Genomic DNA, 72089 nt, shown 5'->3' with positions numbered 1-72089 from the left:
GGAAGGTTCAAGTCTCTGGTTTACATCATGATGCATCCAAGAGGATGCCTGCCTAGGCTAGATACTCCATATAGCCATTTTGCCAATTGATAACAATTATATGAGAGGCAGTGTGGCATAATCCATTCGAATTCGATACACATGTATTAAGTACTGTGCTAAATGTTGTTGTTCAGTTGTTTAGTTGCGTCCAACTCTTTGTGACCTCATGTGAGGTTTACTTAGCAAAGATATTGGAATGGGTTGCCATTTCCTTCTTTAGCTCATTTTACAGTTGTGGAAACTGAAGCAAATGGGGTAAGTGACTTGCCTAGGGTCACAAAACTAGTGGGTATCTCAGGCTGAATTTAAACTCAGGTCTTCCTAACTCCACACCCAGTGCTCGAGCCACTGAGCTGCCAAGCTGCCTCATAAATCAATGGATCAATCAACAAGCATTTATTGAGTGCTTTGTATGTTATTCAGTCATTTTCAGTCATGTATAATTCTTCGTGACCCCAATAGGGATTTTCTTGGCAGAGATAGTAGAGTGGTTTGCCATTTCCTTCTCCAACTCATTTTACAGATAAGAAAACTGAAGCAAATAGGGTTAAATGACTTTCTTCAGGTTCACACAGCTACAGTCTGAAGTCAGATTTGAATTCAGGAAGACTTATCTTCCTGACTTCAGGCCCAGCACTCTAGTCACTGTGCCACCTAGCTGATGCCAAGTGCTGGGGGTACAATTAATAAAAAGAAAGACAGACCCTGCTTTTAAGGAGCTTACAATCTAATAAGGAGAGATAACATAGAAAAGGAGGCAGGAAAGGCATAGGGGACAGATAATGGGGAACCCAACATGGGGTATCTTGTTCCATGGAGTTAAACCAGGCAGAGCAGCAGACGCAAAATGCTTTTTCAGCCCTTTGTAGAGGAAGGCATTGGGAAGAGTTTAATAGTCTATCCACCAGCCCTCCAATCAGAAGGAAGAGGAGACAGGAAGATGATGTTAATCAAGGCTTGAGTAAATAGCAATGTGATGAAATTAGAAGTAATGAGTTCATCCTGGGAAGGACATCTTCTTTGGGGTTGAAACTAGGCATAGCAAGCAGAGTTGGGTGAGTTGAAAGACCAGTTAATACCCTCTATAGGAACTTGGTATTCTGCTCTTCAATCAGAGGAAAGAAGAGGCTGAGAGAGGATAGAGGCTTGGCCTTAGAGTCAGGAACACCAACTGGCTCTGTGATCTTCAAGCCTCTTAACCTTTCAATGCTCCTAGGAAATTCTCTAAATCCATAAATGGTGTGGGAAAGATAGATGGTGCAGTGGAGAGAGCATTGGGCAAGTTATTGAGGTGCATTGGTGGCAATCATCTATAATAGTAACCAGAGAGAATTACAATGCACAAACCTCTAAGTTGGTCTAAATGGTTTATTAAGAAGTTATGTTCCTTTGTCCAGGACTGTGGAATTGGCAAAGATTCATTATTTGAGTTTGAACCTGACAAGAAAAAGCAAAGCACCTTTTTTTCAATTGTATTTTTATGTTTTTATTGATCATTTCTGTCTCTTACATCACCATAGTATCCCATGCATCCCTTCTCCTCCCCCTCTCCAAGGGCCATCCCTTATGGCAGACAGTATACTTTTAGAGATAAAAGAAAAATTCAGCACAATTGATTGATTCATTGAAAAAATCTAAAAACATGTTCAATGTGTAACACTGGTGGACTCCCACTTCTACAAAGTGGCAGTTTGGGGGTATCTTTTCACTTCTCTCCATTCGAATCCCACTTGATCTCTCTAATTTTGTTGCAATATTTTTTTATTATTTTGGTGTGTTGTTATTTCCATTTTTCATCGTGGTAGTTACCATGCATACTGTTTTCTTGGCTTCACTCCTTCACTCTGCATCAATTCATGTAAATTTTCCCATGTTTCTCTGTATTCATCACACACCTTATTTCTTAAAGTACAGTAGTATTCCATTCCATTCATTACATTAGAGAAACTTGCTCCAACAGATTCATCTGTATTTATTAGTGGTTCACGTAAACCACTAGTCAGTATGGTTTCAAAAGTTTGGATTGAACCTCTTTGGGCCTCGATTGCATTGGCCTCAGTGGCCGCCATTGCAATGAACTTCTTGCTTCCATGCTTGGCCGGGTGATTCATGACTGTCATAGCTGTGATCAGGCCCACCTGGAAGCTACCTGCCCCCGCAGATGCAAGGGTGCTTAGAACTCTTTAAAAGGTTGAGCGTTACTTTCATCCAGTCAGTAGGATGCTTTTTAATGTACAGAAAAAGAGAGTCTATGCCAAATATAAATCATTTGTAGGAATTGTGATTTCTTAGCCCTGACCAAGTTACTCTGCATCAATATTTCATCTTTACAATAGTGATGAAAATACCCATTTCTTGTCTTATAGGGCTGCAATAAATACAGATATAATGGCCTATTAGTGAGATTTTTTTATGTAGAAAGTATTATTTCAGAATAGGGAAAATTAATGACCCAATGACATAAATTATCCCATTCAACTCTATGTTACTAAACAAATCTAATAATCATCATCCTTTTCAAAAAACAACTTTATCTCTTCTTGGGTACTTAGCACCCTCTATAATAAAAAGACAGTTCTTGTTTTACAAAAATTTTCACTCACTACACAAATGCTCAAATTTTCTCTCCTTTCCTCTCCTGTCATCCCCTGCCTCGTGGCTTGGCCCTTCCTGATCTTCCACCATCACCAGATATAAATGAACCCTCCAAGTAAAAGCAGAATAAACACAAGGAGAAACCACCATCCAACATAATAGGGATCAGATTGCGGGCTTAGCCTGAGATCTTTGCTTAGCCCACTTGCTGTGTGTCTTTCTTCCATGTGTCTATCTTCCCCATGTCTGTCCTTGCTGTCATCTGTCCTTATTTCACCCGTTGCCTGTCCTCAACTATCTGTATCCCTATCGCCCTCACCTCCCCAATATATCTGCCCCATCCCCATCTCATATTTTTCATCTTGATTCTGTCCAGGCCCCTTGTGGCTGGCTCTTGATTCCTCCCATTCCTCCTCTTGATCTCACTTCCTTGTCTTTCTCCCTCTCCCCATGAATGGTGTGCCAGTCACTTCCCTTCAAGGGTGGTTGGCCCCATTCTAGCCACCCTCACTCCCCCTACCCCTACCTTTCCCCACGTCCTTGGGCAAATTCACATTACAGCAAAAATTGCTTTACATAGAGGTTTGCAGAACAATCCATTTATGAAAATCAAGAACGGTCCGTAGTTCCTTCCATTTTAGTGGCCCATGTTCTGGTCTGAAATTGATCACCTTCTAACCACCTTACCACCTCATGAGTAACAACCTGTATAAACATTTGTATTCATTATATAGTACCCATTGGAGAGGAAGCTAGTGTGTTTATCTCCACCCCATTGAAATTTAGCTAAGTATGCTTTTATTTTTCTTTTAAGTTTAAAATCTATTTTTTTTAAATATGGGAAGCTAAAATAAATCTTATACTATGTAATCTTCTGGGGATGGCCAATAAGAAAACTGCCAGGAGGGCTGGTAACTACAGACTCTGTGGTTTTTTCATTCTTCCTTTAATGGAAGTAAAAAAAAATAAGTGCAGGGTGTCTTTTGGCTATACCTTTTTGAATAGTATATCTTTCGTGCATTCTTACATATAATTGACCTCTGGTATTAGACTTTCAGTTATGACCATCAGATTAAAAGCAGTTTGAGCTTGGACATTTCTAATTTCTAACTGTATCTTCTAGATACAAACTAAAGAGCATGACATGTGAATAAAAAAATTTCAATTTTCTTAATAATTTAATCCAATAAGTATTTATTAGGCACCTTATTATGTGACTAGAAAATGAGTTGGATTGATTTCCAACAGCTTATTAGATCTCTACCCTTTCCACTAATAAAATATCCACAGAGAACATAGAAGTTATATCCTGTCCCATCTGGGGTCTACAAATTTTCCCTTTGTCCAAATCCTATCATATTCACTCATGGTGAAACTATGGTTTGTGTAGACAATATATACCAATATTTTTCAGAATTTTAGAGTTGAATGGGAAGGACCTCAAGCCATCACATCCAATGAATACCTGGATAGTAATTCTCTTTGTAATATTCTCAAAAAAGGTGTCATTAAAATTTCTCTGGAAGCTCTGTGGTGAGATGGAATCCATTATTGTTTAAAGCAGTCCATTCTTGTGTTATTCTTTGGCCAAACTTTGCCAAAGAGAGATTGTTTTTATAAATTTAAAATGGTAACTGCTTTCTGAATAGCAGGGTGAGGGGTGTAATATCAATAACAGTATTACTTAACTTTTCCTAGTAAAAGGAAGACTATACCAATTTACACAAATTTTCTTATGGCCCCTTGAGGAAATAACTTGATATATAAATATGTCTCTTCTCCAATGAAACACCTCTATCACTTAAATTGTAAGCTTTTAAAATGAAGGAACCACACCAGTTACCACACTCTTGTCTTACAACCATAATTCAGCCCAAATTTCCTTCTTCCATATGCCCTAAAGTCTTGGAGTTTCAGGGCAATCTGGACACATGAATCACACCTAAGGTATTTATTAGCTCTGACAAATAGCTGTGGAGATCAGATGCTCCCAGAACACAACCTGCTTTCAATCCCTGCCCTTATTACAGTCCATTGTATTCACTTACTTTGACTTTCTCCCTTGAGACACATGGACATCATTCTATCTTATTCCTTATTTGGGAAGTTCCATTTCCTCAGATTCTTGAAAGCCTGTCTTCATTGTCTTTTTCACTAATTTTACATAATCTTATATTAGCTACCTCAGAAATCAGATCCATGCAGGCTTTCTTTATCCTCATTTTAATATCTGTTTTTTTTTTCCATGCTTGTTTGTTTGGTCAAGTGATACATTCAGGGTCAACGTCTTTTCACAGTCTAGATTTCCTCTAGATCAAAGAGTCTTAATCTTTTTTTTTTTATCATATAGCTCTTTGTCAGTTTGGTAAAGCCTAGAGACCCCTTCTCAGAATATTTTGAACATTTTGAATAAAACATTTTGAACATTTGGAATAAAAATGAAAACATTTTCAATAAAATTATTACATAGGGTTATAAAGGAAATAAATTATGTTGAAATAAAGATGTGATATTTTCCCATCCAAGTATATGGATTCCCTAAAATCTCTCTATGGAATATTTGGGGATCCAAAGGTTGAGTATTTCCTCTAGATAGTCTCTCAGATTCCTACTAAATCTGGGAGTATGTAATTTTATGACAAGATTGGCATCAATTTGGACAGCTACTTAGAAAGCTGTTATTATAGTTCATTTGGGGGTTGAGGGTCAGATTTAAGGTAGAATTGGGAGATAAAAATGGGGGGTAGATGTGAGAATTATTGAAGAGGTAGAATTATAGCATTATAGATAATAAGATTGCAGATTTAGAGGCAAGAAAGTATCTAAGAGAACCATATAATTTTACTGAGGAAACTGAAGCCTAAAGAGGTTAATTAAGTACTTTTCCCAGGGTCTCAGAGGCAATAAATAGCAGAGCTTGGCTTCAAACCCAGATCCTTTGGCCTAAAACCTAGTGTTCTTTCTAGGGCTTGACTAATGATTGAATGAAGAGGGTGAAAGAGAAGCAAGAGTCTCCTTGTCAGGAGATTTGGCATTATAAGACTGATGTTGGTTTTCTAAAGAAAGAGGAATTATGGGAAGAGGATCAGGTTTTAGTATGAAGGTATTAAGTTTAGTTAGGGACATATTGAGTCAGGTACAGCCTTGTTCACTAGGATGGACTTAAATGCAGTTCAAAATACAAGACTGAACTCAAATGTGTTTATGTTTCTATAAATACATCTGTAGAAAAGTATTCATTACCCCCTCAAGGAAGGGGGTAAAATGCCCTTCAGTGAAACCTTATAGATCAACTGGTAACCCTCCTTGAAGTAGTGTCTAAGTCCCATTCTGCTCATTCCTGCCCCCCCGACTCCACCCCCAGACTGCTTGGGAATAGTTTTCTCCCTGCTTCTTAACTTGGAATTCTTGTACTCTTTGTGGATTGCTGGTCAATACCCATTGTTGCTTAGGCAGCACGTGTAGACTTTGGGAATACACTCTCATTATGGCTCTGCTTGAGCGGGCTTCGACTTAAGGCCAGGGATGGATTTTATCAGGCAAAGCATTTTATAAATAATGTAAAAGAAACTTGTTCTAAAAAAAGAAAACATATAAAACAATGACCTACAATACCCTATTTCAATTGCCTGTGTTTCTGTTAAACTCCATTGCTTTCTCACCTGTCATTTGTCTCAGGTTCTAGGAAATTAATTTAATCTGAGGTAAAACTTTCAGGGATGTGAGAATTGTTTACTCCTTAATCCAAACTGGTCACCTTTAGAGTTTAAGATGTCCACAGTGAAGATGACAGAGTAAAAGCACTGACTTGCTTGAGCTCTCCCCCAAACCCCTCCAAATACCTGTAAAAAATGGCTCTAAGCAAATTCTAAAGCAGTAGAACCCACAAAAAGACAGATTAAAACAAATTTCCAGCCCAAGACAACCTGGATGGTTGATTAGAAAAGTATGTCGCGCTAGGCTGAGAGAGGAGGACAGTTCAGCATAGGGGTGTAGGTAAAAACCGGGCCTCAGTGAACCTGGAGCAGGCCTCAGAGGATTGAATCACAGCAGCTGTGGTGGTTTCCAGGCTTCTCAACCCATGAACATCAAAGACAACTTGGAAGGCAGTGAGAGAGAAGTTCAGTCTCTGTCCCAGTCCTGGCACAGCCCCGGGGCGGTGCCTGCTTCCAGGGCTTCTGGCACACAGACTGAGGGGGAATCAAGTGGCTGATCAGAGGTGGATTGCAGGGATCTCTTTGCTGGTGCTTAGGCATGATTCTCTTGCTTTGACCATGCTTGGATCTGGGTCACAGTTTCTGGGTGGCAGTCCTGCAGTGAGGAGGAGTGCTGGCATGGTGGAGCTTGTAGTGGTAGTGGAAAGGGAATCCTCCTCACAGTTCCAACACAGAAAAGAATGCTTGTCATCACTTATAGACCAAAGGCCAGGCCAGGGAAGGAGTAAACATCTCGCCCTTGATCATAGCACCTTGGAAGAACTGAAAATTTACAGGTCCCTACAAGTATCTCTGAAAACAGCTGCACAAAACGCCTGAAGCTTGGGACAGTACATTCTCCACACTGGAAACAGACTCCTATCTTAACAAAGAGTTTAAAACTCAAGTAATTGGCTGGGATCATGAGCAAACCTCACAAAAAAAAGTAAGACCATAGAATCTTACTTTGGTGACAAAGATCAAAACATACAACCAGAAGAAGACAACAAAGCTTCTACATTAAAGGTCCAGAGGGCATGAATTGTAATATTCTGGAGGTCAAAGGAGATAGGATTACAACCAAGAATCACCTACCCAACAAAATTGAGCATAATTCTTCAGGGGAAAATGGATATTCAGTGAAATAGAGGACTTTCTTGCATTCTTGATGAAAAGACCAGAGCTGAATAGAAAATTTGACTTTCAAATACAAGACTCAGGAGAAACATGAAGAGGTAAACAGGAAAGAGAAATCATAAGAGACTTATTAAAGTTGAACTGTTTACATTCCTGCATGGAAAGATGATATTTGTAACTCATGAGACCTTTGTCAGTATTAGGGTAGTTAGTGGGAATAATTATAGGTATATGTGTGTGTGTGTGTGTGTGCATGTGTGTGTGTGTATAGTATGTATCTTATATGTATACATACAAATTTTGTATGCATATACAAATAGATAGACATATAGATAGATAGACAGATAGATAGATGGAGGGCACAGGGTGAGTCAAAGATGATATCTGGAGAATAAAATTAAGGGGTGAGAGAGGATTATACTGGGAGAAGGAGAAAGGGAGAGGTAGAATGGGTTAAATTGTCTCACATGAAACAGACCAGAAAAGGCTTTTATAGTGGAGGGGAAATGGGGGAAGGTAAGAGGGAATAAGTGAATTTTATTCTCATCAGATTTGGTTTCAGGATGGACTAACATACACACTCAACTGAATATGGAAATCTATCTTACCCTACAAGAAAATATGGGGGAAGGGGACAAGAGAACAGTGAAATGATAGAGGGGAGGGCAGTTTGGGGGAGGGAGTAATCAGAAGCAAACACTTTTTAAGGAGGGACAGGGTCAAAAGGGAGAATAGAATAAAGAGGGGGACAGGATAGGATTAAGGGAAATATACTTAGTTTTTCACAACATGGCTACAATGGAAGTGTTTTGCATGACTATACATGTATAACCTGTATTGAGTGGCTTGCCTTTTCAATGAGGTTGGATGGGGAGGGAGGAAGGGAGAAAATTTGGAACCCAAAGTTTTAAAAACAAATGTTAAAAAATGTTGTTTTCACATGCAACTGGGAAATAAAATATTCAGAAAATGGGGCACAGAAATCTATCCTTCCCTATAGGAAAATTGAAGGGGAAGCGGGGGAGAAAGAAGGGAGGACATATTAGGGGAATAGGTATTCAGAATACATGCCATCTTGGGATGTGGGGAAGGATGAGATGGGGAGAAAATTGGGAACTCAAAATCTTGTGGAAGTGAATGCTGAAAACTAAAAATAAATAAATTAATAAAAAAATATATCCATAGCATTGTGAAAGGCAGAAAATCACAATATGTTCCTTGGGCTTGTGTAACAATCCTTGTGATTGTCAGGAATTTTCAAGACAAAATAAAACCAAAACCATAATTTGGACATAGGGACCTGACACGTATCTCTGGCCCCCTCCTCCACCCCATTTAGTTACAGAAAAGCCAAGAGATGTTAAATGACTTGCCTAAGATCACAGACAGTAAAAATCAGTTATAGGATTTGAACTCCTATTTTTTGACCAGGAGTGTTCTTCATGATACAGAATAATGTTTTCTCCTAGAAGATGATGGTCCAAGTTCCAATTTTATTTTATGATCTTGAGCAAGTTGTTTTTCATTCCTGTGTCTTGATTTCCTTATTTGTAAAATGAGGTTAGACTGGATGACCTCTAAAGTGCCATAAATGGGAAAAAGTGCTTAATTGGTGTTAAAGGACCTGGGTTCCATTCTTAGCTATATTGTTCACTACCTGTGTGATCTTGGGTGAATAACATCACCTCTCTGGGCCTCAGTTTCCTTCTCTGTAAAATGAAAATATTGAACTGCTTGTTCATTCCATTGGACCATTGGGTTTATTTATTTGTTAATTCTATCTCTCCTGATCTATCCAGTTTTAGTATTAATTGCTTATTGTGTTCATGAACTGGTAAATATTCCTTCAGAAAATTACAGTTTTTTATTTACCATCATCCCTTTGTTTTTTAAATAAATATCTGCATATTATATTTAAAATGTTTTATTGTTGTTTTTGAATTTTTCCATTCTAAATACTGGACAAGGAATTTTCATGCTACAAATAGAGATATCAACAGGGGAACTCAACCAAGAAACTGTATTAGACAAAACTCTTCACTATCAGTCAATCAGTCAATCAACATTAGTGCTTACTATGTGTAATTCATTGTTCTAAACACTTACTATATTGTCATTGTACTAAGTTCTGGGTAGACAAAGAAAGGCAAGAAAGCACACACACAAATATTTTCTATCTTCAGGGAGCTTACAGTCTAATGGAGGAGACAATATGCAAATAACCTCTATATTCTATAAATGTGCATACATCTATATATGATAAATGGAAGGCAATCTCATTGGGAGAGAAGGAGGAAAGAGGAAAAGTTTTCTTTAATAGAGGGAATTTGAGCTGAGTCTTGAAAGAAGCCAGGGAAAATAAGAGGTGGAGGTTAGGAAGAAGAGCCTTCCAGGTATGGGGGGGGCAGCTACCTTCATTAGGAAATCATGTGTTGTATATGAGGAATAACAGCAATTAATGTAATGTAGCTGTAATACAGAGTGCATGCAAAAGGAGTAAAATATAATTGATTGGAAAATCAGGAAGTAGCCAGCTGTGAAAGGCTTTAAATGTCTACATTAAAGTCAGGAAGGTAGGAAAGAAATTTAGGAAGAGGGGAGGTCTTTGGAGGAAAGATAATGAGTTCTTTTCTGAACATGCTGAATTTTAGAAGTTTGTGAGGCATCTAATTCAAGGTGTTATAGAGGTAGTTGGTGATAGAAGATTAAAGCCCAGGAGAAATTAGAGTTGGATATAGAAATTTGATAATTATCTAAGTGGAGATGAGAATTAAGCCCATGACGGCTGAGATCACCAAGCAAGATAATATAGATAAAGAAAAAAAAGAGTTCCGAGGACAGAGTCTTGAGGGACACCCCTGGTCAATGGGTATGACCTAGATGAAGACCCAACAAAGGAAAAGAGAGATCAGACAAATTGGAAGACAACAAGGAGAGAGCAATGGCATGAATACCCAGAGAGTGGAGAGTATTCAGGAGAAGAGGATGATGTTACCAAAAGCCTCAGAGGGGTCAAGAAGTATGACTGAGAAAAGACATTAGATATGGCAATTAGGAGTTCTTTCATTTCTTTGGAAATTGTACTTTCAGTCGAATTATTGAAATCAGAAGCCTAATTGTAGAGAGTTTAGAAGTGAATTGGAGAAGAAGTAGAGGAGTATACCTGAATAGGGAAGAAGAGTTATAGGACAATAGCAGAAATGGTCTGTTGCCCATAGTATCCTAGAAAAAGTTAAAATTGTTCCAGTAATTGAGGAAAATATTAAAATAAAAATAAATTTAAAAAGACAAAAACACTTATATAGAAACTTAAGAACAACATTTTAATAGATAGAATCATAATGAATGCTCATAATATTCAAGTTAGATGGAAAGAAAAGCTTTGAAAATACCGGTGCTTAGCAGAGGAGATCAAAATCATGTCAAAACAGGATGAGATTTTCACCATTTCTGTTACATTGTCTGCCACCAGAGGTGTCTCGAGGATGCTTCAGTGAGCCTATAGAAGATAAATTTGTACCCCAATACATTTTTTAATTAAAATGAAAGTTATTCTATAATCTCTCTGCAATAGTTCATAAAACTTTAAATATAGAAAATATAATAGTAGAGTAGACTTATCCCTGGACCTTTTCTCTGTGATCCCATGGAAAAATCTGAGAATGAGACAATAGTAATAATATTAATAACCCCTCAAAATCCAACCCACAAACTCCATTGTACATGCAATCAAGGAATAGCAAGCTAGGGTAAGGCTATCCAGGGTTATGTATAGTGGGAAATTGATGTAGTTTGAAATTTTTATCTTATTAAAAAGGCCTAGAAGAAACTCTCAAACTCTCACCTTTTGAACTGTGGTAATATCACTGATTGAGTTGACATCCCAGTCTGCATGATACAACTACTCCTTATAGTTACAGAAACTGATTACATGCTATAGGTTTATAAGCTGGCCCTAGCAGAAACTATTGCAATCATCAGCTTGACAGTAAGGTTGGAAGTATTAATGTTCTTCATATTCTTGCTACCACGAAATAGCATGATAAAAAATAATGACAAATCAGAAATACCAATTCCCCACCTGCTGGTTCTATTTATACAATCAAATTACCTGGGAAATTGGTGCTATTAGTATCCCCATTTTGTATCTGAGAAAGCTGAAGTTGAGAGAAGTTAAGTGACTTGCCGAATGTCACACAGCTAATATATGTCTGAGGAAGGATTTAAATTCACATCTTTCTGATTCCAAGTCCAGCACTCTATCCATTTTTCCACCTAGTCTTCTAAAATCTGAAGAAGGAAAAGTTAAAGAACCTGACATCACAGCACATCTTAACTTAATGCAAAATCAATAAATTCTAACTAATGAAATAGTAGCACTGTCTGAAATGATTTTGAAGAGGAAATGGGAATACTTAAAATGGAACTTGAAAAAAAAATAACTTTTTTAGTTTGATGATATAAATCAAACCAGAAGTCCAATTTAAATCAAAACAGAACAATTTTCTAAAAGCTGGAAATTCTATCATGAACATTTTAGGACTTGCACACAAGAATACAGTCACTACCATGGTAATGAGCCTGGGACAAAAGATACAGCTTTTGAGGAATATTCCTGAAAACAGGTGTCAAATACCATCATGTCAGAAACAATTTAAAAAGCTATTGACAAGCTATGGGAAGGCCTTTGAAAATTACACCACTGCCTAACTTATATGTTCACTAGGAATCACTAATGCTATTATCTTCACATTTGAGTCAATGCAAAAGAAATGTGTAGAAAAATTCTAGAAAGTCTAAAAATATTAGAAAATTTAGATTCCTTTAATAAGCAATTTGGGTAGTTAGGGGGTGCAGAGGATGGAACACTGGGCTTGGAAGGAGGAAGACCCATCTTCCTGAGTTCAAATCATGCCTCAAACACTTACTAGCTGTGTGACCCTGGCAAGTCACTTAACCCTGATTGCCTCAGTTAATCATATGTCAAATTTAACTGGAGAGGCAAATGGCAAACTACTCCAGTATCTTTGCCAAGAAAACCCAAATGGGGTCACAAAGAGCTGGACACGACGAATGAAAGGACTGCACAAGCAATCAGCAATTGAAAGTGAAAGCTAGGGGAGTGGGGAGAAGGGTGATGTAAGGAATCAAAACTACACAAAGAAAAAATGAAGGATTAATAATAATTAATCAAAAACCTTGTAACTAAGCCTTGAGAAACAACAAAACAAAAGAAAAACAATGAGAAAAAAAGAACTCCTTGAAGAGGGAGAAAGTGGCCATTTTTGGCCCTCTGGATAGTTAAAAAAGTCTTATACAACAAAAAGGCAAATAAGATCAAATGAGAAATAGAATTCTTATGTGTCCTTAATTCAAATGACAAAAGGGTTATGTAAAGGAAAGTGAGTGGAAAGAGCTTCTCTATAAAACTGGAAACCAGCACAGTCAGATAAGATCCCAAATTATTTGCTCAGCCACTTCACAGTGGCATCTGAATTACTAGCAAAGTCCTTAGCTGGCTTCCTCACTGATACAACCCTGATCTTATCTTCCTTAACTGCAGGTATCACATATCTATTACCAAAAGATAAGAATAAAAGTGACTCCCTCCAAATACAAACCAATGATGAACTTGTATACTTAATACAAAACATTTACAATGTCCATCCCACACATGTCTAAAAACATTTGAAAATAATTTATTGCTTGAGGAGTAATAAGGGTGTACAATAAGGTTCATGGGGGAGAAAAGAGCAACTTAGTATTATTTAGTGAAAATTATTTTTAATCTCATGATCATTGGTCATGTCATCTAAAACTCCATAATGCTTTTTTTTTTTTAAAATCTATAAAATCCCTAGCTTAATGACAACTACTTGGACATTTTTTAAAAATTTAAAACATGCTTCCTATATGACACGTACTCTTCAAACCAGTGACACTGATCTCCTTGTTGTTCCACAATCAAGACACTCCATTTCTCAGCTCCGGGCATTTTTTCTGTCTGTCCCCCATGCCTGGAAAGCTCTCCCTCTTCATCTTCACTTACTGGCTTCCGTGGCTTCTTTTAAGTCTCAGAAAAAATGATTCTACAGGATGACTTTCCCAATCCCTCTTAATTCTACTGTCTTCCCTTTGTTAATTATACCTTATTTATTTTGTATGTAGCTTGCTTATATGTAATTATTTGCTTGTTGTCTCCCCCCACCACCCCATTAGATTGTGACAGCAATCTGTGACAGCAGGAACTCTCTTCTGCCTCTTTTTTGTATCTCTACAACCTAGCAAAGTTCCTGGCACATAGTAGGTATTTAATGTTTATTAATTGATAGATTACAGAAAGAAAATTCCAAGAATAATTGATATAAAATGTGGATTTTTCCCCAGAAACCGTTGAAACTTCTCTTGGTTTTTGATTTCCTTAAACACATTATCATGGCTCCTAAACAGAACTGAGAATGGTTTCCAATATAAAGAAAGATTCCTACCAAAAATATCTTTATAATAAGTTGATATACATGACTGACATCAATCTATATGGCTTTACTGACAAAACCCATTAAATAGCTCTTTCATCTGATGGAATCCTTTTCCCAATGAAATCAAAATGCCATTTGGATTCTACACATGTAAAAATTTTAAATAATGCCACGGAAAGATAAAAGCATCAGATTTCAAGCTTGAATCTAGACAAAAAGCAATGGCAAAGGTGATACTTATAAATAATTTATCTTTTCCAGGCAAGATTCATTGAACATAAAGATCTCCAGGAAGAAGCTATGGCTAAATAAGTTATGAGAGTTAGTGCTATCCTGAAATCAGAAGTCAATGGGAAGAATTTGTTTAAAGCAATTAACACCTACATAATACCAATCTTGGTATACATTTTCAGATTTCTAGGATGATCCATAACAAATTCACATTATATTCTAACAAAAATCCATACTATATTAATGAAAAACAGGGTGTATAAATTTAAGACAACTAAAGAAAGATGAATACTTTGTGAAAAGGAGGAAGAATATTGATAGACATTCTCAAAGCACATGGTAAAAGATTAAAAAAATCCTAAAAAATACTTTGAGAACAAGAAGACACCACTAAACATCAGTAAAATAGGACAAAAGATAGGTGGTTATTATTTGATTTCTTGAATATAATGGAAAGAAGCTTATCTCTTTATGAGGCCTATGAAATGACTAAAATCCAAGACTGGAATTAAAAAGGTCTTCAAGGATGATGTCCACATTAATTCAATCAATGTATGCTGCAAGGAAGTATATAAAAAAAGACTGAGTTAAGAGAATTTGTTAATAGAAATAGAGGAGTTTTGTTGATAATTCAGGACCACATCATAGCCACCAGGAATTACAATAAGGTTGTTTTTAAGGAACCTGGACTTATACATCAATGCAGTTCATTCAAGGAAACAGTAGAAACCATGCAACACATTTGTGTTTACTGAGCTGCACTAATTTGGCACGAGGCCCAACCTTCGGGCTAAGATAATACATCAGAAATGCTCTATTTTAAAAAAAAAAATGAGCAAATGGTGTCTCCCCATACTACAAATAAAAACCTATAAATATCCATGAAAACTTAGCAAATTGTATTGGACTAGACTAATATCATAGGCAGAAATGTCACCCCAAATACCCAGATATAACACTGATGCATAAAAATTCAACAACAATATTGTTGGTAGATTTAGCTACAGCACCAAAAACTTGTAATTCCCAAATTATGTGAAACACAAAGATTTCAAAATATAAAGCTCTAGCAGAAGCACAAAAATCATATGGGAACATGATGAGGTATAAGTCCTCATTGTCATGCCTGCTGCTAGTGTTATCCCAAAGTTTCTTTCAGTGAGATACCAGAATACAAGTTTATATCCAAATGTTTTTAAAAATTTTGAAAGCAGTTATTATATGCACATCTGCAATAATCTGAAGGCCATTAAACACAGAAGAATAATAGTTGGATCATGACTTGAACCAGGGTCATTTGTATCTGAATTCTCATTAAAAAAGTTATTTTTTTTTTGTTTGTTTTTCTTTTTAATGGGTCATGTGTGGTGGCCTGTAATCTGTTCCAGTGTTATCACTTAAGCTCAGCATTTCTGAACTGCATTAAGGCTGCTGCTGATTTGTGTCCACCCTAAGTCTGGCACCAATGTAGTGAGTCTAATGAATAGGGAGCCACAAGGCTACGTAAGGAGGGGTGAACAGGCCTGGACTGTATATAGAGCAGGTCACAGCTTCTGTGCCTCAGCAGTGAGATCAGATTTGGATGGCCTGCTGTACTTCCAGCCTGGATGTGATTGGGAAGCCCAGTCTAAAAAAAAAAAAAGGATAAGAATGAGATAGCAACAACAATGATAAAATGGCAGACATTTATACATTTTAATGTTTTCAGAGTATTTCATATACATACATTATCTGAAAGATAGCAGAGTATTTAACCTCTAAAAATTGCCTTGCATTTATTCTGTGTGTATATGTAGATACACACATATGTGTGTGTGTATGTGTGTGTAGAGACAGAGACAAACAGAGAGACAGAGAGACAGAAACAGAGACAGAAACAGAGACAAAGAGAGACAGAGAGAGAATGGAAAAGGACTATATCATTTTTGCCTTTGTATCCACAGAACTGAGCAGAGAACTTGTTACATAGTAGAGTAATAAATCCTAATTGACTTGATTAATTGATCTTGGGATAGAATAAGGAAGGTATGCTCTGGAGTAGCATAAATTAAAAAGATTCTTCCTTACTCAGTAAATAGTTTCTTGTGTTGACCTCAAGGTTAGGGGAATAGTTGATGTCAGTGAGTGAACTATCTCTTTTTCTACTTATGGTTTAGTCCCACCCATCCAAGTGAGCAATTATGGCCCAATGTTTAGATGATTTTACAGAAGGTAAATTAATATGAAGATCCAAGTAGTGAAGGAGACTGATAGATGGGACAGTTTGCTTTCGATGACTTGACTTCAGAATTTGGCATGTACAAAGTGTGCTGTTTGTCTTTATTGTTATGGACATGCTTATATCATACTGCTACTTGATCCTGACAGCCCAGTGGTTGGGAAAGGCAGAATTCAAAGTGTTGTCATGTATTTGGATCAGGTTTGTAAATCCTGTTTCCTACAAGCTTCAAGCTGAGCTCCTAACATTTTAGCATCATTTTACCCCACTCACGGTTACAATTTAAAGAGTGATTAAGTCCTAAATCTAGCAAACAAATCTTGCTAAGTGTTAGTCTGCCATTCATTACTTAATACGCAAACACTCAGTGAAATATATAAACTGATAAGTGAACAAAAGCAAATGATAAATTAAATAGTTCAATTGGGCCCAAGTCTTCATAAAAGATAATTTTATATTTTGTGATGATCAGAAGAAAGGAAACACAAGGTACAGAGGAATACACAAATCAACCCCTACCCACCATCTTCTGCCTCTAAACCCTGGGAATATTAATTAATGAATTAATTCATCCAATAAGCATGCTTTTAGTGAACATTGCATACAAGATCCTGTTAAGCTATATATAGAGATGTATAGATATAAAGATGGATAAGATTTAATTTCAGTCCTTAAGGAGCTCATAGTAACTTATTTCCATTGCCCTCCAAGTGAACCCTTAGAAGAAGTAGAGTTCATTAGTATATTCAATAGCAGTGACTGTCAAATTGTTTTCATTACAGACATTAAGGTCATTGCATATCTTATAGCCAATTTTAAAAATAACTTCAACTATTAAATATTAAGCTTTGTAAGTGCACTTAAGATACAATTAAATATTTATACATATATTCACTTGTGAGTTTATATATATATATTCATATATATATATTCATGTATAAATATATATACACTATATATACTATATAATCTATATGTTACATATGTGTGTATAACATCGAAAGAGACAGAGACAAAGAGGGAAACAGACAAACAATGTGGTGAGTGCATAGAGAACAAAGTTCAAATCCCACCATGGATACTTACTGACTGTGTGATACTGGGCAAGTCATGTAACCTCCCAGTGCTTCAGGCAACTATCTAAGAATACATATTGTTGTAGAGTTGTTGCTGATCTGTGTTCATATAGAAGATGGAGTTTTGTCATAGATGTTTCCTACAAGAATAAAATCATAGGTCTGTCTCTATACCCTCTATATACATACATACACATAAACACACACACACACACACACACATATATATATGTTTGTATGTATACATACACACTATACACATATAATGACAAGATGGGATTTTGGTGCTAATCATAGGTTAAGATTTAGGGTGGATAACAACCTGAAAGCTGAGGTTATGAAGGAACAAAAAAGTAAAGTGATATGCCCAATGACCCATAAGTATTAAGAGAACTTGCCTTTGAATCCAGGTCTTGTGATTCTAAATCCAGTGATCCTGGGCACCTCATTCCACCTCTCCAAACCTCACTTTCGTAATTTCTAAGATATGGAGTTGAACTACATGAACCTTAAGTGCCTTCTACCTCCAATATTTAATGATTCTATGTCACAAAGTAATTGCCTCTATTTTGGACCCTTGGTTTTTATTACATAGTTTTTATGGTCTTTTAAATTTTATCCTAATTAGAGACATGATAATATTTTAGTCACACATTAAAAAAAAGTCATTTTTTGCATCCTAAAATGTGAAATCTCTTGAGCCAAATAACTATACTTTGCTTTGGATAGGAAACTTGGTTGGGGAGAAGTAGGCAAAGGGTAAAGAAGTACCTCTTTTCCATTTTCATTAAAAAAATTAAATGTAACTGTGTCTATGAGGTATGTTTAATTTGGAAAAGTTCACCAGCTGATATACTATAAACAGGAAGGGGAGAACTTTGCTTCCATCTCCTTTAGGGCATATCTTTGGAATGTGTGTGTTATCAGTCTTGCCCAGTGTTCTAGCCCAACCTCTACCAAATAGCCATTGCCATTTGAACTGAATTTGACTAATAGAAAAAGATCAGATGTATTCTTTCTTTACTGTCAATTGGGAAATTTATAAAAGACAAGTTCAATAAGATTCTGTCTCATATTTCTCTAGAGCCCCCACCTAGATGCTGCCAATTCAAACAGAATCTATTCGTTCTTTTCCTATTCATGACACATTATAGATTAGAAGCAGTTATGATTTATCACTTTATAAGAGGATTAGTACTAAATAAACAGAACTATAAACAAACTTTAAAGACCAGGAAACTGCATTCCTCCCTGATAGAGAGATGTGACAGAAAGAGAGGGAATTTCATGATGTTATAAATTCTCCCAGATGAAAAAGTCCTACAAGCATCAGTGCACTCTAGAGATGTTCATGGTGGACATGGTTCTATCAGGGTATGGGAAAGTAGGAAGTAAAGGACTACAGTCCTAGTCACTATGAAAAGTATACAAACACTGGATATAAACTTATGTCCAGGAGGGAAATTTTGAAGTGCTTTTTTTTAAACCATCATACTTTAAATAGATTGTGTTTTCAAGGGACAGTATTACTTTCCCCTTACCTTGGATAAGAAACTCTTGTGAAAGACAGGATGATCAGAAAGACCACAGGATGAGCTAAGATGAGAGAGGCCAGTAAGGATAACTGAGCAAGGAGTGCATTAAAGATGAGAGACATCTAAGTTGGCTGGTGTTTTAAAAGGAAGGAAGAAAAGAAGGAAGGAAGGAAGGATGGAAGAAAGGAAGGAAGGAAGGAAGGATAGAAGGAAGGAAGGAAGGAAGGAAAAATTTATTGTGCTTAAGTGCTTATTCTATGCTAGGCGTTAGGCTGATCAGAGATACCAGGGCTCTACTGCTGACCCTTATAGCCCAAATGAACCTTCTTTGTCATGAGGAGAGTAGTATCCAGAGCAGACTACTGGTTAGAGAATTGATAAGAGAGAGTAAAGTACTCGTTTCTCTTTACCTCACCCAGCCTCTGTCCAGTTTGGCAGCTATTAAATTCAAGCTTGGATGCTGACACATACCAAATACCATATATATATATATATATATACACATGCACATTATATTCCACTTTGGAACAAAATACTTAAAATTCTATGGGGTAGAGAGAGGCATGTACCTTTCTCAGTATCCAGTGATAGACACTATGCAATTTTTCTTTTGAAGTGGACCTGTGATATCATTTGTAACAGGAACAATCTCTACCAATGCAAATGAGCAAATACTCTGCAATTTATGGTATTAAAGAGTTGCTTGGGGAACTAAAAGATTAAGGGACTATCCCAGGGTCACCCATATAGTATATCTCAGAGGTGAGTCTTGAACCTAGGGCTGACTGATTGGCACTGAGGCTAGCTCTAATATGCACTGTGCCACAAGTCTATGGTATCAGCTTGTATGATGTTATTTGTAACTCATCCCTAAAAGCATTGAAGAGAAATTAATGCTAGCTCTTTGTATTAAATCCTATTTAAAGCATTATAGAAACAGGGCTTTTGTTTTTAATCTTTGCATTTCAATTGTAAAACTATTAAAAATGGTCAAAATAATTTGTCAGTTGGTGGGATAGTAAGGTACCTTTCAACATCCTCCTCCATTCCCCTTTAATTCATGGAGAAGTATTTAGTATGAAGAAGGAGGAGATGTTAAGAAAGTGTGCAAAGAAACCTCTGGAATGTACAAATGAGACAAATATAGCATTCAAAGATACTCAATTACCTATTTTTTAAGCTTCCTCTTAAAAAGCAACTGTCACACAGTAATGGCATAAATTCTCTGCATCTGAATGAAGAAGGGGTTGCTAATGCCTCTTCTCTTCTCAACTATATTCTAGCTTCAGAAATAGATAGCATTAGGGTTAAAATCTCCTGTGGAATTGAAACTAAAGGTATGTGAATTTAACATTTATCAGCATGACAACTTGGTATGATATCTACAATTCAGTTTGAGAATGAAGCTGATACTGCTCTCAGCATGCACTAAATCATTCACTGTAGGGCAATTAAATAGAGGAAGCATGAGGGATGCCAATTTTCAAAGTTTTCATTTATTTATACCCATTATTTCAGAGTTTATCTTGGAAGATGACATTCAGATGTTGGTAGAAAATCTGGCTCAGGTAAAGCAAAAGTTTGTATAATTCTATTATGGGCCATAAAACTTTGAATTCAGCTAAGAAGGTTAATTGAAACATGAGCACCAAAGGCAAAATGATCCAGACTATCTCACTTGGACTCAAATGAGTCATATAGAGCAGTGTAGACAAATTGCAGTCATATCAGGTCAATATCAATCAGTCAACTAACATTTATTGAGCAACTACTCTGTGCATAGTATCATGCTAGATGGTATAGGAGTTTTAGAGATGACATAACTATCATATAGGAGAAGTTATTGAAAGGACATTGAAAATACAAAGTATTGTAGTAAGCATGGCCAAGAAATTGAAGTACTCAGGACTTCCTTTCTCATGACTCTTGGGGCCCAGTGAGCATCTCCCATTGTGAGAAATTCCTAGGACTTCTTTTTCCAGGAGGCTGTGTGTCTGAGTGCAGAGCAGTTGTGTGAGAAAATGAAGACACTGAATGGCATAAATCATCTGAGAGGCAATTATTTTTAAAGCAGAGTACCCTGTAGTCAGAAGTTTAGGTTATGGATCAAGACTGCTAGGCTCTCATAAGAGTTCTGTCAGAGTTTTCTCAATTCAAAATGCAGCAATGTGAATACCTGTCCCCAAAAGGCTTTAGTAGAAATCCAGCTGCTAAGAAGAGAAAATAAGGGGCAGAACCACATCTAAAGCAGATAACACTATAACCCAAACCTTTCTCTATCAGGCATATGAAACTTAGTGATTATTTTCCTCCTCCACTGGTCCAATGAAGTGGTATGTCAGATAAATGGAATATTAAATTATAACTCATAGGCATTTGTAGAGAATTTTGCCCATTCGTGTATATGTGTGTGTGTGTGTGTGTGTGTGTGTGTGTGTGTGTGTGTGTGTATGTACTAGGGGGCACTGGGTTTATTCTATTTCTTGTTTCCCATTGTTATTTCCTTCATTATTTTATCTTGACTACTTTGTATATGACTTAAGTTTCTTGCCTGATCTTTTAATTGAGTGAGTGCTAGAATGAGGGCTTGAGGTATATGCAGTTGCATAATTACTCAAATGGATCAGTGATGTCATTGCCTTGGACATTCCCTTCAAAGATCTGAATCACAACTCATCCATAGTTTTCCTATGTTACTCTTGTCAATGTTCTTTGAGAAACTCACCACAGGCGGTCCACCTAAGGTGCTGGAAGCCTTTCGTGCTTTATTCTGATACCTTGTGGATACCAGTGGTGCATTTGGACAATGCATTTGCCATATTTTATGATTATTCCAAACATATTCCATGCTGAACTCAGGTAATGAAAGGTTCCAGAGTTGAAGGAAATGCTCTATTCCATACACTAAAAGTCAAATATTAGAAAATAACAATAGAGGAAATCATAGATGATGAAGTGACAATGTTCAATGTAGACTAGAGGTGCCTGTAGTTCCAAAGGTAGATCATTGTGTGCTAAAATGGTCCAGATAGAGTTCATGGATGATGAGTGACTTGATCTGGGTCATGGATTTGGATAGCTAGAGAGGAGATAAAAGAACTTTGTATTTAGAGGACACAGTAGAAATAAACGCTCAGAGGCTGAAATGTGAAAAGTATGTTCATGAAATAGCGAGTAGACCAAAGGGCTAGAACCATTTAAAAGAACAAAGGAAAGACTAGAAAGGGAGGTTAAAACCAAATTTGGAATTCATTGAATGCCATATTGAAGGGTATAGTATTTCATTGGACAGTGTCTTTAGGGACTTAGGCTAACTCTGGTCTCTCATAGTCCAATAAAAACATACACATTCTACATCACTCTCAGAATATGCTCTATTACGCTCTAAGATAGCTCTTAGAGGAAATGCTGAGTTAAATCAAGGATGATAACTTTATGCTTGGAAAGAACTGCTAGAATCAAATCTTTTCTTTGCTATGGTAAATGGTCCAAATTTTGACAAGACTGTTAAATTTGCGTTTGGTGCCTTTACATCCCCGTTAAGTGCCCAATCACCTCATACTGTTCCCTGTCTTCTCATGACTCCTAACCACCAAACTTGGGCCTCTAGTCAGTATCCTACATGCTATACTTATCCATTCCTCTTCTCCATCTTTTTCCTTTCTCTCACATACCCCATTTTTCTACACCATGGAAAACCTTTACCACAAGCTGAATACTGCACTGAGCAAAGTCATAAAGTGTGTGTGTGTGTGTGTGTGTGCGCGCACACGTGTGCATGTGATTTTTCCCTCTAGCTACTTCAGACACCTATTGCCTTTCTTTTTAACCTTCTGGTCCTGAAAAAAAAAAAAGAGGGAGTATCTGATAACCGTATTTCATAATTTGAAAGGCACTCATATAATTGTGATATCTCTAGCCATTTTATCGTTAAGCCTTTTAACTCTTGTGTCTAATGAAAGAACATGTCCTTTTCAAGGAATTTTCTTTATCAGTAACAGAATAGGAGAGATTGATGTTTCAGACAGATTTAGTCTTTACCTTGTACTGATTTTATATCTGGCTTACCCCGAGTTTGAATTTGTTGTGATAATTAAAAATAATAGCTAGAAGTTACATAGCACCTTAAAGTTTGCAAAATGCTTGACATAAATTATCTTATTTCACCCCCAAAATAACACTATTAAATAATGCTATTAATCTTTCCATTTCCTTACTTTACAAATGAGGAAACTGAGGGTGGGAGAGTTTAACTGATATGCCCAGGATCATACAACTAGTAAGTGTCTGAGGCAGGATTCAAACTCAGGTCTTCATGACTTTCAATCCAAACACCTGTTCTATCATTCCTGTAGAACTCCTGTAGGGCAAATTCTATTTCATTTTGGTCTTTGTATCTCCAGAACTTAGAACACTGAGCATAGCAGGTGTTTAATAATTTCTCATTGATTGATTGAATACTTCAAAGATTCATCATGATTTCATCTGTTTGAGTATTGCCATAATACTAGATAATAACTCCCTCCACATTTTAGCAGAAAGGTGTTTTTGGTTTCGATTTTGGTTATTGAGGCAAATAACTTCATCATATGATATATAGTCAAAACTCTTGTTATAAATCTTTCTGAACTTGGCTAATAGACACATCCCTAGGGAAATCCTTTTCAGATATAAAATCTTATGTCTTACCAACATCTTAGCCTTTCAGATCACAAGGTACCTTCACACTTTGAAGAGGCATCAGAGCAGTAGTACCTTAGTGAAGGAAGAAAAATTGTGCTCAACGTAAATTATGCATCATTAACTTTGTTGTGAGTTTTATCTGATTATAACACTCAACTCTTTTGATGTACGCTTACTATCTGAGCATTATTCACTGAGGTCAGGTGTAGATAGGAGCAAGTTGGAATGTGTTATGGATAGGGTTCATTTGCTGTCGCAGTTTGTCTCTTGTATACTACGACTTGTGCTTGCAACTTTAAAAAAATGATGCAATATTTGTTGCAGGCGTGCCTTCTAACTTTTGGGCAATCCTCAATCCTTTGACTATGGTTTTCTGGGGTATTGCATATGAGGATATTTTACTTAATTTTTTTTATTGCTAGCTATATCTTACTGATCATGTATGAGGAGAAATGCCTTGTGGGTTTTGTAGGCTATTGGTAGGAGAAAAATGTCTCCCTCCTTTTCACCTTTCCTGTTACCCATTCTTTTTTTTTTTTTTTTTTGCTTTTTGGTGAGGCAATCGGGGTTAAGTGACTTGCCCAGGGTCACACAGCTAGTACATGTCAAGTGTCTGAGGCCGGATTTGAACTCAGGTCCTCCTGACTCCAAGGCTGGCGCTCTATCCGCTGCGCCACCTAGCTGCCCCACTGTTACCCATTCTTAATGCCCCAGTATGTTTTCTTCAGAGCAAACGGTATATAAATGAATACATCACTATCATAAAAGTACCAGAGAAATGGGGCTTGTGACATATATCCAAGAATTACATGGGGAGAAAAACAACCTAGGGGGGTAAAGTCTACTGAATCTACAACAGAAAGATACACATGATTGAGATCTAAATGTTCATCATTATCATGTTGAATCACTGACCTTCTGCTGTGTCCTATTCACACAGGGAACATGCATTCAAATTGACTAATGGCCTTTCCCTGGAAGAAGGGTTTTCAGAACAGCATGAGGGCTGCTTCAGGTAGGGAATGTTTATCCTATTACCTCATCAGCAATAGGAGAAGTATCTGCAATGGTACAATCAGATCACTTTTAACAAATCAAAAGATTATAGCCTAGGAATCTCCCTTGGAGAAAATTTCTCTCTAGTTGAAATGAACCTAAGGAGAACAGAGTTTTGCCTAAGATAATGTTGATTAGTTTTTATCTTGTTGATTGATTGAATACTTCAAAGATCAATCACGATTTCATCTTTTTGAGTACTGTTATAACATCAGATAATAATTCCCTCCACATTTAAGTAGAAAGGTATTTATTGTTGTTGTTGTTTCTATTTTGGTTAGTGTGGCAAATAAATCATTATATGATAGCCAAACTTCTTGTTATGAGATTTTCTCAACTTAGCTGATAGAAAAGCTATCACTATATCCCTAGGAGAATCATTTTCAGATGTCCCTGGAGACAGGGGTCTGGAATTTAGGTGTGGAGGCTATTGGTGACAGTAAGAAAGGTAGCTGCCTACAGAACAGGTGGTACAAGCAGGTCACACCTGTACAAGTAATTGTCCAGAGAGTAACAGCCCCCAAAGCAATGAACGAAATTGAAATCCCAAAGTGGCCTGAATCAGAAATTGGAAGAGCCATAGGACAAATGAGGGCAGAAAAAGGTTAACTCTAAAGCCCAGCTTCAATAGTCATAAGTAATGAGGAAGCAAAATGTAACTAGTACCAGAGTTGGGAGCACTATGCTAGTTCAACAAGACAAGTGCGTTGGAAATGTAATAGTGTTTGGTTTGTGGCTAGATCACGTAGGTTGGTATTGCCCACATGGAAGCTGTTAGGGGATGTGCTTCCAGAAGGCTAAAGTGTACAAGGGGACATTCTGGCTTGGCCTAGGATTTTATTGGGAACAGCTATGGGCTCTGCATCCTGAACTATCAACCTATGGGGAACTCTTTGTGTCTTTAAAAGTGCTTGATTGAACACCACGATAACTTTTTGTTACATCCACATCTGAGGGTTGAAAGAAGCCTTCACTCACACCATACTGAAAGGGATGGGAGAGATCCTGAGGTTACTTTCTTCTCCCACTCCTTTAGGCCTGGGTCTTTAGCTTTTTCATTTCTGCTTTTCTATTATTGGCACAGAGAGCATGAGTCATGGGGATCCTGGAGTCCCCGCATGCAAGCTGGTTGTTGCATCCAGCCCAATAACTATATAAGCCCAGAACTGCTGGCTTTGCACTTGAACTTGGTGGAACTAATGATATAAAGGAACTGAGTTAAACTATAAGCCTCAATCCTCTTCTATGAGTGAGGAGGGGATGCCCTCTAAAGTATTGGGTGGAAATGTTTGTATGGTTTTTTTTTTTTGTTTTATCTTTGAAAAATATATCCCTTTGTAAATGTTAATTTGATGCTAAATGATTAAATGAAGCTCAAGCATTAGTCATGGGGCCCATAAAATGGAGGAACATGATCAAGGTGGGCTTGAGCCAAAGGCAGAGAAGAGACTTCCTGACCCACTCAGAGTGTACTGAAGAATCCCGTAGGGGGAATAAAAGATAATGTTACAGAAGCATTATCTCTTGGTAGTGCAGTGGTTAGGAGGGTTCATTCATTCAACAAACATCAAGACTCTAATATCTCTATCTCTATCTCTCTCTCTCTCTCTCTCTCTCTCTCTCTATCTATCTATCTATCTCTCTGGGAATACAAAGATAAAATGAATCCCTAGTGTGGATTGGAAGCCTAAATCTTAGAGAGCTCAACTCCCGTGCAATCTTCTTCTCTGATAGGACAACCCCATCAACCCTATCTTATTCCAGATATCTTTAGAATTGAAAGGCAAGTGTATTAGGGCAGACAAGAAACCTGCCAAGGCCCTCTGGGATGGCATCAATAATAATTCAATATATACCATGTTATTTGAATCCCTAAGCCACTCCTCAAAATAGGTTAGAAAGATGTTATTTTCCTCATTTGAGAGATAAGGAAAGAGAGATCCACCAGGTGAAGTAATTTAGTCAAAGCTATCCAACTAGTAAATGGTAGAACCAAGACATTAACCCAGGTCTTCCAGTTCCAAACCTAGGACATTTTTCTCAAGCCTATATCACCTGTTGTCCCTTTTAATAAATCAGAAGATTGTAGTCCTTAGGGGAAATGGACGTGTTTGCATTTTTTCTTGGTTGAAATAGGCCTTTGGATAATATTACAGAGTTTTGGCAAAGATCCTATTGATTGCACTTCTTTCCTATTTCCCTGGGGACAGGGTTCAGAATTGAGGGAATTTCTCAGGCCTCATCAAGAAAACATATGCATTGTACAATTCAGTCCCTAGCTCTGCTGCCTCCCCATTTTGCAAAGAGACTATCTTATATCATTTGTGGATACTTATCTACAAATAAATGATCTATAGCTTGGCAATTATCTATCCTTTTCCAAAATATACTGAACATCTCAACTCTATGAATCAATGCCAAATTGTAATGTGTATGTTTTGCCACAGTTTTCTTTTGTTTTTAATTATTAATGCACATCCTAACCTATATGATCTTAGAACCCTTGGCTAAGTTCCATGAATAGTGGGTTAGATGTAGGGTACCTTTGGTACCTTTGGGGTTTGTGATTTAAACAAATGATAAAGATATGTAATGGGCAGGTACTGGTAGGAGTCTTGGCAAATCCTCCCCTTCTCCCTGACCTTTGCTCTTACCACTGTATAGAATGAGCAGGAAGCCTGAGGCCACAGGTTCAAGGGAAGTCCATAGGTTTGAGGAAGTGCACATGGACACATCAGGATAAACCCACTTAGAATGAGCTTCTGGGTTTCTGACCATAAGACACTGAGCAGAGTGGAATAACATTTGTGATCAATGTAGCAGAAAACTTGGCTGAGAAAAATACAGGAATGAGTTTAGATAGAGGTCACATCAAGAGAACTTTTGCAGATCATTAGAACAGACCTCTACTTAGACCAGATGTTTAGAACCTCCACTTGTGTGAGGTACTTGCCTTTACAAAATAAGAGTTCATAGTGTATAATGCTATGGGTTTTGTGGGGACTATAGCAGACCTCTTAGGCAGGGCAAAAAGGAGAGGCCTTCTTATTTTTTTATTTTTAAGTCTTGGACATGTGTTCTTTCTGTGTCCCTTATTATCTTAAATCAATGTGTTTTACATTCAATATCCTAATTAGGCTGAGTGATTGTAAGTGACTTTCCTTTTTACTTTCTTTCTTTCATTTTTTCTTTCTTTCTTTCTTTCTTTCTTTCTTTCTTTCTTTCTTTCTTTCCTTTCTTCCTTCAAGTCTTCTTTTTTCTATTTTTTCACACAAACTCTATTTATTTTTAGTTTTCAACATTCACAAGATTTTGAGTTCAAATTTTCTCCCCGTCTCATCCCTCCCCCACCCCAAGTGGCATGCATTCTATATACCCCTTTGCCTAATCTGCTCTCCCTTCTATCTCACCCTCCCTTCTCTTATCCCCTTCCCCCTCTATTTTCGTGTAGGGCGGGATAGATTCCTATACTCCATTTCCTGTATTTCTTATTTCCCAGTTGCATGTGAATACAATTTTTTAAAAAAAATTTTTTAACATGTGTTTTTAAAATTTTGGATTTCAAATTTTCTCCCTTCCTCCCTCCCCACCCACCCTCATTGATAAGGCAAGCAACCAAATATAGGTTATGTATGTGCAGTTATGCAAAGCACTTCCATAGTAGACATACTGTGAAAAACTAACTCTATTTCCCTTAATCCTATTCTGCCCCACCCCCCATTTATTCTATTCTTTCTTTTGACCCTGTCCCTTCTTGGTTGTAATCCTATCTCCTTTGCCCTCCAGGAATATTATATTCCAAGCCCTGTGGTCCCTTAATGTGGAAGCTGCTAAATCTTGTGTTATCCTGATTGTGTTTCCACAATACTTGAATTGTTTCTTTCTGTTTTCTTGCAATATTTTCTCCTTGACCTGGGAACTCTGGAATTTGGCTACAATATTCCCAGGAGTTTTCCTTTGGGGGTCTGTTAGGAGGTGATTTGTGGTTTCTTCAATTTCTATTTTGCTCTCTGGTTCTAAAATATCAGGGCAGTTTTTCTTGATAATTTCTTGAAAGATGATGCCTAGGCTCTTTTTTTGATCATGACTTTCAGGTAGTCCAATAATTTTTAAATTATTTCTCCTGAATCTATTTCCTGAATCTAGGTCAGTTGTTTTTCCAATGAGATATTTCACATTGTTTTCTATTTTTTCATTCTTTTGGATTTGTTTTACAGTGTGTTGATTTCTCATATAGTCACTAGCTTCCAATTGCTCCATTCTCATTTTTAAAGAAGTATTTTCTTCAGTAAGCTTTTGGGCTTCCTTTTCCATTTGGCCAATTTTGCTTTTTAGAGCATTCTTCTCCTCATTGGCTTTTTGGACCTCTTTTGCCATTTGGGTTAGGATATTTTTTAAGGTATTATTTTCTTCAGTATATTTTTGGGTCTCCTTTAGCAAGCTGTTGACTTGTTTTTCATGATTTTCTTGCATCACTCTCAGTTTTTCCTCTACTTCTCTTACTTGTTTCTCAAGGTTCTCTTCCATGGCCTGGGACCAATTCATATTTTTCTTGGAGGCTTTGGATGTAGGAGCTTTGATTTTGTTGTCTTCTTCTGGTCATATGTTTTGATCTTCTTTGTCACCAAAGTAAGATTCTATGATCTGACTCTCTTTGCACTGCTTGCTCATGATCCCAGACAATTATTTGAGTTATAAACTCTTTGTTAAGGTAGGGGTCTGCTTCCAGTGTGGAGAATGTACTGTCCCAAGCTTCGGGGATTTTGTGCAGCTGTTTTCAGAAATACTTCTAGGGCCCTGTAAATTTTCAGTTCTTCCAAGGTGCTATGATCAAGGGTGAGATATTTACTCCTTCCCTGGCCCGTGCTGTGGTCTGAGTGATCACAAGCAGTCTTTTCTGTCTTGGAACTGTAAGGAGGATTTCCTCTCCACCATCACTTCAAGTTCCACCACGCCAGTGCTCCTCCTCACCCCAAGACCGCCACCTAGAATCATGACCCAGATCCAAGCACAGGCAAAGCAAGAGAATCCTGCACCAGCAGAGAGATCCCTGCAATCCCCCTCTGATCAGCCACTTGATTCCCCTTCAGTCTGTGGGCCAGAAGCTTAGGAAGCAGCTGGGGCCACACTCAGCAACTGGGGCTGGGACCACGCTTCTCTCTCTCACAGCAGACACAGAATTTTCCCACCTACCTTCTAAGTTGTCTTTCACATTTGTGGAGAAGTCAGGAAACCACCCCAGCTGCTGTGATTCAGTCCTCTGAGGCCTGCTCCAGGTTCACTGAGGCCTGCCTTGCCTGAGTACTCACGCTGAACTGTGCTCCTCTCCCAGCTTGGCACGATATACCTTTCCAATCAACCATCCAGGCTGTCTCAGACTGTAAATTTGTTTCACTCTATCTTTTTTGTGGGTTCTGCTGCTTTAGAATTTGTTTAGAGTCACTTTTTATAGGTATTTGGGGGGGTTTGGGGGAGAGCTCAAGAAAGTCACTGCTTTTACTCTGCCATCTTGGCTCTGCCCCATAAGTGACTTTCAGGGAGCTTGAAGAGAGATGAGTCAGATTCTGAGGTGCCCTAGGGAGACCCTTGGAAGAATTCTAAGCCCAATAGTACTACGAGAGGCTCCAATGATTGCAGTGAATTGCTGTCACAGGTGCTGACACCTGGATTATAGTTATGAATCAATTGAACATATATTAAACTAATATAAATATAATTCTTAAGAGGAACAGTAAGAAGTGCATTTCACCAATAGTCTTGACTCTAGGGGGAAGGCTTTTACCTTAGGTTCCCATTCTGCTCTGGACTAAATTTAACTTCAGCTCCTCTGATCCATGGAGCAGCCATAGGATATTTGGCATTCAAACAGAGCATGTTGTTTCTGTCCATTTTACCTGAGACCTCACTTTTATAGGTAATGTATGCTGGAATTTACTGTATCTCCTTGATTAACAGGATAGTCAAATGTGCAGTCATAAACTAGACCCTGACTTTATTACAAGATCAAGGTGAAAGAAAAAAACATATCTGTGGGGAACTTCACATTCTCCAAGCCTTCATGTCCTTTCTTCTTCCCCTCCTTCTCCCCCCTAGTAAAGATGGTATAAAATATTTGATAGAGGTAGAGCCAAGATGGCAGAATAAAGGCAGGGACTCTTGAACTCTGCCCCAAACCCTTCCAAATATCTTTTAAAAATGTTTCTTAACAAGTCATAGAGCAGCAGAACCCACAAACAGACAGGGTAAAACAAATTTCTAGGCCAAGATAAGTTGGAAGGTTGGCAGGAAAGGTCTGTTGCACCAAGGTGAGAGAGGAGCACAGTCTAGCACAGGCCATGCCAGTACAAAATGGAGGGCCACTTTTGGGCCCCAGCAAACCTACAGCAGGCCTTAGGGCAATTGAATCACTGGCAGCAGTGATGCTTTCCAGAACTCTCAGCCCACAGATGCTAAAGACAATTTAGAAGGTTGGTAGGAAAGGTCTGTTGCACCTGGGTGAGAGTGGAGCACGGTCCAGTGTAGGCCACACCAGCACAGCCTCGGCCCCAGCAAACCAGGAGCAGGCCTTGGGAGTGACTGAATCAGCAGTGGCAGCAATTGCTTCAGGAGCTCTTAGCCCACAGACCAGAGGTTCCCAAAATTATTTGGTCTACTGCACCCTTTAAAAAAATATTCAGCCTCCAACCCTGCCCCAGAAAATCTACTTTCTTTAACCCTTTATTAGTTATTTTGAAATTTGTATTATTTCAAAGAAATATATTTTTAAATGGTGCATCTTAAATTTAGTAATTTATTGTAAATTTGTGTTTTTTTTCCTGCATTGAAATTTGGATAATGCAATATTACATCATGTAACCAATAGTATTGTATTGTAAACAAGTCATTGCATGAACATATTCCTGCAGATGAATGCTGGACTTCTTGACAATGCACAACATGCTCACCTGTCAACATTTGCTTATTAAGACTTGTCAGCTGACTTGACCACTGATTGGTTATAATTTGCATTTTGTGTGTTTATTTGAAAAATTATGTAATCACAATGACTTTAACTCTGTTACACAACAGATGAAACTTGTATGAATGTTTTTTTTTAAATTTTCTTCTCTCCTGTTCTTTCCTTATCCTTCCACTGTCACCTTATTTTTATTCAACATTCTGAATCACACCCAAGGCTACTACTGCGCCCCTGTATTTCCCCAGTCCCTACCAGGGGTTGCTATCACTCACTTTGGAAACATATTTCACAGATGGTAAAGGTGTTGAACAGCTAGTCAGAAGGAGATTACAGGGTCTTTTCACTAGCACTGAGGCAGGACTCTGTTGCTTTGCCCTGATCTAGGTCACAGTCCTGAGTGTTCAGCATGAGGAAGAGCACTAGCATAGCAGAGCTCGCAGCCACAGTAGAGGGGGGGACCCTCCTGACAGTTCCAGGGCAGAAAAGAGTACTTGTGGTCACTTACAGAGTACCGGCCAGGAGATGAGTAAACACCTCTCTTTAGGTCATATCACCTTGGAAGAACTGAAAACTTACAGGTTCCTAGAAGTATCTCTGAAAGGAGCTGCACAAAATCCCTAAAGCTTGGGACAAGGTGCCCTCCACTTTGGAAGCACAATACTACCTTAACAAAGAATTAAAATCAAGTAATAGGCTGGGAAAAGAGCAAATAATGGGAAAAATGTTCTAACTATAGAAAATTACTAAATATAGAAAATGGCAAGGAAGATCAAACACACTCAGAAGAAGACAAAGTCAAAGCCCCCTACATCCAAAGCCTCCAAGAAAAATGTGAATTTGTCTCAGGCCATGGAAGAGCTCAAAAAGGATTTTGAAAATCAAGTAAGAGAGGTAGAAGAAAAATTGGGAAGAGAAATGAGAGTGATACAAGGAAATCATGAAAAATGAGTCAACAGCTTGTTAAAGGAGACACAAAAAAATCCTGGAGAAAGTAACACCTGAAAAAATAGACTAGTCCAAATGGTAAAAGAGGCCCAAAAAGCCCATGAGGAAAGGTATGCATTAAAAAGCAGAATTGACCAAATGGAAAATGAGGTCCAAATGCTCACTGAAGAAAATAATTCCTTAAAAATTAGAATGGAGCAAATGGAAGCTAGTGACTTTATGAGAAATTAACACACTGTAAAAAAAAAAAACCAAAAGAATGAAAAAAAAATAGAAGATGATGTGAAATATTTCATTGGAAAAACAACTGACCCAGAAAATAGACCCAGAAGAGGTAATAAAAAAAAAATTATTAGACTACCTGAAAACCATGATAAAAAAAAAAGAACCTAGACATCATCTTTTAAGAAATTATCAAGGAAAACTGCCTTGATATTCTAGAACCAGAGGGTAAAATAGAAATGGAAAGAATCCACTGAGCACTTCCTGAAAAAGATCCCAAAGGAAAGGAATATTATAGCTAAATTTCAGAGTTCCCAAGTCAGGGAGAAAATATAGCAGCCAGAATGAAATAATTCAATTACCGTGGAGCCATAGTTAGGATAACACAAAATTTAGCAACTTCTATATTAAAGGATCACAGGGCTTGGAATATGATATCCCATAGGGCAAAGGAGCTAGGGTTACAACCAAAAATCACTTATGTAGCAAAATTGAGTATAATCCTTTAGGGGGGAAAATGGATATTCGATGAGATAGAGTACTTTCAAGCATTGATGAAAAGATCAGAGCTGAATAAAAAAATCTGACTTTCAGATATAAGACTCAAGAGAAGCATAAAAAGGTAAACAAATAAGGGATTTAGTAAGGTTAAACTATTCACATTCCTTCATGGGAAAGTGATTTTTGTAACTCAGAAGACTTTTCTAATTATTAGGGTAGTTAGAAGGAGGATACATACGGAGGGCACTGGGTGTGAGTTGAATATGAAGGGACGATATTTAAAAATAAAATTAAGGGGTGAGTGAGGAATGTACTAGGAGAAAGAAAAAGAGAGAAATAGAATGTGGTAAATTATTTCACATAAAAGAAGCAAAAAAAAGCTTTTACAGTGAAGGGGAAGATGGGGGAAGCAAGGGGAAGTGAGTGAACCCTACTCTCATCAGAATTGGCTCAAAGAGGGAGTAACATACACATGCAATAGGGTATCGAAATCTATCTCACCCTACAGGAAAGTAAGAGGAGAGGGGGATAAAAGAAGGAGGTGGTGATAGAAGGCAGGGAAGATTGGGGGAGAGGGTAGTCAGAAGCAAAACACTTTTGAGAAGAACAGGGTGAAAGGAAAGAGGGAATAACCTAAACAGGGGGAGGGGAATAGGATGGAGGGAAAAAGTTACCAGTAGTAACTGGGAAAAAAATTCTGAAGCAAGTTTCACTGGTAAAGGCTTCATTTCTCAAACACGTAGAGAACTGAGTCAAATTTATAAAAATAAGAGCTATTCCCCAATTGATAAATGATCAAAAGATATGATCAGTTTTCAGATGAAGTAGTCAAAGCTATCTATAGCCATATGAAAAAATGCTCTAACTCATTACCAATTGTAGAAATGCAGATTAAAACAATTCTGAGGTACTACCTCATACCTATTAGATTGGCTAATAGGACAGAAAAGGAAAAATGACAAATGTTGGAGGAGATATGGGGAAAATGAGAAATTAATTCATTGTTGGTAGAGTTGTGGACTGTTTCAATCATCCTGTAGAACGATTTGGAACTGCGCCCAAATGGCTATAACGCTATGCTTGCCCTTTGACCTGGCAATACTGCTACTCAATCTGTATTCCAAGAGATAAAATATAACAAAAAAAAAAGGAAAAAGACCTCTATATACAAAGAGATTTATAGCAGACCTTTTCTGAGGCCAAAGAATTAGAAATTGAGGGGATGTCCATCAATTGGGGAATGGCTGAACAAGTTGTGGTATGTGGTTATGATGGAATGCTATTCTACTATAAGAAATGATAAGCAGAATGCTCTCAGAAAAACCTGGAATGACTTTCATGGGCTGATGTAAAGTGAAATATACTGTGTACAAAGTAACAGAAATATTGTAAGATGATCAGTTGTGAATGACTTAACTATTCTCAGCAACACAATAATCCAAGGCAACTCTGAAAGAATTATGATGAAAAATGCTATCCATTCTCAGAGAAAGAATTGATGGTATCTCAATACAGATTGAAGCATACTTTTTAAACTTTCTTTATTTTTCTTGAATTTTTTTGTCTATGTTTTCTTTTACAACATGACTATTAGGGATATGTTTTGCATGACTACACATGTATAACCTGTATTTAATTGCTTGTCTTCTCAATGAGGGAGGGTGGGTAGGGAGAAAGGGAGAGAATTTGGAACTCAAAGTTTTAAAAACTATGTTAAAATTGTTTTTACATGTAACTGGGGAAAAATAAAATACTTAAAAAAGAAAGAAAAGAAAATGCTTGATAAAATGACTGGACTTACTGAGGCTGGCCAGACATTTCTTTCTATTGGATTTGCTTCAGTATAAGACCCTCATTTTCAAGGGTTTTCCTAACCACTCGCACTCCCATCAGGGCTTAACAGACCCAACATATAATAATCCGTGAGTTTTTTGCATTCCAGAAGATATTAGGGGAAAGTATCACCCTCACCAAATGAAGTTCAAGATGAATGAATGAATAAAATTACAGAGAAGACGAAATCATTTGTCTTATACCTTGTTTTTGTATGTGACTCTAGTTAGCCTCAATATTGTGCAACTTGATAATTAGCTCCTTGGAGACTTCAACCACTGTCGAGAATTAATTTGAAGCAAAGACTTTCATCCAATACTTTTAGATATAGGTGTAGAGAAATAACAGAACAATGCAATGGGAATATGGGTGTATTGAAGAACTGAATAAATAACAAATCTGTTCTGCACAGTATAAAAGAATCAAAGGAATTTGAAAATATGAAGCAGAAATAAAAAGAATAAGAGAATATGAAAAATGGGTTTCTCTGTTTCCAGTCCTTGCTCCCTCTCATCTTTCCTCCACGTAGCTGCAAATTAACATTCCTAAAGCTCAAGTTTAATCACATCGCTCTACCACAAGAGAAGTGTTGATGGCTCCTATCATCTCCAAGGTAAAATTCAGTCTTCTTGTAGGCATGGAAAATTCTTCACAATGTGATTCCAGCCCTTCTGTAGAGGCTAGTTTCACATTAGCCACCTAACATATTCTATGTTACAGCCAAACTGGCCTCTTTGCTATTACCAATTTCATCTTCTGCCTCTGGCTTTTAAGACCTCTTTTCCTCATCACTACCTCTTGAGATCTCCTGTTGCCTTCAGGAGGCTCCCACCTAATGACATTTACTACACCAAGTGTTTCATGATCCTTCCAGGTGTTTGTGTTATTTTTCCCCTACCAATACTATTTTGTATTTACTTATCAATTTTCATATTTTTTCACCCCATTAGAACATAATCTCTCTGAGGGCAAGAACACTTTTATTCTAATCTTTGTATCCCCAACATCTAGCACAGAGTCTATAATAAAATAGGTGTTTAATACTTGTTGGTTGAATCGAATGGAACTGGATTAAAAGGAAAACAGAATAATTAGAGACATAGAAAGAATACATACATATGCATGTAAAAACATCAAGAGAGATTTGGAACTTGAAAGTTTACAGAGAAATATATAAGAAAATAAGAAAATGGAAAAGATCTGTGGGAAGGAAGCTTTCATTAAATCATTTCCATCATTTTCACAAATCATCCTTTCAAAAATGTGTTTGGGGAAAATAAGGCGATTGACGTCTTTTGTTCTTAGAAAATAGGAAAAAAAATTCACTTTCTCAGACCTCAAAATAAGTAAATTAGTAGAAACTGGAATGCCATTAAAGGCTAATGTTAAGCCCTTATCTTTGTGGCATATTAAAGTCACAAACCAAATTTTTTTTTTTACCATATTAATGAGCAAATGAAAGGCAGAAGACTATTTCTGCTACTTATCATGCTGAAGGAGATCTTTAAAATATATTGGAAATGCTTAAATCAGTTCTATATTTTAAATCACGGTCAATTAGTTTTGCTTACAGAAAAATATGTTAGAGCCTTTCTGAAAGACATTGTTGATGACGCCTATCTTGCTGCCATTAAGTAAATGTTTTTTTCCTAGTAGACTAGTGAAGCAAGAGTTGTGTTCTGTTTCCTGTGACTATGTGATCTTAGGTCAACCAAAATACTTGGTCAATCCTCTTGGTTAAATTCTAGGGCACACAGTCAATTCCTATTTATCCAACAATTTAAAAATACATGTTATATGAAAGTTTTGATATAAGACACCAGGGAGTCAGTGAAGATGAATCCCAACCCTCCATTTTACCACACAGAGCATTTAATTTTATGATCAAAACATGTAACTTCAACTTTCATCAGCTTTTATACAACTCAGACCTCTCTTAAATAAAGAGACCTAGGCAAATATATGAGGAGAAAGATGTTCGAATCCATCCCTGCTACTGCCATATATACTGCAAATCCATTCTCATGTCATGCCTGTTCAAGAGACCAGGTCTGATGTGAGCCTTGGAGCCATGACTGTGGATTGCACTGAAATGAAAACATTTATGTACTGAGGCATATGCTACTTATGAACAAGCCCCTGAAGCTTAACTCCTCTGTGGGGAAGAGATGGAGTCACTGGTGAGCAGCCAGAGCCTTAGGAATAGTTTGAGGTCAGTATGACTTTTGTCAGTCACCAGGGGACAAAGCCAGGATACCAAAGTTGAGATAGCACAGAGAAACATACCAAGACATAAGTGGATTTGAGATGGAACAAGGGTTAGTTGGAATGTAAGAAGGACAATTACAGAAAAATGAGGATAAAAGTCAACAAACAGCATACCTAATATAATTAGGGAGAGCAGGAAGCTTAGGAAATTAATAAAGGAGACAAGTTGCTGCATTATATAACACATGACTTTCCTCACCTTTGTTTTTTATGTGGGCCCAGGTGTCATTTTTCCATCTCCTTTCTCCTTCATTTCCCTCCCCCTCAAAACACTTACTTCCCAAATGTTAAAGTACCTGATATATTGGTATTTGGGGACAACAAATTCCCAATGATGCAAAAGTCTCCCACTTGGTAGGAGAAATATCATAGATTTAGAGCTGGAAGAAATCTTAGAGGTCATAGAATCCATCATTTCATTTTAGAGATGATGAAGCTGAGACTGTGAGGCTGATTTGCTCAGAGCCACATAACTAGAAGAGAGGTAGAATTTGAACCCAAGCCTTCTCGATTCCCAGTCCAGTGCTTTTTCTAATAAATAACCATTTAAGGTATGTGTAGCCATCTGAAGGTTTCAATAGTTCAAGTACCTATGATTTCATCAGTGTTAGTACTTTTTCCATCAAAGCAGCTCAGAACTCCTCTACACTTTATAAGATGGTCTTCAAGAGCTAATATGGTAAATACATATATATATATATGTATATATATATATATCATGCTATACATAATCTGATAATCAGTCCACCTGACCTACTAAGCAGTTACTTTGATGAAAAGCTTCATACTCAAGGCCTTTCCAAATTGTTTTGCACTTCCTGGAGTTTGCCCTTCAATAGTAGAATCTCCACAATCCTAGAGTCATGGCCCTACCTTAGTAAGGCATCATATTAGGACTTTTGTGAAAGTTTAGATGGAATGAAAATTGGGAGACAACATCCACTATATACCCCTCTATACTTAGTTCTGTACTATGTCAGAGGTTCAAGGGAAATCCTTCTTTTTATAAACCTGATTTCTCATACTTCTCACCTCCCAGTAACAATTTCTTTTGAACTAACATATGCACGTCATTTCTTGTTTTCTGTGAAGATGTGGACAGCAGGTCTATATTTAATTATTATGCACCTCATGAACTGGCAGTTCAATATGAGGAAACCATGGCCAAGGTTTTAAATGCTCACCAGAGCAAGATGAACTAGCAGTCACCAATAAAATAGAAAAGCATTCTGTATTATTCACTGGTACAGCAGTCCCTGTAAAAGTCTTTTGGAAGCTGTACTCATTTTATTGGTCAGCTTAATACAGGGACATTTCTTCACAGTGTACTCATGGGAAAAATGGTGATAAAATGAATACTATTAACTGTTAAAAAATTCACAGTACGTTACATTCGTGTCAGGTGGAATGGTCTCTCCATTTACAAATAAAAATGGTTCTTTACACTTGCTAAAATTCTATATGTGTGCAGTTGTTTCTGTCTAGTCATTTTAAAGACTTAGATTGTCCTTGTTTGAACATCTGTCTCCTATTCCCTCCTTGGTGGATGATAAAAACAGCAACATGAAAGAAGACACTGAGAAAATCGATGGCATGGAGTACTGGCTGTTAATCCAGTTAGGGAGTGGGCCAAACCTCATTCTACTTCACTTCTGTTACACAGATGAAAAGAGATCCCTGCATGGATCTAAAAGCCCCATAATTGCTACATCTTTATCAGACAAAGAAAGAAGAGAACGGAGCTAATTATTTTTCATATTTCTTTGGAAAAAATAATCCTATCAACTAAGAAGGGTTCTGTCCAAGTGGGCATCCATATTAGGTTCATTGATAATAATAAGCTGAGGAAAGGCACTGTGTATACCTGCTTTATAGTCAAGCCCTTGAGGGGCTCAGTGTTCATTCTCTGATATTACTATACAGAATATAGAGAATGGGTTTGATCAAAGCAGATGGAAAAGAAAGTACATCATATCCTTGCATAAGGCCTTAATGTTGCTGAGGCAAGTACATATGCAGTAGATAGAGTGCTTTACTTGTATTCAGGAAGATCTGAGTTCAAATATGCTCTTACTTAATATCTGTCTAATCCTGAACAAATCACTTACTTTCTGTCTGATTCAGTTTCTTCATCCATCAAATGAGGATAATAAGAGCACTTACATCCTCCTATGGTTGCTGTGAAGAAAAAATGAGCATACATTTTAAAAATGTTTTCCAAGCCTCAAAAAAAATATACATGCTAGCTATCAATGTGATGAGATTTTTAAATTGACTTTCCCCTCAAATACTCAAAAGATGCACCTTCAGTCATTAAAATAGTAACCATGAAATAGGTCTTTACAATTAACAAGAAGTAAGAAATTAAGACAATTGCTTTAATAATTCATGTCAACCTCTTCATTTTTTTGTTGTTTTGTTTAACTTAAGGAGTCAACAGACCTATTACTCACAAAGATCCCAGGGAGAGAAGGACATGCTCTTTGTACCTGTCATTTTGAGTTCCCTAGAGTCCCATTTTAATGAAATTCATATGGTACATTGTTAGTTACCAGATAATTTGTTAAAATAACCTTATGTGCTAAGTAGTATGAACGTTAATGCCCCCATTATACAGATGAGGAAATTTAAGTGCAAAGATGGGAACTGACTTATCACAAATCATACACAGCTACTAAGTGTCAGAGCTATGGAGCTATTATTTGAATACAGGTAGATTTTTTTTTTGTTTGTTTTTATTCCAAGTTCCATGAATTACACAGGATTTATTTCTGGAAGTGGAGTCAGGGAAACCTGGGTTTGAATACCAATCCAGATATTCATTAGCTGTATAACCCACAGGGAGTCACTTAACCTTAGTTTTTCTCATCTGTAAAATAAGAATAATACTTGTAGTACTTATTTCACATAGTTTTTGTATGAGGATCAGATTAGCTTATGTTCCTTCCTGCTCTAAATCCTGCAATCCCATATTGAAAGTTGTCTGTACAAACAAGCAAGGAGAATAAAATGGAAGAACTCAAGAAGCACAGCTAACCTTTAGCACCAATTCTGAGTTGAATACAGTCATAGGTTATTTACTCTACTCACCACTACCTGAAATGTAATGCTTTGCTTTTTACTTTTCTGTTTCATACAAGCCTTAAATCATTCATTGAAACACCTGGATATGATGCCAGAACAATTAATGGGTATATTTTCCTCTTGTTTTGCACAGTCAACTCTAGTTAATGTCTATGGGCATTTCCTATGTGCACCAATGACAAACTGTCATGAAAAATCTGTATTTCGGTGGTTGGAAATGCATGCAATTCCATTACACGGAGGACAAAGCACTTGAAACATCCAACCTGCACAATTAACTGATACCAGTGACTTCAAGTTGAATAAAAACCTTTGACTCCCATACTCATATATCTTCATTTTTGGGATGTTTCTATCTATCTATGTATATATCTATCTATCTATCCTATCTCGTGCTTCAAAAAGAGCCTCAGGTATCCTAATGGATATATGTAAAACTTACCTAAGTTATTCATTATTTTTCTCCTTGGTTACTTATAAGGATTAGGAAAGTTCATGGACATTAAACATCTACATCAATGGATAATGAAAGAATTTGCAAATTATAGTTTGGCAAACTTGACTTCAATCTATAAAATACTATCATATATTCTTAAAGCCATGTTCATTGAATAATTAGAAAAGTATTAATTACAGAGACAAGATGGCTTTACTAAAAAGTATGTCATGCCAGACTAAGATTATTTCCATCCATGTTACTGTTACTAAATCAGGGCAATCCTGTTGACATAGTTTACCTAGATTTCAACAAAACATTTGAAAAAGTCATTTCCCATACTGTTCTTCTGTACAAATTATAGTGATGTGAGCTAGTACATTTAGAACAAGTTGAATGATCAGTCTCAACAGTAGTAATTGAAACCCCAATGTCAATTTGTATGTAAATCTTTATACTGGATTTCCCCTGAGCTATGGCCTAGGGCCTTTACTCTTTAAAAATTTTACCAACGATTTGAATGCTTATCAGATTTGTAGATGCCATAAATCTGGAAGAGATAGCTAAGAAGTTGAATTACAAATAGAGATCAAAAAAGATATAAAGAAGCTAGAAAATTGTCAAAATCTAATAAAAGAAATTCAATTGAGTTAATAGTAAAGTCCTACATTTATATTTTTAAAAATCAACTTTAGTAGCATAAAATTTAGTGGTATAAGGTAAGTGTTGCTAGACTATAATTTGTGAGACAAATTGTGTGTATACACATATATAAAATATGTACACAAATATGCAATTACTTTTTTGTGTGTGTTGTCATATGATGCTCATCATATCTATTTTTTCCCTATTTCATTAAAAAAAAAACTATTCAGGGCAGCTAGGTAGCACAGTGGATAGAACACTGGCCCTGGAGTCAGGAGGACCTGAGTTCAAATCTGGCCTCCGACACGTAACACTTACTAGCTGTTTGACCTTGGGCAAGTCACTTAACCCCATTGCCCAGGAGGGGAAAAAGCAAAAAAAAAAAAAAAAAAACTATTCAAGCTATACAGGAGTAATATTTCTGAGCAATTTCTAAGGCTCTCTCATTCCCTACTCTGAAATATATCTCCAATAGTTTTTTTTTTACCATCTTCATTTACTCCTTTTCAACTAAAGTTAGCAAAAATAAAAGTTTATGTTGATTTAATTTGGAGGATCTTATCAAATTCTTCATAGAATTGAATTCTTCATCATCTCTAACCAGAGTTGGTATATAAGTTGCAATTAATTGTATTGAAGTGCTTTGGCAAATACTTATGTTCACTGCAATATGTAATGACAAAATATCCCATAAAATTGGGCTTTCTTGTTGTCTTTGGATACGTGACAAAAACCAATTCTGTTTTATGCCTGTATCATTGGTCATCTTTCGTACTTGAAGAGGACCAATGACATTGTGATGTCAAGCTACGCTGTGTTGGACTGTGGCTGATCAGCTCAATACAAGTTCAGAAAGCTCTGCTACAGGTCAGACACAAATAGTCCATTTGAACACTTGGAGTGGAGAAGTCTTTAGATTTGCACATTTCACATTTCCCTTGCACTACTGCTATTCTACTTTGCTCATAGAGCCAGAGCTTTCTTTGATGCAGGAATGCCATGCTGGCGAGATTCTTGCCAGCTTCTTCCTCAATTGGCTGATCCTTCACCTGGAAGATGGTCATCTTTCCAGAGGTCAGCGTGGCTTCAGAAAGGGCCAATGAATGTTTGAAATGGTATTTGCTGGCCGACAACTCCAGGAAAAAATACTGGAGCAGAACAGAGGTCTGTACACAACATTCACTGACCTAATCAAGGCCTTTGATGCTATTAGTCATGAGCACTTTTGGAAGATCATGGCTAAAAATTTGTTGCCCAGAAAAGTTCATAAGTGTTGTATTCTATATTCATGATGGCATGCTTATGTCTCTCTTTACTTCTCAGAGAAGGACCTGTGAACTCTGCTTCCCTTTAAATGCGACTTTGTTTTATCTTCTTGTTTCATTAATAGTGACAGTGTCAAGACTGACATAGTTCATTGCTTCCAGTAGCATATCCAGTCATTTGTCCTCACCTGGGGATCTTACATTTAAAATACCAACAATTAAGCTAATGTTTATAGATGGTCTAAAATCTTGTTGCTTCTTTGAATGTGTTTCTCTCTTTTCCATTACTCTGCCAGGTCCACTGCAGAAGCAAAAGGAAGTTGAACATACTGAGCATCACTTTTTAAAAATTTTTTCTTTGTTTCACTAATTTTTCTTTGTTTCATGGCTATAGACTTCCTCACCAAAAAGCCAGCTTGTTCGTCCTGAGTCTCTATGTACTTGGACAGGTTTGTTCTCAGAAAACAAACACAATCTGTTGTAACGTCTATACTTGATGACTTTCCAGTACAGTTGAACCTGATAGAGCTTATCTTCTACCGACTCAATTTTCAAGAGCCAGAATCCTCTTCACATCACAATGAGGCATTAGCAAAGGTTATCTGTGGAGGACCAGGATTTTAGTGAACTGAAAATTCAATGATAGTCAACAATGCATGTCAGCATAAAACAAACAATAACAAAAAAGGTGGGAAAAACAAATATGAACAGTCTGCCATAAAAAGCAAAATATCCAGAAGTGAGGATGTGATAGTCCCAGTATAATATTGTCTTATCAAAACACCCCAGTAACATTGTGTTCAGTTCTAGACATGAGTTTTAAGGAAATGCATTAACAAATTGGAGAATGTCCAAAGGGAGTCCTGACACATAATAAGTTTTTAAGTAATATTTGTCACTGACTGATGAACTCAAGACCATCTCATAGGAGGATCAGTTGAAAGGATGAGGATATTTAATTTGGGAAAAAATGGAATCAGAAAAAAATGTAATAATTTTCTTCCAGTATCTGAAATGCTGTTATATGGTAGAAGGATTAGATTTGTGTTTTATTCTGCTTGGCCCCAAGAATTAGAAATAAGAGCAATAGGTAGAAGCTGTGGCATTGATGAGTTAGCCTGACTATGAGGTGTAACTTCTAGTAATAATAAGTATCCAAATTGCATTGGAGGTAGTGAATTTTTCCCAATAAAACTCTTTAAATAAAGATTTGATGTTGATGAATTAAATATTCATAGTTGTAGATAGTATCTTTAAGTACTGAACTAGTCAGATAGCCTAGTATGTCCCATTCCATTCTGGATTTCTATTAATCCGTGATATATATTTAAAGTAGTGGGGATAAAATTGAAACAAACCTGGAAAAAAGATGACAAGATCATGACATGTGAATGTAATCAAACAGTATTGCTCCTTAGGAAAAGAGGAATGTGAGAAATCCAGATAATCATGGGAAAGTGTATATTAAGTGAAGCAAAGTGAAGAAAGAATGCAAAAGGATTATATATGTATAGAAATATATATATACATATATATACATACACATATATGTAGAAAGAGAGGAGAGATAGAGAGAGAGAGAAAGAGAGAGAGAGAGAGAGAGAAAGAGAGAGAGAGAGAGAAAGCAAGCAGCTAGGTGGTGTAGTGGATAGATCACTGAGCCTGGATTCAGGAAGACTCATCTTTGTGAGTTCAAATCTGCCCTCTGATACTTACTAGCTGTGTGACCCTTGACTAATCACTAAACCCTGTTTCCTCATCTGTAAAATGATTTGGAGAAGGAAATGGCAAACCACTTCAGTATCTTTGCCAAGAAAACCCCAAAAAGGGTCACAAAGAGTTGGACATGACTGAAAAAATGACTCAACAAATATATATGTATATACATACACACACACATGCACACATAGTTGCAGTGATTCAAAAGCAATTAAATTTCAAAACCAGTCCAAATATGATCATTTTAATGAATAAATGTTATATGTGTTAGCTGAAACCACTATTTCTATTGACTTTATTTTAATATTTTCTTTGCCAAAGGAAGGAGTCAATTGCTGGGATGATATTAGGAAATGACTATGATGTAAATACAGAATATAACATTAAAATGTATTTTTAAAAAAACACTGTTCTAGATGTTTGGGGGAGGCAAAACAAAATAAATAACATGGAGTCTTTATTCTTATAAAGCTTACAATCTAACAAGGGGCCTGCAACAAAACACTACCATGATACAAATACAGTGTGATAAGTCTGTTGGAAAGGTATAAACAGATGTTATTCAGTGACTGAGAAAAGAACAATAATTTATAACTTCAGCATTATGCCATTCTAATCTTCAGGCTGTGGATTGGAAAATTGGATAATTGTCACTTTCCTCCTTTCCTAGCATGACATGTGCATCTGTCCATAGCTAGTTATGATTTGAATATGTGCAAAATCATCAATCTTTGAGAAGTATTCAGTGGATTAAAAATACATTAGTTTGACATTCCTCTGTTTTGTTTTTGTTTTTCCCCTGATGAAGGAAAAATGGTCTTGAGTGATGTCCATTACTGAATAAATGGACCGTATCAGTATAACTGTGTTCCATTGTAGAGGAAGTGGAAACTCTTTAACACATTCAGAAGTGGTTTCCATAAACATGTTATAATAAGGTTATGGTATTCATAAATGATTAGGAAATGTTTCCAAGTTCAATTTATTAATTTCTCCTCTTGATCTTAGTTTTTCTATGTGGCACAGAGGATAGAGCACTGGACCTGGAAGTAGGAAGACCTGAGTTCAAATCTGGCCTTAGACACTTACTAGCTGTTTTACCCTAGGCAAGTCACTTAATCCCTGTTTGCCTCAATTTCCTCATCTATAAAATGGTAATAATAACAGTATCTACCTTTCAGGGTTATTGTGTGGATCAAATGAGATGGTGATATATGCCAGGCACATAGTAAACTCTATATGAATGTTAGCTATCATCATTATTATGATTATTACTAAAGTATGTATCAAGGAAGCTTCAAATGTATAGGGATGCTCATTAGCTCATGCAGCTCAATCCAGCCACTTTTACAATTTGAATTGACATTTGATCTGTGATTTCATAGGCAAGGTGTGAAACCTACCTTCCCTCACTTGGATGCAACTTGTCTATGTCTTTAATAAATTCTAGAGAGTGGCTTGAAGCTTACTACAAAGTAACAGATCTCTTCTGTCATTGATGTGGACAGTTCCTCCATCAGTATAGATGGCAATCCATCCATGCTATCCTTGGTGATTCTTTCCCATGCTCTTTTATAGACCTTCTTTTATAGAGGTTAAACAACTTGTCAAGGGTCACACAGCTAGTTAATGTCAGGGCCAATATTTGAACACTGATCTTTCTGATTCCAAAAACTGAATACCACCCATTATACAATGCCTTATGTTTTAAAACTGTTTTTATCGGCCTTTAGTTAAATGTTGGATGAATCTGTGAAGATGGAAAAAATGTAATTTTTCTAAGTTCATGAGGTTCATTTTAATTACAGTGAATTTGCTCTTGAATATAATATGAAGTATAAACACATAATCATGTTTTATATCAAAAGAATCCTGATGTATATTTTACACAGGGGCCGAAATAGATTTGTGGTGTTAGTCATCTTTATTTCCTTAAAAAAAACTATTCCAATGAGGTTAAGTAAGTAGCCTGAGGTCACAGGAGTCAGAATTGAAGTAAAATTGGGAGTGAGTGTTCCCTGTTAAACCTTCATTCTTCAGACACCAAGGCTAAGCTCTTTTCTTTCTTGCAACTCTTTAATATATTGTCTCATTATGAAATTTCTTGACTATCTTATGAGTCTCATTTCCTGTCAAGAATATGTCACTTGAAATCCATGTAACCTTGTCTAACAAAGAGACTGGTGACTAATCAGAAAAACTCCTTGGGGAAAGAGTGAAGACAGCTGAAATAATAGGAACAACAAACTTTAGTTTTATGTTAAAGACTTTAAAGATAAATAAACTATGAATTCATGGTATGCCAAGGGAAAGCTGAAAAGAGGAGTACTAAGATAATTTCACCAAATACTGAGAATATCTGAGAAAACCAAGATAATAGCTTTTCTCTCTTTGTTGTGTATTTCATTGTATCTCATATAAGAAAACTAAAAAATGTGTTAATACTTTTTGATAGAACTAGAAAATATTAATACTGCCATTTTACAGAGGAAGAAACCAAGGTTTAGAGAGTTTAAATTACTTTCTCATGGTCACAGACCTAGTAAGAGCTAGACACAGAAGAAGAAAAGAAGACTCTACTTACCCTGGCCCTGGTATTTTACCTACCATATCACACAGACTCTACAAAAAGTGGACTTGGCCATTTTGTAATATACTTACAATAAATATCTATACTCAATAAGTGACATAAAGAATAGCTTGAAATAAATGAATGATTAAAAAAGAGATGACCAGTCATATGGTAAGAGCAATCATTTCCTAACTGGTCTTTCAGTCTTCAGTTTCTTCTCTCTATAATCCATCCTTTGTAGAGTTACCAAAGTTTTATTTCTAAAGCAGAGGTCTGTTTGTGTCATGCTCCTGCCCAAGAGGCACTAAAGGTTCCTGATTGCCTCTCAGGGAAGTTACAAACTCCTTTGCCTGACATTTTTAGTCCTTCACAATGGGGTTCCAACCTACCATTCCAGAAATTAGTACATATTACTTCAGTTAGTGCATACCATTTTCCAGCCAAACCAGATTATTTGTTCTTCCTCACATATGATATCTCACTTCCCACATCCATGATAATTATAAACTTCATATTGTTTGATATTATATTTATAATGATAAGAATCCAATATGGTGTCACTTGGGCAGAACAGTTTACACTTTTCTAATCTGTGTCAGGTGGATAAGGCTTGCAGCTTTTTGATTGGATGAACTTTTGACCTGCTGCAGGGACCTTGAGTCACTCTCCTTCTACTACCTTGGACAGTTAATATTAGATCATCCCCAACCCCTTGTGTGGTCCCAATAAAGAATCTTTCTATACCTGAACTTTGCTCAAACCTGATGTCTTTAGGTGACCCCAAGAACTTTTCTACCGCATCTGGATCTGATTAACAATACCTACTTCTAAATCTGGCACCAATTACCTATTCTCAGCCAAGCCCATTCTTAGGGTGTATAATTTTGTCACCTGAACCCCAACTTGGGGAGTATTTTTCTCAAACATGTTTCTTTTACCCTCAAGCTGGGGTGGGTTTCTTACATGTTTCATTGGAAATCTTTGTCTATATTGCCATGGTGTGTACCTGCTTTGTTTGCCTTCCTGCTGTGCCATATAATAATAAAGCTTATGATTGTATTATTTTCCTAATTACCAGTGTTCAAGAAATTCTGAACTCAGGTATTTGCTTTAACACAAGCCATGGGGCCAAATAAAACAGTATCTTTGCATGGATTGTTTCCCCTTCTTTGCCTTAAATTCTTAGAAACCCTAACATTGTTCAAAACTGAGTTAATGCTACCTCCTCAATGAAGCCTTTCTTATTTTCCCTAGCTGCTAATTCTTCCCCACCCAAATTAACTTGTGCTTACTTTGCATATATTCTGCATTTACTTATATGTATACATGTAATTCCTCCCAATATAATACAAACTCTCTGAGGTGAGGGAATGTTTTGTTTTTGTCTTTGTATTTACAGCACCTAGCACATTTTTGTTGTTGTTGTTTTACATGGTAAGTTTTTAATAAATATTGGCCAAGTGATTGTGTGAGGGTTAGTAGATGGCTAGGTAGAGTTTTCTTCCGGTAGCCATGGGATACAAAACAAAGGCTTAGAAAAAGGCATCCTGAAATTGGATGAAATCTTTGAGGAGAATGTCTAGAAGAATATGGACACAAATTGCATCAAACCTTGTCACTTCCACAATGGATTTCTACCTTTAACACATGAACAGTTTCGTTCACTTCTCCTGACTTCATTTTCTTGACTGCCACCTCTACATTCTAATATATGGCACATGAGCACTCAGGTGTGTGCTGAAATAAAAGTTCCACTGTCATCTCCTATCAAAGTACACACTGACCTGGTTTCAAGGATCTTGTCAAGCCCTTCATAGAATTTCTCTGCTCTATAGCCGATGGTAATAAGCTACAATTATCTTCATGGGGGACCTCTTGCAAGTCTACTTAAAAGCAAGTGTCCCTTGAAATCATATTGCTTCTTGTCTTTGGACAAATTATTGAATAAACTCCATCAATCCCATTATTAGCCCTCAAAGAGGATCTTTGAATCATATTGCAGAGCACTGATTCCCTTGCTTAATTCTTAAACAAGATAACTACATTAGTAATGTTCATTTACATCAAGAATGAGACAGGGTTGATTTTATTTTGCTAGTTAATAATGCATCTTCCTTTTACTGCCCTATATCACCCAGCTTCCTTACACATGACTCATTACTTTTGATTAGACATTACTACAAGGTCTGGATAATGATAGGATCATATATTAAAATCTGAAACATACACTAGGGATCATTTAGTGCAAATACCTCATTTTCAGATATGGAAACAGAAGTTCAAGTAGAGTAAGTGATGTGTCCATGGAAACACAGTTAGTAAGTGTTGGGAGAAGTACTTGAACCCTCGTCTTTCTGATTCTAAGTCCAGCATTCTATTCGCCACAGCTTGTCCTCTTCAAGAATGAAGGATAAACAACAACAATTCACCACAGCATGCTCAAAGCTTTGGGAAAAGAAAATAAATTTCTATATAAGTTCAAAGGAGCTACTCTTGACATTTCACTTGTCTTGGGCTTAAGTCTGCTTCTGAGAATAGCAGTTACTGAGTTTATTCTGCCTTGTCAATTTAGTTGTCTGCATAGGTCTGTTCAGAGTTCTAGGAGAAGCGTATACTGATAAGCCTGATTCAGAGTGCTAAGGCAGGAGTTACTTATTTTGAATGTGATAAGATGTAGAAAACTGGTGAAAATTGAGAACAGAGTATACTTTAATTATTTGCATATGATAAATTAAAGAAATAGAGCAGTGTTAGGCTAATTACTAGAGAAACATGAAGCTATGTTATGATTATGGAACAAATGCAATTGGTGTGATCATAGACAGGAGGCAGAACTATTTGGTTAACAATTATAAAATGAGATGAGGTTGGTCATAAAGAAAATCCAGAGTCAGAACACAGAAAGGTAAGAGAGAGGTGTAGAATGAAAGTAATCTTTCAAAAGAGTTGGAGAATCTTTTACTAACCAAAGCATAAAAGTCATCACTTCCCCTCAAAATATCATGACACTGCTTCAGTTGAGGGCATTAGATGAGCCTGAGGTTGGAAGTCATGTTCACTGCTCTTGCTATTGAAAAGTAAGTACAGCTAAGGAGAAAAGCACTTGGGAGTAGAGAATCAGAGAAGTCACACTGCGGAGCAACTATTTTTGCTAAGACATAGCATCCAATGAGTTGTTAATCAAGCACAATGTATTGCAGATCAACTCAGCTTTATAATGGAAACATCTATTCCACACATCAGCTGTAATTCATCAAAGAACTTTTATGGACGATTCCTAAGACAAAATCCAGACTGTTTAGCTTTCACTTTCTGAACTGGGAGTTACTCTGAGCACATGAATTTTCCTGTCCATGTGCTTCCTTGCTAGATTTTTCCGTGTGTATACTAAATACATTGTGGGGACAGTGTGACACATATGTATGGAATCAAGTATATTCATAATTCTTAAATTTGTTTCATATGAGCACTTGTAACACTGTTAGTATTACTAATGGTTATATTTAAAATCTATTGTGTCTTTATTAGCATTTCTCTAATTTTTAGTGACAGAGCATTTTTTATAAGACTATTGATACCATGGATTTCTTCCCCTGATTCCTGCCTATTCATATTCTTTGACCATTTATCATTTGGATGATCATTCTTTTTCTCATATATTTGAATCAGTTCCCTACATAACTTAAAAGTTAGGCCTTTATCAAAAAATTCTGCAAAGTTTTCCTCATAGTTTCCTGCCTCTTTTCCTACCCTTATCTACTTTGGTTTTGTTTGTACAAAAAAAAAATTAATTTTATATAATCAAAATTGTCCATTTTGTCTCACGTAAGCCTCTTTATATTATTTAGTCAGGACCTCTTCTCCTATACACAGATCTGGCAGGTATTTCCTTCTGTGCCTCTCCAATTTGTTTAATGATGTGATCCTTTATGTCTAAATCGTGTAACCTTTTGGAGCTTATCTTGGCATGTGGTGTAAGATGTTGGTCTATACCTAGTTTCTGCTGGACTACTTCCCATTTTTCCTCACAGCTTTTGTAAAATGGTGAATCCTTGCCTGAATAGCTGAGATCTTTGGGTTTATCAAAAACTAGGCTTTTCTGCTTTTTTATCTGTGTGTATGTGTGTGTGTGTGAGAGAGAGAGAGAGAGAGAGAGAGAAAATACACATACATAAATGAGTGGCTGTGAGTGTATTGCTAATGCAGGAATTTGCTTTGATTGACTATATTTTTGTAATGGAATTTGTTTTTCTTGATTTCTTAATGGGAGAGGGGAGGTGGGAAGGAGAGAAGAACTAAAAATAAAATCAAATTGAATTTGAAAAAGAAATCTAATGTATCATCATTAATTGCCTTAAGTTGTGTAAATGGAAGCACATGGGTGGGAGTAAAAGGCTACAGTGCTGAGTAAGGGAAATATACATCTTTACAAAAGGAACATTTCTAAAAGGGAAGAGTGGGTCACTGTCATATGACAAATAGTTAAAAACTGTGGTTCCTAAATGTAATGGAATATTATTATGTAACAAGAAACAGAAGCCTGTATGAATTAACAAAGTGAAGACGTCATAGAATCAGGACATTATGTTTAATCACTTCAATATTGTAAGTGAAAACAATACTAAAGAACATCTGAAGTCAGATTAAATAAAATGATCAATTTTGGTTGCAGAGGACAGTTAATGGAATAGACTTCTGTTTTGGTGGTAGGAGGCAAGAAATGCAAAATGTTACATGCTCTGTGTCAATTGGTTTTCCTTTGCTATTTTTCTTATGATTGTTGAGAATAGACAGATGGGAACAGTATATTATGAAGCAATTATGGAGCAAAACACTTCAACAATAAAATTTATTTTTAAATTTTTTTTGGTTTTATTTTGTTTTAATTTTTTTTTAGCTAGGCAATGGGGTTAAGTGACTTGCCTAGGGTCACACAGCTAGTAAGTGTCAAGTGTCTGAGGCCGGATTTGAACTCAAGTCCTCCTGACTCCAGGGCCGTTGCTCTATTCACTGTGCCACCTACCTGCCCCCAACAATAAAATTTTAAAAAATTAATTAATATGAAATAAGGAGATTGACCTGGATGATCCCTCCAGTCCTTTCCAGAGGTCTTCTTTCACTATACATATAGCTATCCACAGAACTGCAGAATGATAAAACAAGTAAAATACTATACTAACCGAATGACTCTTGACAAATTACTTCTCACCCTAAGTTTCTTCATCATCAAAACAAGGGTAAAAATATCTGTAGCACTTACTTCACTGGACTGTTCTAAGTTATAAGTGGGATCTTATATGTAAAACACTTTGCAAACAATTTTCTAAAAATGTATCAGTTATGATTAGATGATGGTCTCACACCTGGCTTTCTCATTCATGCCCAGAACAACTCATATTCCAAAATAATTAAGTATTTCAAATAGTACATTCAATAGTCTCGGTCATTGAGGTACCTTTTTATCTCATTAGTAATTTGTGGGAAGTTAACCTAGTGGCACAAAGGAACTAATGTGCCACCCCTAATGGCACATTTACTGGCAGGTTATTACTCATTTGCTGTAGGATCAGACCAAATATTAATTGAATTGAGAAGCCTCAAACTGTTCGCTTCTGTCACCTTCAGTAAATGCTTTTATTGAACATTGTTCATAAGTGACATGCAGAAACTTGGTAAGACCATCTTGGCAATTTTTTTTTAATTTGGCTAGGAAGACATACATAAAGCAATGCTTGAGTAAGCATTAGCATGGAGAGGTGGGAAACACATGTAGTAAAATATTTAAAGGAGACAAATGATAACACTTTAACATGCTTGAATATTTATTCCTCTAGAGTAAAGCTTGCATCAGCCTTTCCATTAAAAGTTCCTCTGAGCACCTTATATATTGGTTAGTGTGAAAATACAGCAGTTCCTTATACAGTAAATTGGTATGAATATAAATATGCATTCTTGCAAATGGATAAAGCACAGAAATCTGTTACATTTATAAAAGGAAAAATCATATAGCAGTAACTTCCTATTACCATTGCTGTGGAAAGTAGAAGAAATCATACAATTACTACAATGAAAGGGTAGATGGGAAGCATGTGTGCAGTTCTGGAAGATAATAGAAATACCACAGAGAACTCATCTCCTATCTGGCCCCACCCTAACCATCAACAAATGTCAAAGCCAGACCTCTTGCTTTACGCAACAAATCTGATGCATTTTCAGGCACATCTCACCCTGTAAATTCACATTCAGAGACTGATTGTGTCTTGAGTTTGCTGCCCTTCCATTCAAAACTTCTGTGCAAGGCTGGCGCATACCAATGAGTATTTACAATTCATCTCAAATCAACTTTGGGACCATTTGATTTGGCAGCTGAGGAGCATTAGTTAAATCACTGCTCCCCAGTAGGATTTTTCAATTCTCTTCTAAGTGCATTTCCTGTGCCCAGTGGATGTCAGACTACAGCTATATACTTTTATTTCAGTCAAAGATATTTATTCAGAAGGCACAATATATAGGGCACTATTCTAGGTACTGTAGGGAATTAGAAATTTACATTATGTTTTCAGGAAGTTTTGATGCCCCAAAATCACTTGGTTTCACTGTTTATGAAGATCCTTCTGATTCCAAGGAAAGAAGAAATCAAAAAATATCATGGAAAGAGACTAAAACTTGGAGTCAGGGGACAGACATCTTAACTCTAATTCCTCCAATAAACAGTCATGTAACTTGGAAAAAAAAAAACTTGACCCTTGTACATCTAATTTTCTAAAGATGAGAATGGACAAGATGGTTTGTAAGGTCCCCTTAAGATCTAATATTCTTTAATACCATAAAGAGAGATACCAACTCTACATTCTTGTGAAGGTGGGTAGATAGAATTCTGTTAAAACGGCTGTATATCTGTCTGTCTAGAGATTCTGGCTTCAGACACTTGTTGTATGTATGGCTGTGGGCAAGTCACTTAACCCTGTTTGCCTCAGTTTCCTCATCTGTAAAATGAGCTGGAGAAGGAAATAGTAAACCACTCCCACATCTTTGCCGAGAAAGTCCCAAATGGGGTCACAAAGAATGAGATACAACTGAAAAATGGCTGAAAACAAAAAGGGATTCTTACCTTGTTATGTTATACCAGTCTGGTAAAAACTATGAATATTTTCTCAGAGTGATATTTTTGTTTTCCTAAAATTTCTAATGGAAGGAAATGCTAAATTCTAATTAGAAGTTAGTGAAAATAGAGATTGATTTTTTTTTTCCTTTACTTATGTTAGTGGATGCCCTGAAACCTATGAATATGCCAGCATCCCTGGCCTAGAGAGAAAAGTTTGTCACAATATGGCGAAAAAAAAAATTACACTTGAGAGGCAGCAGAGCACAATGGATGGAGAGCTATCTTCAGAGTTGGGAAGACCTAGGTTCAAGTATCAGTCTTACTACACATATCTACTTTGTGACCCTGGGAATTGACTTCAGTTCTTAGTTTCCCAGACAGCAACTGACTCCACAGTGCAGATTAAATGGAAGCTCCTCACCCCTGGTGAAATCACAGAGATAGAAGAAGGGAGGGAGGAAGAGAAGAAGGAAGAAGGGGAGGAAGGAAAGAAGGAAGGGGAAAAAGAAGGAAGGAATGAAAGGAGGGAGAAAGGGAAGAAGAGATGGGGTGAAAGGGAAAGAGATAGAGGAGTGGAGGGAGAAAAGAAAAAGAGGAGTGAGGAAGGAGAGAAAGAAGGAAGGAAGGAAGGGATGAAATAAGGAAGAGGAGGAAAGAGGGGTGGGGGGGGGGGGGATCACTAGTCTTTCAGCCAGAAAACCTGGTTTTGAGTCTTGAGTTCAATATTAGCTATGTGTCTCTGAGAATGTCATTTATCTTCCAAGCCTCACTTTGTTTATATGTAAACTGGGGATAAAAATTCTTGCAACTCCATCTTCCAGGTTTTTTGGTTCATAAACCTTAAAATTCTGCGTACATGTTAGTTATTACCCATCTATCCCTCTCCTATGATGTCTGAGGACCTTCAAATGATGAACAAGTGAACCTCCAGTTATAAATTAAGATAAGATATATTTTACTGCCAATGTCTGTTTCCCAGCTAAATATTTTGTCCACATGTATATATTACTGTTTACAGCAACAATTGGTTGACTAACTTTGAACCAATTTTTCATACATGTAGCATTATTTTCCTAAGAATATCTTTCAAACATCTTATAAGACTATTAATATTACATGCTTTCTTAAAATTAATATTCAGATACCAGATCTCTCTTACTTCCCAAACCTGAAATTTAGAAATACTCTAAGCATGGTTAATTGCATAAAAGTAATAAAATCAATCCATTTTTTGCTTGTAACATGTTTGTTCTTTTGATGACAGGATACTTCTTTCATAATATTTAAGCATTTGATAAGTAATTATAGTTGTTTATTCATAAATAATTGCCATTATTCTTCCTCTTATTTTTTGTCGATCAGTGAGATAGAATCATATATATAGATTAATATTTAATTACATAAAATTGAATATACAATTAAGATAAAAATAGTATATCTAAATATGCATAATGGTATGGATGAGGAGAGCACTAGAAGCCATAGCATCCTATGCCATGTTGTATCATACTATGTCATGTATACAATACCTTTCCATAATGCTACGTGATCTTCCTCCATTAAATTCCTTCTCTGATATCTGGGGATGGAGATGATTTTTTTTTAATTGACACACTTTAATTTAATACTTAAAATATCCCCACCAAGTAAACCAGATGAACACTCACAAATTATTCTCTATAAAATCATTTATTTTTCATTTTTTCACAGTATAGTATTAGCATTGACTGTTGTATTTAACCAGAGTTTTTTGATTCACCATGTCCATTTATTTACAATATTGCTGACTTTGTGTATATTGCTTTTCTCCCTCTACTTTCTTCCCTCTGCCCCACTTCCTATAAGTCTTCCTGTCTTCCTAGAAATTCTTTATTTATGATATTCCTTATGGTATGATTATGTTTGATTATATTTACACACCTGAATTTGTTTAGCTAGTCTCCCTGAGTTGTTACTCTTAGTTCTTCAAGGCTCTGCTTTTAGAGCACAAGACCTTGCAAGGTGTGAATGGAGCCAACAAAGACTGTCCATCTCACATCTGCAGGCCAGCCTACCTACATGTGGATTGGCTCATCTTTGGCCAACACATGGTGATTTGTTTTTTCCTACATAGAACAACTTATAAAAATGGCCTTCAATCATTTGTTGCTCTTTCTGCTAACAAGGTGATGATGTCAGAATGATAGAAAAGGTGTGAAGAAAGGACAGAAAGTTATCATTTTAAGACTGTCCTCAAGCATTAATTGAATCATTGTTGCTTTCAATAGACCCCTTCCTAAGAGGAATCTCTCAATTTCTTCTAATGAATAATTCTAGGTCACATATCTTTTTTTTTTTTTACATTCAGATGATGAGAACCTGAATTGATCTTCTGGCCCAATGTAGTTTTCTCCCCATATCTCAAAAGATGAACAAATTATAAAGGAGCTGTGATTGGTAGATATGGCATTGCTATCCCCTGTACTCAAAATGATGTTTGATGTATATTTCCTCTTCTGTTATAGCTGCTTTAAAAATCCTTGGAATGAATCACCTCAGAAAGAGCTCATTTTTTGTTATTCATTTGGGTCTTGTTTCAAAAGATTTACTACAAATCCTGTTAACATCATTTATCTCCTTATCAAGAATTAGCAAATTAATCAAAGAATTAGCAAATTAATAAACATATTAGAAATTCTTTAATTCACTTCAGCAGTTTCCTCATTTCACCTTCTTGTTGTAGTAGTGGAATTAGCCTGATACTATTATACTATCAGTTCTAGGTAGTTGTTAAATGGAGAAGAACTTGTGTTAGAATATGTGTCTCTGAGGATCTTATGACAGGGACCCAGCTTACAGCAAGGACACTATAGCAAGGACACTTACCTTAAAACATCTGAGTTACCTGGAAAAGCATGGGATTCTCATAGTTTATAGTGTTTTTGTTTCATTTAATTTTTGTTATACTCTTCCCAATGGACACTCTGGGAATTAAGAGCAGTCAAGTAAATCTGTTCTCTCCTCTAGACCCCATATTCTGTTGAGCATCAGGGAAGGATTCATAGATAATACTATGTAAACTTGGTGAGTAAACAGGGTAGGTGACTGTAAGTTCCTTGAGGGCAGGGAATGAGAGGGCTACTCTTATTTGAATCCCTTGTTGTTGCTTATTTGTTTCATAATGCCGGCTCTTCATGACCCCATTTGGACTTTTCTTGGCAAAGATACTGGTGTAGTTTGCCATTTATTTCTCCAGCTCATTTTACAGATAAGGAAACTAAGGCAAACAGGATGAAGTGGGTTACTCAGGGTCACACAGCTAGTAAGTGTCTGAGGCTGTATTTGAATTCAGGTCTTTCTTCTTCACTACAGGCCTGGTATTCTCATCACTGTACCACTGCTGCCCTATTTAAATCCCTTCAGGGGCAGCTAGGTGGTGCACTGGATAGAGCACCAGCCCTGAAGTCAGGAGGACCTGAGACCAAACACTTGATACTTACTAGCTGTGTGACCCTGGGCAAGTCAGTTATCCCAATTGTCTAAAAAATAAATAAATAAATAATAAATAAATAAATAAATGAACACATAAATAAATAGATAGATAAAAAATGAATAAATAAATCAATCAATCCCTTCAAATCCCTAGTACCTAGCAAATTATCTAGCATATAATACAGTAGACATTTAACAAATCCTAATAGATCAATTGATTCATAGCATATTTTGTTTGTTTTAAGAAGTATCTACCTGATCATATACATTTTCTCCTTTCTTCTTAATTAAAATTCTCACCATTTGCCTCATTCCTCATAATAGAGGCTAATGATGAGGAATAGTTTTACCCTTAAAAAGTTCTAGTTAAATTGTACATGAGCTAGGCTAGTTTCTTTCTAGTCAATTTCCAGTAGTATATGTACTGTAAAGAATGACCTAATGGACACTGGAGAAGAGGAAGTATTGACAAATGGAAGCACAGCAATGAACTATTGGCAGAGGGGAGGGAGTCATGGATAGACAAGTTTCTTTATGCACTGAGAAATCCTGGGTATTAGGAAAGTAAAGCACTGATGACAGAATTAAACTATTCAATTTTGCCCTTGGCCTGTGCCAAAAGGTTTTAGGCAGAGTCATTTGTGGAAATGGAATAAGAAAAGAAGAGTATTTAGAATGTGAGAGCTTAAGAAGCTCAAGTTCATTTGCTGTTCGGTAGATAAGATATTGGCAGTATCTAAAAGCGTCCAACCCTAAGCTAGATAGTTATTTGCTAAAGAAGGCTTTGCTCACAACTCAGACAGAGGAAAAGAAATATCTAATCTTACTGTGCAGACACTCTATCTGACTTTAGTTGTGGTGACTATGATAAAAGAAAGACCTGTCAGCCTGTCCTTTTCTAGGAAGAATCCTAGCCATTTTACTCCACCAAACTGAAGAAGAGTTGACTTGGTTGGCCATGAAGAGGTGCAAAAGAAAGGAAAGAAAGGAAGAAAGAAAAAAAGAAAGAAAGAGAAAGAAATGAAGGAAGGAAGGAAGGAAGGAAGAAAAGGAAAGAGGAAGGAAGGAAGGGAAAAGAAGGGAGGAAAAAAAGAATGAGGGAATGAAAAAAGCATTATTAAGCTCTTACTAGGCACTGCTAAGTATTCTACAAATATTTTTTTTCCATTTTTCTTTTTTTCATTTCATTTCATTTTTTTTCATTTTTTCATTTTTTTTCATTTCATTTCATTTTTTTTTCATTTCCACAATCCTGGAAGCTTAATGTTATTATTATCCCTATTTTGCAGTTGAGAAATCTAAGACAGAAGTTAAGCCACTCGTTCAGGGTCTCACAGGTATATACTGTAAAGTAGGATTAGAACTCAGGTCTTTTCTGACTTCCAGGTCCAGTGCTCTAATCACTATGCTACTAGCTACCAGAATATAGAAGCTGGGAACAATAACTAACCCTGGAGCTAACATAAGTTGAGTAATATACTAATAAATATTATGTGGTAGAAGCAATTGAATAGTGCTCCCAGGGAGGAACAAACTCACTAAGAGAAGTATAATGACGTCACCAGAAGACATCAGGAGTCTTCAATATCAGAGATGAAGAATTGCCCTCACACATAGTATCCACATAAGGGTTCCTCCTATCTTGTCCTATATGTGTTCATTTTCCCCACTGATAGTGAGAGTATTTGTAAGAGAGCATTATGTAGATTTATGGGGAAATATATTGCAAATCTTCTTCTGGTACTATTTCGATAAATGCTTTTGCTTTGAACCATTTCTGTCCTTTGATTGACTAAGGAGAAAATGAACACATTGATTGGTGGGACCCATGAGCTGTCGTTTTGAGTGTGTGTGGATCCATATAATACCCTGAAAGTGATGGTGCAAGTTTGGGGTCCCCACATGATATGTTATTTCCTGGGGATAATGAGCTCTATGGCATAGTGTATAGTGGTTTAGCTTTGCAGTCAGGAAGCCTTGGGTCCTTGTCCTGTCTGGCAAGTACTAGCTGTGTGACTGTGGGGAAATTATTTAACCTCTCATTGATCTAGGCAATTCTTTAAAACTGCTTAGGTTATAGATGATTTGCTTATCCAAATTTCTCAGAATTTTCTGTGCTGTAGGAATCATTCCCTAACTTTCACCACCCAATAAACAGACAAATGAAGGGATGAATGGGCAAAAGAAGCAAGGCCATCCTTAAGAAAATGTGAAGCCATCTGTAGGGAGAATGTTGAGTCAGAGAAAATCATGCTGTTTATTCCCAACACCAAAGTTTAGATATGTAAAATCAAACTCAAATGACTAGCTAGAGGAATAGCCTTGAAGGTAAAATACTGAAAAATCTTTTGAATCTGTTCTCAAACAGTGGTCTACTACAACGCACCTCCCTTGAATAGCATATTGTCCTTTTATGCACAGTAAACAGCCCAGCTCAGATGTCCCTTGTATATTTGCAGACAAAACCAATTGAATAGAGTTTTTTCTACATTCTATCCATGCATTAATTCAAAAATAAAAATTCTGATGAGGATATCTACAAGGACCAACTTCTATAATAACAGTACTATAAATATAATCATAATAGCCAACAATAAAAATCAACACTTTAACATTTTTTTTTGTGTTACTTATTTTATGGGTTGCCAAGATAGGAGTACTCTTTGTAGACCTCTAAATGGTATGCTGGGAAATCTGGAATCTAGTCTAAAAACTCTTCCAGATGCCTTTCAGTCCCATTACACCAAGAGCATTGATACCTGTCCCTCCCAACTTTAACCCTACCTTAAACACTGAGAATTAATGTTGAGTTATTAAAACAAATTTCAGCTCTGAAATGGGGAAAAAAGACATTCAAAACAAAAAAAAGCTATTAGAAAAAATGGAGCCAGAGTCGATAGGCAGGAATGAATACTTAAACAGCCCCACGCAGTTCTTGAAGTTAACATTGCAAGCTGTTATCCTGCTTTCCTCTACCATAAAAAGGATTTATTGCAGATTTTTCATTACTTTTATTTTACAGTTATGATGAAGTATTTATCAGCAGTCCTGTTTTTGCAATTCATAAGTACTCTCCATTCACCAACAAATCCTATCTTTTCATGTTGGGAAGAAAGAAAAAAAAAAAAAAGGAGAGCTAGTGAGAATATCTCCCCATTCTTTATGGATTTTTTTTTCCTTGAGGAATGAGGGTAAAGACATATATATTGGATATGCCAGTGGCAAAATAAGACTGGATTTGGAGGACAATGAAAGGGAAGAAATGAAATTTATTCCAATATAACAATGATGGATTAGCTAACCTTTATTTCACTCTTGTCCTTATCGAATCCCCAGCCAAACTAACTATAAGCTTCAACCAGCTCCTTTTCAAGACTGCTGTGCTTTTTCCTCTTCTGCTCTTTAATCAGAAGCCCAAAGGAATAAACTTACAGTCCTTTAAATGTCTGCTCCTGGAAAGAAACAGTTTTAACACTGCCCCAGAGATGGTATCAGTCAGCACTTCTCTATATAACTGCTTTTGGTCACTTAAAATGATGGGATCCATTTATTCTGAAGCCACTGCATAGAAAGAGTTCTGAAGTATAAGCCTAATTAAATGCATTCCATGGCACTGTAGAAAACTCACAAAGTAAACTGAAAACTGATGGGACCATTTATGAAAATAAAATCAGCATATCAACTCAAAGTCTTTAGATGTGTACTTGAGCCTGACCAGTTTTCCAAAAAGAACTCACCCCTTTCTCTTGCAGGTAAATCTATGAAAAGGTTTACACTCAGGTCTTCACTGCAATGCTAAAAAGAATTATGTGAATTATTTGGGAAATGGAAAATTTGAGGAGGATTTTATATGAGTAAGACCTCCCAGGACCATAACATCTTGGGTCACAGCACCCTTCTCCTAGGACCTACTTCTTCCCTCCCTTCAATCCCTTCAAGGTTGCTGGTTGGAATCTCTAGAGAATGGTAGTGTCCTCTCTGAAACTGCAGTTGAAGTATCTCTGACTGTACATCTATCTCCCAACAGATTTTGTGTCAGATATAAAAATTTCTGGTAATGGTCCTGACAAATTCCCCTAGAAGTTTGTTAGTCTCTTTCCTTTTTTTTTCTTTAAGACAAAAAGAGGAGAATGATTAATGTACCTGAGAGGGTGACTGCAGAGTTTAGTTTTCTTCATGACCCAGAGAGGAACATTGAAGGGCAATTTAAGGTGAACTATTTTGGGACAAGTGTCCTGTGAAAAACTAATATAGTTTCATGAGGTTTCCCTCAGGTTGGTAGGTTGCAATTGTGGTCTCACAATTTTCTTAAGCCTTGTTGTTGCATATTTTTTTTTGGCAAATCAATTTTGTATGCATGGCAGCAGGAAAAATGGCCAATGCCATTCACCACTTATTCATCAACAAACAGTTGTTTTTTTTTTTTTTCTTACATTTTCTTTTCTTTGGCTCAGGTTTTCCTCATGTTTGCATTTCCCCCTGAAATGAAAGTCCTTTTAGCATTCGCTCTTATCCATTGAAGTATTTGCAAAATACCCTGAATGTGTGATTTTCTTGGAGGTGGATACTGAATTATTCATTGAGGCTTTCTAAGAATAATTAAATCACCTGCTACCTAAATTCACTGGAAAGGAAATGCACAGGTTTAGAACTGAATGGAGATCTTCTCCCAATGTGTTGTTTCCAGCTGGCATGGTCTGATTTGTTCTAGGTATTTGAGAAAGAAGTAAAGGCTTGCTAGGGAACATGGAAAGTAAAAGAACACCTTGAAAAATCCAGCTGAAGAAGAGGGAATGACTCTCGAGCCAGATCTTGGCAGCATCTGTTGGTTCTCTGCCTTTACTGGTCCTTTTTTTAAGTCATAGCATCATAGCTTTAAAGACATAATATGGAATAATAGAAAGAGTTGGGTTGAAGTTCTTCTTCTGTCACATACTGCCTGCGAGACCCTGGATAAATCACTTTACTTCTGGTACCCTAGGAAAATGTCTAGGACTTTACATTGCCAAGGAAGCACTAACCTGAATTGTTTTCCAAAATCCTGTCCCTGACCATCCTTTTCTAAATCTATGCTTAGCACAGTGCCTGGCACATACCAGGCACTTAATGAATGCTTATTGATTGATTGATGGGGATAGAGAAGGAAAATAGACCTGTTATTTCATGGGTATAGGCAACTCTGAGTTGAGGAATCTCTATCAATGCAAGTTAGCATCTTCATTCTTAACTCCTCATCCTACCCTCATCCTTGCCTCACATTCAGTTAGTTGGCAAATCTTATAAATTCTTCCCCTCACATGGCCACAATCCTCACTACCTCTCGTAGAACTTTTGTAATAACAATTGAAGCAGTTCCCCTTGCTTCAATTCTCTCCTTTCTCTAAAAGTTGCCAAATAAAATTCCTAAGCATGTCACTCTCCTCCTCAAGAATTTCCAGTGACTCCCTATTACCTCTAGAATAAAATACAAACTCCTCTGCTTGTGATTTAAAAGCCCTTTACACTATGGCTCCAGTCTATCTTTTGAGATTATTATACATTACTTTGCTTCATGTATTCCACAGTGCCATGAAACTGGACTGCTAACTGTTCCTCAGAGATGACAATCTGTTTTTCCCTTTGCTCTTTCACAGACTGTGCCTCATGGCTTTTATGTGTTCCTTCCACACCCCCAGTTGGAATCAGTGACTTCCTTCAAAGAATAGTTTGAGGACTACCTCCATTATGAGGCATTTTCTGACGATGCCAGCTGTTAGTGCCCTCCGTGCAAAAATTATCTTGTGTTTTGTTTAAGTTTTTTATTATATCTTGCATTTACTCATATAGTGAGTAGAGGTGTGCTGATAAAGGATTAACAGCTAACTCTCTGGAAAAAGTATCTACAACACATTTTTAAGTTTAATCCACATTATTAACATTTTGTCTATCACTTTCTTTTTGTGAGGCAATTGGGTTTAATTGACTTGCCCAGGGTCACACAGCTAGTAAGTGTCATGTGTCTGAGGCCAGATTTGAACTCATGTCCTCCTGACTCCAAGGCTGGAGCTCATCTACTGCGCCACCTAGCTGCCCCTGTCTATCACTTTCTTAAGTGTAGTCAATCAACAAAACAATGAAACAGGCTCTGATTTAGAACATTTGAAGATTTTCGAGGTATAATTGTACACAACAAAAATGTAATCATAGCCTCTTGTGAACCAGTTACAACTGGTTCTTGCACATGTTATTTTCCCTAATGGAATATAAGCTTCTTGAGAACAGGGACTATTTAATTTTGTCTTTGTATTCCTTGAATTCAGCACAATATCTGACACATAGTAAGCCCTTGATAAATGCTGGGTGAAAGGTCAGAAGTAGTATATGAACCTAGATTCTGAAATCTAGTCCTCTTTCTGTTATCCCGTGATGCCTCTCTAATCCATTTACAAGAAACTTGAGTTTGGAGTTACTCTTTAGTAAATCAGGAAGTTCTTTAACAACTTAGTATTAGAGCTGTGGATATTTCAAGGCCTAGATTCCTTACCACAAATGTTTTTAATCATGCAACACTATTCTTTTTATTCCCCAAGAAGATGGATCTAAATAGCATCTTTAACTTGATAAATTAGCCAATCAGCTAGTATTTATTGAGTGTCTACTGTGCACTCAGGTCTAAGCTAGCCTTCATGAACGACATAATGTTAGTGCAGCAGCAGGCCATGGACTTTGAGCCCAATTATCTTTGACCTCTCTAATTGGATTCACTATTTTGCCACCATGAGCTCTACATAGTCTAGATGCCTCCAGAGTTTTCTGACTGTAAGCAAGTTGTCTACTTAATTTCTGATTCCCTTCTTTTGATGTATTATTTTTGACTTTAAGATTTGGACACCTTTTCCCCAAGAATAGGAGCCCATTATGGGAGGCAGTGTAGTGGAGAGGAAAGAGCTCTACACCTTGAAACTGAAAACCTCAAATCCCCTTTTTAAAGATCATTAAATCTGATGAGGGAAAGCCACTCTTTCAAAGAGAAAGGCTCTTGGAGCCTCAGGTTACTTCTCTGTAAAATGGATGTTGTGACTATTGTTTCATGGGCTTATTGTGAGGACTAAATGAGATCAGGTTGGTAAAACATTTTTTAAACTTTAAAAATGTGTGTGTGTGTGTGTGTGTGTGTGTGTGTGTATGTATTCTTATATATCTATCTGCCAGATTTTGTCATTGTCATTATTTATATATCCACAGTCTTGGAACCTCAGAGTTGGAAGAAACCTAAAAGGTCACCTAATGAACCCATTCCTGAAAAGGAATCATCTCTATGAGAAACCTAAGAAATAATTACCTGGACTTTCCTCTCAGAGCTCCAGTCAGCGGGCCTCCTGATGCAGCCTATTCCACATTTAGATAGCTGTCGGTGAAGAAGTATTTCTTTGTTTCCACATCTGCTTCTCTCCAACTTCTACCCCTTGTTCCTAGTTCCAGTCATCAAGGCCATCCAGAGCAAATCTAATCTTTCCTTCATGCATTAGACTTTCAAATAATTGAAAACTCTTACCATGCTTCTCATCGGTCTCCCTTTGTCCATATTAAACAAGTCTGATTCCTTTTACTAATCCTCATGTAGTATCACCTCAAGACCCATCAACATCCTCATTGCCTTCCTCTGGTAACACTCCAACTAATCTGTGCCCTTCCTAAAATGTGGTACCCTAAAATGGAAAGAGTACTCCAATTGTGTTCTGACCAATCACAATACAAAAGACTATCACCTCGATGTGACCCAATTCAAAAGTCTTATTATTCATTCTTTAACAGTTTTTTTTAACATTAACATAATTTTTCTTCTATAAATTCCAGATAAAGCTAGAACACTTCTTTAATTATAATGCTTTGCATAATTTTGAATAGACTGATAATATTAAATTGTTTTAATTAAATGAATATGAGGCAGAACCAATTTAATTCCATTCATCTGTAATTTATTTACTCATCTCTGTATAAGTCACTGTCCTTGTTGTCAGGTATACAAAAGAAAAAATAATCATACCATCCTTGTCCTCAAGAAGCTTACAAAATTGTTGTATATGTAGTGAAAGGTGGGGAAAGGGAGAGTATGACAGGATACAAATAACTAGGGGCAAAGGAGAAATATAAATTCTAAGAAACTTGAAGGAGGTAGAGATTATTACCAAGTGGGAGGATCAAAGAAGTCTTCCTAAGGTAGATGTCCCCCAATAGCCTGTACTCCAGGCACTGGAGATATCCTGTTTCATGAAAGAGGGCAGGAAACTTAAAAACAATTTCAGCAAATATTTAGGATATTAATTTTGCTGGAATACAGTATGCTTTCAAAGGATGTAGGGGGGAAATAATGAAAGTCAATTTAAACATACGTTCAAAATAATTTTATTCCAGAAATAACTCCTCAAATTTTGCCAAACTTTATTGCAGAAGCAGTAAACACTGCACATTCAGTCAAAATAATGAGGACAAGTACCTAGGCCTTCTAGATGTGTATTTTATGTCATTGGAACCTAGATTTAGAGCTGGAAGAGACTTTGGACACATTCGAGTCATAAATATACATGCACACAGCATACATATAACAGTGAGAATGGTCTGGAGCTGCATAGATTTCTGTGATTTGAAGATTTTGCACACTTACTGAAGTCAGGAAATAGCTCATAATTTGGGACTGTGCAAGACTGAATAAAAGAAGTTGTGGAGAGAACACACGGAGAGGAGAGAACTGCTAGGGCCTCCTTTCCCAGATCGAGGCCTCAGAAGGGACTGGAGTGTCAAAAACTTAATGGCAAGCAGAAAAGTATGTGCCTTAAAAAAATTGCGTGTGCTCTCTCAGTTAGTTGGAGTACTGGTGAGGACGGAGGAAGAGATATGAAAAAAAAAATGGCAGTTCTAATCCCCTTTCCTTGCCTTACTTCAGATAAGGTGGGCTGGCACCTGTTTCTAAGCATTCCCTTTTATTCTATTAAAGACTGTGGCAGACTGACTTAAAGTCTCATAGACACCAGTGGTTGACCCTGTCCTTTGCATTTTCTCAATTATTCTCTTTATGGTTTGAGGCTGTAGGGCAGCTCTGGAAACCACGGAGGAGAGAGTGACCTTTCTTAGCACAGGACCGGGATCACAAATCTCTCTTCCTACTCTATTTAAAGGAGTTTTCTTTTTTTTCTTTTTTTCTTTCAAATTGGGGGCATAGTCATGAACCAATTTTATGTCTTATACCTATACTTCCAAGGGCAGGATTACAACCACATTGCTCCATTAAATCACAAGTCTAACCAAGTAGACAGTACCTAGTATCACATATACAAGTATAAATATATTTTATGTGTATATACATATGCAATTATATACATTTAAAATGGACAAAAAGTGAAAATACCCATTATTAGTGATGCCTTCATATTTGAGATGTACATTCCTATTTTATGATTAATAACATTTGTCAGAAGCAATGTAGAATTCCAGCTTGGAGGAAAGCAAAAGCCTACAAAGGGGAGATTCCCAATATATTTAGAGGTATTGCCTATGAAGTAAAATGCTTAAACCCTACGCCTTCTAACCTTTTCCAGTGATTTGAGATGGTATGTCTCTCTCTAGGATTAAGAAGCATGTCTTACTTCTGATCCCCAGTCAAAGTCCTAGGAGCACATTTTCTGTATCCAAATTTATTTTAGCACCTTTAACATCATTGCCAGATTATAATACTTTGAAAACTTCCTCTGCAGATAGAGGAAATGTTAATTCACACCTCCATTATGTCTAGACATTCTTGTAGCACTCTTTTCATAATGGGTCCTAGTAGGTGACCCTCAAAGGTTAACCTGAGTCCAAATTTCTGATGTCTGTTACATTTCTCTACTTGTTGCTAGACTTGTTTTATGGACAACAAAAATCATATTTTGTTCAGCTTTCATATTTTCAACATTTCTCTACTATCTACCATTTTAAATTAATCAGCATACCTTCTCTAGATCATATATCTAGCTCTCATCAAAGTACCTTCCCTTATTCAGAAGCTAATATTTGCTGACATGTTTAAAATATTTCCCAGAGCCCCATTTCCTTATTTGTAAAAAGAAGGAGCTGAACTAGATGGCTCTTTTTCAACTCTAAATCTATGATCTTATGAATGTTAACCCTAGTCAAGTGTTAGCAGTCTCTGATGGAATAATAATTACTTTTTCTGACTCCTTTGGAGGCTCAAAAAGATACCAGTAGGATGATACAGAACTGTCATATCTCAGACACTCTTTGGTGAAATGATAAATTGATATTGTTGTAGAGATGTTTGAAGAGCAGGATAATTCATCTCTTGAAAATGTTTAAGGTCCTTGAAAAGTTCTTGACAACGTATAATGTTCTTGGGGATTGCCCAGAAATGTGGAAGTAATCTAAGGGGATATTGAATGGATCAGGGAAAGGACAAATTAAGCAATCAATCAATAAACAAGCATTTATAAAGTGCCTACTACATGCTAGGCACTGGGTTGAGTGCTAAAAATATGAAAACAAAAGCAAAGTTGTCCTTCTAAAAAGGTTTACATGGAATTGATCAAGCTACATAGATTGGAATTGTTTTTCTTGCCAAAAGTCTTGTTAAGCATCATATAGGCTATGCAGTTCAAAACAATACCTATCACATGAGAAGCATTGTGCTTGACATTGGGGTTGCAAAGAAATAGGAACTGGACCAGTGATTTCACTGGCACTGGGAATTTACTTGACCAATGCAGGTTTGTAGCCTCTCTGCCATGTAGTCTTAGAGACATGCCTAGGATGCCGAGGAGTTAAGTTACTTGACAAGGGTCACATACATATTAGATTTCAGACATTGAACTTGAACCCAGGTCTTTTGGTTCTGAGATCAGTTTGCTATTCACTATACCACAGCTGCCTCTCAAAAAAATAAAATAAAATAGCCTCTATCCCAAAGGCACTTACATTATAATATATTCTCTATGTTAAAATTGTGCTTTGGAATAAAGTCTGAATTGTCAGAGATATCAATAATGTGAAAATCTTGACCAGCTTTTAGTTATATGGTCAATATTAAAAATTGCTCCAGGAAATTCTTATTCCTCAATGATGCCTAATTTTCAAAATATATTACCTTGATGAACTGAGGAAACAACTTTCAGAAATGAGAAATGTTTAAAAAGACTAAGTGTTGATTGTGATTTGGTCACAATCATGTAGGAAATGGTGGTAGTGGCCCTTGCTACTCACAACTGCAGCTCGTTTGAATGAGCAAAGGAGTGGTAGTGGTGGGTGAGGGACTGACTGTAGTAGATCCCTTAATGAAGATCACAGCCACATACTCCTGGGTATAAAAGGATGTAGGTATACTTGAGCACAAACAATTTTGCATGATATTTCTTTGCTGAAACTGAGACCTTGTTGGGCAGCTGGTTTAGTACAAATTCAAACTGATCCTCATATTTTGTTTACTGACTACCCTCTTCCAGTCCCTAGAGAAGCCTCCTAGATAGGATTCTACTTGCTTGGAATTTCATGCCCTATATACACTAGTAACTGACCCTTGGACCTCATGCAACTTTTGCCACTGAGGTCACAGTCCATATCCTATTTATCTTTGCATCCTCTGTGTCTTCTAATCCCTAACAGTGCTTTGCACATAATAACAGTAACAACAATAATAAATACCATTTACATTATACTTTGACATTAATAAAGCTTTAAAATATTATTTTATTGTATCCTTACAACAACCCTGGAAGGTAGCTGTTATTATTATACCTATCTTTACAAATAGAAAAACTGAGGCAGGTAGTGAGTATGTGACTTGTTCTGGGTCATGCAGATACTAAGTTTCTAAGGCTGATTGAATGCAGGTCTTTTTGATTCCAGGTATAGAACCCAATCCATTGCACCATTTAGCTGTACCATTAAATATTGTTGAATTAATTAACATACAATGGGAAGTTAAGAAAGGAAAGGTCAGTTATGGACTTGAGCAATCAGATTGTATCATGGAGGATGTAGACTTCAGTTGGTTCTGAAGGATGAGCAGAATAAAGTTAGAGAAGTGGTAATGGAAGCATTCTAGACATGAAGAAGCCATGAGAAAAGGGGGGCATTTTTTTTAATGTGATAGGCTTATTTTGTAAACTCCCACTTTCACACCTGAATTGACACCGGAGAATATATAATACACTACATGTGTACTTACAAATATAGTTAGACATAGTATTATGACAATCTGTTTGCTCTTTTTACTCCATGATGCTACATGTGCATATGTCCGTAACTATGTTTATCGTATATCGAGGCAGAAGATACTTAATAGGAAGTGAATAGAATTGTTTTCTCAAGAAGTGAGAAATGACGTGTTTTGCTATTTATACCATTTCTTATAGTGTAGCTAGTTTCCAGACCTTCCCTGAGGTTCCCAATTAGCCAGTCAAAGAATGACTAAAGTGATTGCTTCAGAGACAATGACCTGTAATTTAAGATTAAGATTAAGGTAGATTATATCTAGGTCAAGGCTAGACCACCTGGAGGTGGTGTGACTTGTCCCCTGTCTGCTCTGCTCCAATTACAGCAATAGTGGTAAGTCATTTGATCACTGCCTCTATGGTAGCAAAAACAGTGGCAACCTCATCTTGGAGCTATTTCTTCTTCTTTAGCAGTTTAGAAACTGCACAGTTTGCTGAGCTGTGTTGGTTCTTTCCCCAGACAGTGGCACCCCAGGTAATCCTCTCTGCCCTATAACCATGTGTACCACATGCAGAAATTGCAGGTTATAGCTCTAAGAAAACATAAAGAGGACATTAGAGTTCTAAATATAGCATACAAAACTCTGCCTTTCCATACAATGCATGAGTCCATTTTTCAGCCCTTCACTTCCCAGATACTATCAATGTGTTCTCTGCTTGATAGTAGCAAGTAGAAAAACCAAATGGAGATTATGGTATTTTTGAACTACTGCAAATTGGGTTCATGTATGTGTAAGCAAACACACTTGCACTTATACAGAAAGAGAAGAAAGGCCTCTAACACAAAAATCAGTAAGAGTGCTTCTGGATTTTGGCAACACTACCAAAAGTCCAGAGAACCAGCTACCCTATCAGCATAGCTAGAAAGGGCTTAATAAAACATAAAGTTGGGGCAGCTGGTGGTGTAGTGGATAGAGCACCCGCCCTTAAGTCAGGAAGACCTGAGTTCAAATCCGGCCTTAGACCAAACATTTAACACTTACTAGCTGTGTGACCCTGGGCAAGTCACTTAACCCCAATTGCCTTAAAAAAAAAAAGCTGTCTTAATAAAGCATAAAGTATCCTCTAATATACAAATACCATGGTTTAATAATAATAGCTAGCATTTAGATGACGCTTGAAGGTTTCACAAACATTTTATAAATATTACCTCCATTTATACTTGAAATAACCCAGAGAGTTAAGTGCTCTTATTATTCCCATATACATATGGGGAAATTGAGGCAGACAAAAGTTAAATTACTTGCCTATAGTCACACAGCTTTTGTCTGAGGGCAGATTTTAAGTCAGGTCTTCTTTACTCCAGGTGCAATTTTATTTGTCAATCAAGAATTTATTAAGCACTTTCTATATCCTGCCTGTATCATAGTTGATTCAATTAGAGATAGAAATAGATAGTTTGATACAGTAGAAAGAGCACTGGATTTAGGGTAAGGAGAGAGCCCAGTTTAAATACTACCTCTGAAAATTACTAGCTGTGTGATCTTCAGTATTTCTCTTGACCTCTTTGAGCCTCAGTTTCCCTATGTTTACAAAGAAAATAATACCTATAGTACTTAATCTACAAGTTTTTTGTTTTTGTTTTGCTTTGTTTTGTTTTTTTGTTTGTTTTTTTTTTTTTTTTTTGGTAAGGATCAAATAAGACTTTTCACTTAAAGCACTATACACATATTATCTCTGACTATTTCAGAAGCAGTATAAAACTAGGTTCTTGCTGACAAGAAGCTTAAAATCTAATCAGGGAGATAAGCATAATAGATGTGAAAAGTTGCCTTAACAATATCCTGGGAGCTAAGTGCTACCTTGGGACAGGTACATACATTAAATTTCATAGGTTTTTTTGAAACTAAGTCCCAATTTCCTTTTTAAAAGCTCTGAATATGAACCACTCCCTTATTTTATACCATTTGCTCTCAACTGGAGCTGCAGGTGTAATAAAACCTGAACGGAGGCAAAGTATAGTAAATGCTTGAAGTCTCCATTAAATAATAATAATAGTCCCCCTCGGAAACAGCCCAGCATAAAACTGCCTTTTTTAGGAGTTTCCTAAACCCTCTCAGTGATGTTTAATTTTTT

The sequence above is a fragment of the Vombatus ursinus genome, unplaced genomic scaffold (assembly GCF_900497805.2).
Source record: "Vombatus ursinus unplaced genomic scaffold, bare-nosed wombat genome assembly UNPS02000749.1, whole genome shotgun sequence".
Taxonomy (NCBI): domain Eukaryota; kingdom Metazoa; phylum Chordata; class Mammalia; order Diprotodontia; family Vombatidae; genus Vombatus; species Vombatus ursinus.
Note: the sequence above shows the minus strand (reverse complement) of the source record.